Genomic DNA, 72,089 nt, shown 5'->3' on the forward strand with positions numbered 1-72,089 from the left:
TCCTGCTCCTGTAAAGACATGTTTATTCCAACAGCTGATGCTGAGCTGAATGGGTCCCTAACCCAGCCAGGGTGCTCCGTGGAGGCTGAAGAGAAATAAAATGTCACCTTCTCCTCAAGAGTTTTCAGATGTTTCACTATTAACTCACACAGTGCAGTAGTATTGACATCTTGCCATTTATTGGTGAGTGGGAACATTTCAAGATTTCCCCTTTCCACATGTTCCTGCCAGAGGTGCACCTTTGAACGAAAACAATTTATTTTATCTGAACTTGTAAGCAGATTTTTATTTTGACCTTGCATTCGTGTGTTCAGTTCATTGAGATGATGAAAAATATCTGCCAGGAAAATTACCTGTTTCCCCGTTTGTTCACGCAGGCGAACAAAGTATTCCACATTTTTATTTTGGACTGAGGGCTGTTTCGTTTGGAGATGGCGTTTAAGCTTACTTGGGACCATAGCGCTGTTGGAGAGCTTTTCACCACAGACCAAGCACAATGGAGTTGGTGCCGCTGCATCTCCGGTCAAAGTAAATCCAAATGAAACATAGCTGTCGTTGTATTGCCTCGCGCCAGAAACTTTGCTCGACGTCACTGTCTGCTTTTTTTTACCTCCATCCATACGAGGGCCCTAATTTGGGTCCGGGTTTTGTCCAGGGTCCACTTCTGAGTCAGCATTTTTCCTCTTCAAAAACCTCTCCATCACTTTCACCGTCGTCCCGCTAGCCACAATCTGCACTTGCCGCGCTATCCATGCATTACTAATTCGCTTGTCTCAAAGCGAATTAGTGATGCACAACTATCTGCTGTTGCTACCTGCTGGTATGGAAGAGTACTACATGATTACTCTTCCAGGCGCTAGACTGCACAGGCACACAAATCGGATAATTTCCCGTGGCACACCTGACTATATCTCTCGGCACAGTGGTGTGCCGCGGCACACTGGTTGAAAAACACTGCTTTAGTATACCATACTCCTCTCTCCTGCCTGCTTTTTTAGGTCCACGACACTGTGAACACAGCAAATGAACAGATCATTTTACCTAGGGCAGCAGTCCCCAGTTTTTATATGGCTATTTAATTCAACAAAAAATACCTCAAGAAAACCAAGTTCAATAAAACTCATCAACTGGTTGAAACTTTAGTTTTTATTTCTGTCACAAAATTACAGACTGCTTTATAGGAAGCTCATCACTGTTCCTTTCTTTCCAACCTGGTGAGGCTGCAAACCATGGAACTGGAGGGTGATCCTGTGAAAAAAAATAAATCACATGTTAAAAATATAAAAAAGAGTCTAGCACACAAGATAAATAAAAATAATAGATAAAGCCTCAACAAGGATGAAAGTAGCTATTATTTTGGTGATCGATTTATGTATTGATTAATCAGAGCTTGCTTTTTCCAGATCCATACTTACCCCCAAAAACTCAACAGCATTGTTCTTTGCAAGTAGTGCAATGGCAAGCTTGTGATGCAAAAAAGTAACAGCTATACATTTAACATCCAATCTCAAAAATTGGAAGAATTCTCACTGAGGAGTTAATTATCACGACATGTATAAAAGTCCAAAAATTGTGAACAATTCCATAGTGATTTAAAATGCCAGATTTAGTGCTATGTTTAGCATAAGGCTTCAAATTTGGGACTTGATGGTTACTTTTACAGGGAAAATAGGGTTTTAAAAGTGATACATCTGTGCTAAGCTCTCAGTCGTACAGGAATGATCCATCGATGAAAAGGTTTCTTCAGCCGTCGTCTGTACTTCTTTGAAGGTGTCGGACGTTTCGCTTCTTATTCTTAAAGCTTCGTCAGAAAATTAAAGTCTTACTGGTAGTTTCGGCACTATATATATATATCCCTAGTGTCCAGACGTGGCGGTGCCGGACTCTGCTATGATTGGTCCCTCCTCTCAGGTTGGGGGAGCAGAGGACTAATCCCTGCGGCTCTATTGATTGCTTCTATTGTCCTTACTGACAACTGGCCAATTTGCCCTGGTATCACCTCATCAGCATAATTATGTTGCATAAACAGTCTATTGTACGAACGATCCAAATAGAACCTCACCCCACCATTACGGTTAAGGGAAGGATTTTGCTGTTTGATGAAAATAGCTTCTTTTTTGTGGTCAAAAAGGACATGAAGGTAGCTGGTGTGAGAGAAGAGGATCCACAAAACCGGGATAGATGGAGGACATTGATTTGCTGCGGCGACCCCTGAAGGGAAAAGCCGAAAGGAAAAGAAGATATATATATATATATATATATATATATATATATATATATATATATATATATATATATATATATATATATATATATATATATATATATTCTATATATATATATATATATATATATATATATATATATATATATATATATATATATATATATATATATATACCATAAAGTCTCGTTAAATCGATATTCTTGGGAGTCCGAAAAAATATAGATATAACCGGGACTATCGATATCTCCGACCCTGCGCGCATGTAATTTTCTCCTTGCGTTCATAGAAATAGTATCGTAATAAGCGGTACTATCGATACAACGAGACGTTACTGTATATATATATATATATATATATATATATATATATATATATATATATATATATGGTTAGCACACCGGCTTCACAGTGCAGAGGTCGCCGGTTCGCGTCCTGGTCCGGCCTCCCTGTGTGGAGTTTGCATGTTCTCCCCGGACCCGCGTGGGTGTTCTCCGGGTCCTCCGGTTTCCTCCCACACGGCAAAAACATGCATGGCAGACAGATTGACCACTCCAAATTGTCCCTTGGTGTGAGTGTGAGAGTGACTGTTGTATGTCTTTGTGTGCCCTGCGATTGGCTGGCAACCAATTCAGGGTGTCCCCGCCTCGTGCCCGAAGTCAGCTGAGATAGGCTCCAGCAACCCCCGCGACCCTAATGAGGAATAAGCGGTACGGAAAATGAAATGAGATGAGATGATATATATATATATAATAACTTCTTTTACTCCCCTTTCAAACCATCTATTTTCTTTCGCTAAGATTTTAACCTCATGGACGTCAAATGAGTGGTTGCTAGCTTTTAGGTGCATATGTACCCTGCATATGGACTTCTCTCTTTACATCTGTCCCAAATCCAGCAGCAGTCTCAGTGGTTAGGACGAGACTGCTGGCGGACGCTTCTTTGCATGAAAGAACCAAACTTAAACCGGACCACATCTTCCAATTATTGGAAATTTGCCTTAACACTACATATTTTCAATTTAGGGAAAACATTTTACAAACAAATTCATGGTTGTGTTATGGGCTCACCAGTTTCACCCATAGTGGCTAATCTGTACATGGAAGAGATGGATAAACAGGCCCTCACATGCTTCCCGGGGACAAAACCTAGGCACTGGTTTAGATAGGCGGAGGACACTTTCATCATAATTAAAGAACAAGAAATTGAATCCTTCACAATTTGCCCTGGTTTCACCTCTTCAGCATAATTATGTTGCCTAAGCAGTCTATTGTACGAACGATCCAAATTGAACCTCATCCCACCATTACGGTTAAGGGAAGGATTTTGTTGTTTCATGAAAATAGCTTCTTTGACTCCCCTTTCAAACCATCTATTTTCTTTTGCTAAGGTTTTAACCGCATTGTCGTCAAATGAGTGGTTGCTATCTTTTAGGTGCATAAAGAAGTCCAAGATGGCGCCCGAGTAGGCAGCCTCAGCAAGTGCTCTCATGAGCCTTGCTTTTTTTGGTTGTTTTTGTCTTGTTTTGTGTTTTCTTTTGTCACTTTGTGTTGTTGTGCATCATGTGGAATGGATACAGATTGTTTTTCAGCAGTTTTGACCACGACATTCATCAAGGAGGAGACTGTGCTGAGCGGTTGCGCCTTTTCGGCAGCATGAATATGCCAGTACTGTTTTTGAATGGGAGGAATGTCGGAGCCATTCGACTGCCATCGCTGGACACCAAAGGGGCCATTGTGCTTTTTTTGCGCCTGTAATGGGCAGCATCTTCACAGCCCCGCTTTGTTTAGCGGAAAGGTCAGTGCTGTTGGAAAGTCTGCGGCTGGATGGATGCATGGCTTGAGGAACCCGCGATAAGAAGAAAGGAGCGTCAGCGCAGAGCGCCGATGCGTATGTGGTACTGTTGCGGCTTGGAATTGAAGCAGATTTATGTGGAACAGGGGATGTGAGATAATCTCTTTTCGTCAATGGATGCTACAGCTGCATGTTTGCTTTCAACATTTAGCTTGTAGTCGACGTGCACATTCCACCATGATGACCCTGATCCACTGGTGGAAAGACGCTTTGATCCTCTCTTCTTTCATCTAGAACTGCTTCATGTCATCACAAAGAGGGTACAGCAAGTCCTGAAGAATGAATGTCTCTCTGTGTCTTTGTTTTGTCATATTGTCTCTATGTTGTCATATTATTTGTTATTTAGTTTTTTTTTTGTTCTTTTGACTTCGAGACGGCGCCGCGAGAGTGGCTGCCTTTCCAGCAGCTCAGGTATTTTGTTTTTCTACTTTCATTCCTTTCATCACTTTGCTGCTGTGAAATGTAAATTTCTCCACTGTGAGACTAATAAAGGCATATCCAAATCCAATCCATATATACCCTGCATATGGATTTTTCTCTTTACATCTGTCCCAACCCCAGCAGCAGTCTCAGTGGTTAGGACGAGACTGCTGGCGGACGCTTATCTGCATGAAAGAACCAAACCTAAATCGGACCACATCTGCCACTTATTGGAAATTTTCCTTAACACTACGTATTTTCAATTTAGGGAAAAACATCTAAACAAATTCATGGTTGTTCTATGGGCTCACCAGTTTCACCCATAGTGGCTGATCTGTACATGGTGTCACGGTTTGCAAGGGGGTGATGGCGGTTGCGGATCCCAAAAATCAGGCAGGAGGGAAAGGAGGTTGTGTTTGAAAAATTGTATTAAAATAAAGTTAGCAGGAACAAAATGTAAAACATCAAAATCATCTGAACAGAAAAAATACAAAGTATCAAAAGAAGACCAATAGTAAAAGTCCGCCAAGGTGAAAAAAACATGCACCGCACACAATGCATACAATTGCATACAAAGCACATTCTAAAACATTCAATGTTTATTATAAACTCATTCATCTCTCTCTTTCTCTCTCTCTCTCTCTCTCTCTCTCTCTCTCTCTCTCTCTCTCTCTCTCTCTCTCTCTCTCTCTCTCTCTCTCTCTATATATATATATATATATATATGTGTGTGTGTGTGTGTGTGTGTGTGTGTGTGTGTGTGTATGTAGTGTATTTACCTTGTACCTTCATGTATTTGTAGTGTACACAATCATATCATGTTTCAGTCAACCCTAACAAGTTTCCCAAACAAGTATCCCTAACAAGTAACCCTAACAAGCAATCCTAACACTTAATCCAAACAAATAACCACAACAAGAATCCCGAACACGTAACTCTAACAAGTAACCCTAACAAGTGTCCCTAACAAGCAACCCTAACAAGTGAAGGATTATTTAAAATTATCAAAGTCAAAAAAGTCAAAGTCAGCTTTATTGTCAAATATGCTAATATAATAATAATAATGTTAATAATAATAATAATAATTTGTTTAGTTAAGCCTCTGCCATGGTATTTTGCTTTTCTCAATGATATAAGGTCATGATTTGCGTCTTCAACAATGCAATTATATGATGTGCATCTTCAATAATGTCATGATGTGTGTCTTCCGTCATATTTACATAGCTTGTATAACCTTCTGATACGCAGAGTGAACCAAGTTCATTCTGGGAGCCATCTGTTAACCTTGATGCACTGCATACTGGAGACTTTGTGGAGACAGACTGATAAAAGCTAGGAATTGTTTTGGAAGAATGCCGCCTCGGTGTCGCGCCAAAGTCTTGATACCGCCCTTCTGATATAATAAATATGTTGTGTGTCCATGATGTGAACACACTCGTGATCATGCAACCATTGTCTGTAAATCACGTGTATCCGGAATATTCTGCAAATAAACCCTTCGAAGGTACTGTTCATCGACTCCAGTTTTTATTTGGATTAACAAAATACTCATCATCCGATATTAACGAACATGCGGAGGAGAGAAGGCCGCTCTCCTCCAGCACAAGTAACCCTAATCATAACAAATAACCCTACAAGTAACCATAACAAGTAACCATAACAAGTAACTCTAACAAGTATCCCTAACACGTAACCCTAACAAGGGTCCCAAACAAGCAAATCTAACAAGTAACCCTAACAAGTATCCCTAACAAGTAACCCAAACAAATAACCCTAACAAATAACCCCAACAAAAATCCCTAAATAGTATCCCGAAAAAGTAAGTCTAACAAGTAACCCTAATCCTAACAAGTACTGTGGTACCTCGGTTCTCGAACGCCTCACAGTTCGAACAAATCGGTGTTCGAACAAAATATTCGAGATATTCTTGCTTCGGCGTTCGAACATCAATCGGTGTTCGAACGCCAATACGACACGTGAGTGCGTACGCGAGGGTATATATATATATATATATATATATATATATATATATATAGAGAGAGAGAGAGAGAGAGAGAGAGAGAGAGAGAGAGAGAGAGAGAGAGAGAGAGAGAGAGAGAGAGAGTTTACCTTATAACTTCATGTATTTGTCATCTACACACTCATATCATGTTTCAGTCTCATGTTCCACGCCTGAAGTCACAGCCGTTTGGCTGCCTTTGAAACGAGGTCATTCCCGCTAAGGTATAAATAACATCTGTTGGGGTAACAGTCCCCTTCTTCACTGGTCCCTTTGTCTGTCTCTTGCTCGGCGCTCTGGCTGAATAATAAATATTCTTTTTTGTATATCAACTTACTTCCTGCTGATTGAATATTTTGACGACCCAAATGAAGAACTGAACCGGAAGAAGAACAAGATTTAAGCAGAAGAAAAAGCAGATTCAATCTAACAGTTGGTGCTGATAGAAACCTGGTTGGCAGACGCAGTGTCTGGAGAAGAGAAGAAGGGGGGGGGGATTTTTTCCCGCCTAATTTTGAAGACAAAACACTACTGATTCTTGAGAAAGACTACTACCAGATGAGTTGTCAAGTATGTGTGATACAATAGATACAATAAAATAGATAGAGATAAGCATGCAAAAGATTAATTAAAAATATTAATAAAGGTTCCCTGGCCAGAAACGCTTTTGTCGAACTGTTTGACAATCCTGAAGATACTTGTGACCTTTACAAAAAAAACTTCAAAGTTCAAGGAGGGACTAGAGTCGTAATTGACACAGAGGACACATAGTTATTGTGGGGAGCTTCTGATTTTTTATTTTGAAATCAAGAAGCTAAAATTAAACATGAAATTTAATTAGCAGAAAAAAGCAGCTGCAGCTGTGGAATCGTCAAAAGCGACAAAACAAACAGTATTTTTTTTAATTCATCTCTTTGTATTCTTATAAGACGGACAAATGAGTCTGATAACTACCGCAGGCTGAGACTTGCACGCAGGAGGGGTGAGAGAGAGGGGGTATGGAGTGGGGGCGGTGCCTGCCTTTGTTTGTCCTGTGTGTCAGGATCGCGCGCGCGCGCGTGTGTGTGTGTGTGTGTGTGTGTGTGTGTGTGTGTGTGTGTGTGTGTGTGTGTGTGTGTGTGTGTGTGTGTATGTGTAATCTCTTCAGTGATGTAGTGGTCCCTTGAGAAGTGGGTATACTCTAAAATTTCACAATAATTCACAGAAAGTAGTACAGAAAAAAGGACGGTTTTAGTACCAGTGACATGTAAGACTACTCTATTTACCCAAAAATCTGTCATTTCTACTCGCTCACTATTATGAAATTATCATGACTTAATTAGGAGCAGTTTTTAGTTACTACTGGTCACACAAATGAATGTGAAATTTATTTATTATGAGAAAAACATGGTGTTTTGGTTATTTTTTGAACATGTATTTAAATAAAATACTTTAAATCTGAAGTTGACAATGCATTCTTGTTCATATTTAACATAAAATATATCACAAATCATTCTCACTTCTATCACATCTTGCCATGGGGTGCGTTCAAGTGTAGCAACACAGAAACATTGGCAAGTTTTTGCCCCTGCTCATTCAGTTAGACAATGCTTTCCAAAAAGCCTAGAGCCATAAGACGTCGTGCGCTATTCTCGAACCTGAACGCACCCCAAGATGGCAAATAAACAGAGCAGAGTAGATGAGCTAGGGGTGGTAGTTCCTTCAATGTATTCATAGTAACGCACCACATTTGACTGTCGGTATACGAAATGCAGACGGAAAAATAAGTGGGTATACGCCATATACCAGTGTATGCCCTCGACGACACCTCTGCCCCCACCCAAGTTTTTAGGTTAAAACGTAGAAAAGGGGGGAGGAATTGGTGAGCTGAAGCAGATTCTTAGGGAAATGATAAATTGTAGAAAAACAGAGTTTGACGGATTGCTGAGTAAATTAGAGAAGAGACGAAATTAAAAAAAAAACGTCAGGTGGTAAGTATTGAAAAAAAAAATCACGCGAAGAAGCTGCAAGAAACAGGGGGTGGTGTACTTTTGATTTGTTGTGGTATGTGAATTAAATTGACGGATTCACCGGAGCCTTACGGCACGGTGTAGAAAGGAATGAACAATTGTAGTGGTATGTGCTGGAATCGATGCATAGTAAGTTGAGAACGGAAAAATCAATCAGAAATTCAAGCGGAATCAGAAATCAGATTGCAAAGGATTTTCGCGCTAACGAGCGTCTTTCAGAATTAAGAGAGGGGATTTTCCAGGGGGAACTCCTGGATGCACAATAACCACCGGGGTGGCCAAAAATGAAACTGGTTTGTATCAACACAGCTCTACGTCCAGAGCGAGTAACAAACAACGTTGCACTGCACATGGATAACAAAAGGCAAGTATGAAGACCATTCCCACAGATTGACAAAATGCTTCCTGCAAACACTCCTCGATCCGGGAGGGTAGCCACATTAGCGGCAGTGCCCGCTGGCAATTCAACTTGTGCAAAGAATTATTGAAGGTTGTCCTCTGCCCAAAGAATCTGGCGACATGCAAATGTGTAGCCCACACAAAATTTGTAGATATGATTTGCTTGGGCGCCAGCAGTGAAATTGCAGCAGCAGAAGAAGCTGTGCTCAATGTGCTAAATTTTCGGCCCAAATACCACATGAATTGTTGCCCATGCAGGTGTTGAGAGACATGCCAAAATTTGGCCTCCAAATTCAAGAACAGTGATTGACAAATGGTTCTATACAAATTGATAATCTGTGCAATGTCAAAGATGGATCGTGTTTTCCACACAAACATGTTCCCGTTGGCAAATTGAGACTGTCCATGTCTCAACAGGGGGGGTGGGGATAAATAGATCAAATCCTCATCAGCAAAAGTGGAAATTTTGGTAATGAGCACAGTTGGCTGGAAAAAAAGAAAGAAAAAAAGTTCCCAAAGAAAGTTGTTCTTTGCAGAAATGCAGACTCACTAACCACTAACATTTACTAACCAACTAACGACTAACAATGATTTACTGCCATTTTTGTGAGATGCATTACAGAGCATTCATGATGAGTCACACAGATAGGGACAAAAACAGACCCAGAATATGTGTGATGTGTCGAATAAAAACATCTTGTCGACATGTGACCTGCCACAAGTCTCCTCTGTTCCTCACAGGACGAAGCTACGGCCTGAATCAGAACCACCAAGTATGTAGAACTCACAAGGAATTTGTTTCCGGTCGAACACGAATCGAACAGATTCGTGAAGCACGTCACTGGAGCCGCGTCGACAAATCACATACCCTTTTCACAAACACCTACTCATCTGTATCACACCCGACCTTATAAACCACACATTTATGTGTCTAAGGTTATTCTACGTTGTTATGCTATATCATCTCTTCTTTTCATTTCGGCTTTTCCCCTCAGGGGTCGCCACAGCGAATCAATGTCCTCCATCCAGCATCCGTCCTATCCCGGTTTTGTGCATCCTCTTCTCTCACACCAGCTACCTTCATGTCCTCTTTGACCACATCCATAGAGGTTTATGGATGTGGTCAAAGAGGACATGAAGGTCTTCGGTCTTCCTCTTGGTCTCCTGCATGGCAGTTCAAGGCTCAGCATCCGTCTGCCGATATAGTCACTCTCTCTCCTCTGGACATGTCCAAACCATCTCAGTCTGGCCTCTCTGACTTTCTCTCCAAAGTCTCTGAGTTATCCCTCTAATGTACTCATTCCTGATGCTATCCAACCTGGTCACTCCCAAAGAAAACCTCAACATCTTAAGCTCTGCTACCTCCAGCTCTGCTTCCTGTCTTTTCTTCAGTGGCACTGTCTCCAGTCCAAACATCATGGCTGGTCTGACCACTGTTTTATACACTTTTCCTTTCATCCTGAAACCCTTCTATCACACATCACATCTGACATTTTTCTCCAGCCGCTCCAGCCTGCCTGGACACGCATCTTCACCTCTTTTCCTGGACTCTCCATGGCTCTGGACAGATGACCCCAAGTACTTAAAATCCCCCACCTTCTTTATCCCTTCTCCCTGTAGCATCACTCATGCACTTGGATCCCTCTCATTCACACACATATATTCCGTCTTGCTGCGACTGGTCTTCATTCCTCTCCTTTCCAGGGCATATCTCCACATGTCTAGTTTCTCCGCCACCTGTTCCCTGTTCTCGCTACAGATCACAATGTCATCTGCAAACATCATCGTCCAAGGAGATTCTTGTCTAACATCGTCTGTCAGCCTGTCCATCACCATAGCAAACAAGAAGGGGCTCAGAGCTGACCCCTGGTGGAGTCCCACCTCCACCTTGAATTCCACGGTCACACCGACAACACACCTCACAACTGTCTTACAGTCATGATACATGTCTTGCACCGCTCTGACATACTTTTCTGTCACTCCAGACTTCCTCATGCAATACCACAGCTCTTCTCTGGGCACCCTGTCGTACGCTTTCTCCAGATCTACAAAGACACAATGCAATTCATTCTGACCTTCTCTGTACTTCTCTATCAGCATTGTTAAAGCAAACACTGCATCTGTCGTACTCTTTTTTTGGGCATGAAGCCATACTGCTGCTCCCAAATGTTCACTTCTGCTCTTAGTCTAGCTTCAACTACTCTTTCCCAGAGTTTCATTGTATGGCTCATCAACTTTATTCCTCTGTAGTTAGTACAACTCTGCACATCTCCTTTTGGTCTTAAAAACCTTATAACTTCATGTATTTGTCATCTACACACTCATATCGTGTTTAAGTCTGATGTTCCACGCCTTAAGTCAGAGCCGATCGGCTCCTTTTGAAATGAGGTCATTCCTGCTAAGGTATAAATAACATCTGTTGGGGGAACAGCAGCCCCCCTTCTTAACTGGTCCCTTTCTCTCTCTCTTGCTCAGCGCTCAGGCTGAATAATAAATACAGTAAAGTCTCGTTATATCGATATCGGTTATATCGATAGTACTGCTTATTACGATACTATTTCTATGAAGGCAAGGAGAAAATTTACATGTTGCAGGATCGTATATATCGATAGTCCGGTTATATCGATATTTTTTCTGACACCCGAGAATATCGATATAACGAGACTTTACTGTATTATTATTTGTATATCACCTTACTCCCTGCTGATTGACTATTGTGATGACACAAATGAAGAACTGAACCAGAAGAACAAGATTTAATCTGAAGCAGATTCAATCTAACACTAACTGTCTGTGTGTTATGTGTTGTGTTGTATTATTTATTTTGACTTCAAGATGGCACTGCAAAAGTGGCTGCCTTTACAGAAGGTCCTTTTTTTGTTCTTCTATTCTTTCCTTTCATAACTTTGCTACTGTGAATTGGGAATTTAATCCACTGTAAAACTAATAAAGGGTATTCTCATCTAGCTAATCTAGCGAGTCTACCACTGTAGCGTTACGCATCCCACTTAACCACCTCCTGAGCAGGGTTAAATTTGCTCCGTTTTAAGCTGCTTTGTCTGTGTGAACACGACGGGCGTTGGGGAAGCCAATATACCACACCGGAGAAACAGTTGCTGTGTAAACAACCCTATAAATGTTTTCTAAAAATACAATAGAAATTTATATTACAATTATATTATTGCACAATAAATTAGTTGTGCATAATTTAAAAAACAAAGTTTTTCAGGAATTTCAGGTTATTCAGGAATAAAAATGGTCAATTAACTTTAAACTGCATCCTTCTTGTTTTTGCCCGCGTTCATGTTCTCTCTGGGAAGTGGTTTTTGCCTAGCTTTTTGGCAAGAACTCCAAATAAGTTTGCTTGTCAGCTTTAAACAATCATTTGAAAATGGCCAAAGCAAACATCAGCATTGTGAGCATTTCCCTGACTGGTAAACACTTTTTAAGAATGACAAACATGAATGTAAAAACAGAATGGCTCATGGCCCCTGCGGCGAATGACTGGGCAGTGCATAGACACAACTGTCTATCGACACACATACATATACAGAAGAGGTCTCTCTTTGTCAACGGGATGTCAGAAAGATGCTAGGTAAGAGCCATCGGCAGAGCCGCTATCAGTATGTTCCGTGAGAGAAATTTTGAAGTGAAAGTAGCAATGTTTCATCACTTAAAAAAATCGTATGAAGACGTACCACTGAATACTGAAATTGAATTATTGCCCAAAACAAAAGAAAAACTAAATAAATGACAGCTTGCATTCAAATAGCCTAAATCAAGGGTTGGCAAGATGCGGCTTCTCTGAATGAGTTGAGGTGCACACCATCTTTGGATGGTGTGCACCTCAACTCATTCACTGCAATTCCCAAATTTATTCAGGAATTGAAAAGCATGACGTGGAGCGCCATTCACGAATTTGTGTTTTAGTTTTTTGTGCTCAAGGGGAGGCGTGTGGATCAAGCTCCGGTCAGACCTCAGGCAATGTTTTTCCCTTCCATAAGAGGGCATCATTTGCCTTTTGTACAGCCGCCCTCACTTCCATTGCAGATTGGATTAGGTTTTTGGATTGGATGTACCTTCCTTTATTCGTCTCACAGTGAAGAAATTTTATTTGACAGCAGCAACGTTATGAAAGGAAGATGAAAGCGAAGAAAGTATAAAAACAAATAACTCTGGAACAAAATAAGCTCGAAAAACTTTTTTTCTGATGAAAGAAGAGTCAAAGTCAAAAGTCAAAGTCAAAGAAAAAGTCAGCTTAATTGTCAAATATGCTAATTAAAGATTTCTTACACTGCATTGAATGTTTATGCATTCCTATAACTCAATATTTTGTGGGTCCTGAAATTTGATTAAATGAGACAAAACCCCTGGCACTGGAGTGGACATCACTTGTTTGCAAAGACAAGCATTCAACTCTGTCCAATTCTTACTTAGTAATGCTTGTAACCGCCATAAGACTTTCTGAAAGGGGTGGTTACGAGCAGGAATTCTATAAAATACTAAATCCGTGTGCCCACTCTTCTGACAACCCACAGCACGAGACTATTTCATCGGCACCTTGCTCAGGCGCTTGTTCGCATTGTCTGCTCCTCAACCGCAAAGAGGCAGGTGATAGAGTGTTTATGCACATTAGTAAACATATTACGTTATTTCATGTTTAGATTAAGTAAACATATGTTTTTTCATGTTTAGTATAGTTTAGTATATATTATGAATTGTGCACGTTTAATTTCAGTCTAATTTAGTTAAATAAAACTATCAGTCTTATTAGTACAATAGCCGTGGAAGGAAAAGGCAGCGGCTCCAACTTCAATCTGAGACCCGCCCAACACTGAATTGCTCGTAACCGATTGGACGGGAAAGGTCGACTTGTTCGCAACTGATTGGACAACAGATCGCCACTCTGTATGTTTAAAAACTTGTCGGAGCGGGAGCTCGTTCTCTTTTGCTTTTCTCTTTGTTCTTTGTGCTCTTGTGCTCATGTCTTCGTCCCACCGAGACGAGAAGTGCTTTCTCTGTCTCATTAGAATAAAGTAGTTTTTTGTCCACCATCTATTGTACTTGCTGATATTTTTATCAAGTGAACTCCAGACAATGCGCGAACCAGGAAAGACAAACGAAGTTTTAACCGGACATTAATTGGTGCCAAGAAACCCGTGCCAAGTCAACCTGCCTTTGCTCGAGGACCACATTGGGTGACCAGTCAAAGCGAGACGGGAGCTAAAGAAGCTCCTGGTGATTGACCCGTTTTATGATTTTTTGACGGGAGACCCGCATTGAGATGCGCGTCAAATCTGCTCTTTGATTGGGGCGACCTACGGAAGATACGAAGATTTTTTTCGTTCTTCACTGAAGCCTGTTCGCGAAATCCTCCACGCGAGAGACGGAAAGAATCACAACTTTCTGGTGGCGTTGTGGCTCCTCGCGTTCTGGCTGAAGGACTACACGGCAGCATTCAAAAGTTCACTAAGTAAGTAGCGCGCTAGCTAGCAGCCATTGTTTGAATGCATTGTGAGACCTCCTGGCCAGAGAGTCTCTTTTCCACTTGACTCACGTACGGACCGGTGTGAAGCGATTTTCGTTAGGCAAGGTGGCCAAATGAGAATACGTGTGCCGGTGGAGGAGTGCATATTAAGGTGCACGCAATATCCACACGCCGAATTGTGAATCGGAAGTTTTCCAGCGAAAGAATATTGTTCACAAGGTGGTGATAGCTGGGATTCAGTTTGTGTGGTGGACCGCTTTTATTCTGAAGAGCGGAAGTGTTTTAGGGCATCTGCTATTGTACTGAGTCGAGAGGAAATAAATAAGATCAAAAATACATTCTTAACTTGGTTTGTCTATGCTAGCATCGTGGCACAGAGAAAGTTCTTTGTCTCGGAGAGAAAAAAGGGTGGGGGCGAAGTCATTTGAGCCGTTGGTGTGTGTGTGTGTGTGTGCGTGTGTGCGTAAGAGCATTCCTTGTGTGTGTGCGTGAACGCGCATCCTGGCTGAGGATTGGCGCGAATCACGCCCTTTGTTCTTGGGTTTGAATCAACATCGCGAGGTGTGCTTCCTTTCTTGTGATAGCTGAAGAAGGAATTTGTTGTTGCAATCGTGAAAATGGGTGCTATTTTTTCTAAAAAGACCCCAATTCATAGGGACGTAGAGTTTATGTCCAAAAAGTTCCCAGGTAGCGAACTTTATTGCAAGAAATGGATGGACTGTAGTACGTTCTCTGGTTCTTTACAACTCCAGCCTCTGAAGGAAGTTTTGTTTCTATTGAAACTTCAGGAAGCATCCGCGATGAAAAAATCTCTTGGAAAGATACGTGCCGAGATAATTGCCTGCGAAGCTTGGATTGCGCAAGCAAAAATCAGAGAGAGAGAAATGGAAGCCAAACGGATGAAAAAAGAGGAGAAAGCGATAGTTGCAATGTCTTCCAAAGTGGGCTCTGACGATGAAACTGTGGCTTCGTCTGTTGCACGTCACAATGAAAAGTTGGTGGAAAATGGAAAGCAGCCATTGTTTCAATCCCCAGGGCTCCCCCACGGGAGGCGAGGGGGAGAGGCGGGGGGCTGCCCCGTCGAGGCGCCACGACCCCCTTCCTCCTCCGCGGAGCTGAAGAAGGGGGAGGACGCCATTTGTTCAACCCCTGTGGGGCGGGTGGGCCCCCCTGGGTGGGCCCCCCAGGTGATGACTCCAAATGTCTGTTGGGCAGACCAGCAGAATGGAGCGCTTATGACCCCTACTGGAGGAATACGAGGATTACAACCTGAGATGGCAAATCAGATTGCCGCTGATTGTGTCTCTTCGCGTACGAGGAGCAAAGCAAATTGTTCTGGACAATTGTATCCGTTTGAAGAGTTGAATGGAATTGAAATGAATAATGGAAGCGACTGTGACGTTTTGCCACTCATTCAGGTAGCAAATCCTAATTCTTCAAGCATACATGATCAAACTATCTTGGTTTATCGGCCATGGGGCGACAGTGATGTTGCAGAGGCGTGTAAAGGACTAGGTGATGTTGTTGAAAATGCAGAAAGTTGGACTGAGAATTTTGAGGAATTATGTGCTTCTTATCAGTTGAATGGACAAGAAACACTTAAGGTTCTCAGGAGATGCTTGGGACACCATTGGAATCGGGTGAAAGGTGACTTTACTGGGAAAACATCGATGGGAACAAATATGACGTACGAGGAAGCGACAACCCAACGGAGATTGATTTGTGAAAACATCCGAACATTATGGAAGAAAACACCAAACTTTGGCTTAATTCAGAATTGTAGACAGTTACGTGGGGAAGATATTAACATTTTTCGGGGACGCTTGGAAAATGTTTTTCGAAACCACTGCTGTATTCCTGAATCTGCTGATGAGAATTCTATATATGTCAACCAATTCAAGCAAACATTTTTGCAGAATTTGACGCCGGAAATTGGAGATTTCATTCGCAAACATTATGTCCAACACCGGACTGGAAGGTTGGTTGATCTCATGGAATGGGCAATACACGCCCAAGAAGTGGTGAGAAAAAAGTGGGGAAATGGTGCAGATTCGCCGATGGAACATGTGATGGCATCTACCATGGGTAACATAATGGAGAACGTGTTATACCAGGATCGGATGAAGAGACGGATGCCGCACAATGATCGATGCTACAGTTGTGGCAGTGTAGGGCATATGGCTCGCCACTGCAAAAAGAAACCTATACCGAAAAGGAAACATGGAAAATCTTACAGACCTCCACCATATAATACGCGATATGGTGAAGGACATAAAACAAAACATTCAGATTGACGCGAGGAACCCCATTTCAACACTGATGACAACAGTCACAACAGTGAGGAATGGGAATCAATAAAACCAGTTGAAATCTTGGATTTGACTAATGTGTTTGCCTTAACCTTACCGGAAAACGAAAAACCTTATTATTGGCTAAAAATCGGGAAAAAGGATGTCAAATTTCTTTGCGATAGTGGTGCATGCAGATCAGTGTTAAGAGACACCATTCCAGGTGTCACTCCGAGCCAACAACAAATTTCTGTGGTATCTGCAGATGGGAAAGTGACATTGTTACCGATTTCCAAACCAATAAAAATTTTAGATGAGGGACTAAGTCCATACAAGGTCACTATGGTCTTGAGTGGAGAGTGTCCTATAAATTTGTTGGGGAGAGACCTGTTACAAAAATTGCAAATAGCTTTAATACCAACAGAAGAAGGGTATAAACCCAAAAAAGTGAATTTTCTGGAGTCCTTCGTAGTTGACGCTATGGGGGACCCAGTAAAGGTCGATTCACTAGAATTATGACTGATGGCCACTTTAGGGGCGGAGGACTTTCCAGACGTCCCTGCCACCCTTTGGTCATCGGGAAAAACTGATGTGGGCTTACTTAAAACAGCGAAACCAGTTGAAGTATTGCCTAAAACGACTTATCGACCAAGACTTAAACAATATCCATTAAAACAGGACGCTATTATTGGCATCACCCCTGTAATACGGGATATGGTGAAAGCTGGTATTTTGATTGAAGACCCAACTTGTGAATGTAATACACCGATATTTCCTGTTAAAAAAGTGGAATCTGGAGTTTGGAGAATGGTGCATGATTTACGACAGGTAAATAAATCCATACAATCACGTGCTCCGTGTGTGCCAGACCCGCACACATTATTGAACAGTTTAAAACCTGACAAAAAATGGTTTACAGTGATTGATTTGAGCAATGCCTTTTTCTCCATTCCGTTACACAAAAATTCACGTCATTGGTTCGGATTTACATTTAATGGGAAAAAATATACATATACAAGATTACCACAAGGGTTTACAGATAGTCCTACAATTTTTTCACAGGAAATGTCTTCGTGCATTGCTGATTTTAAACATCCTGAATCTTCTCAGATTCTTTTGTATGTTGACGACATCTTAATTGCTTCACCGACTGAAGATGAGAACAAGACTGTATCAATAGCTTTGTTCCAATATTTAGCGAATACAGGTAACAAAGCTTCTTTGGATAAATTGCAGTTCTGTCAACAAGAAGTAGTTTTCTTAGGACATCTTTTGTCAAGAAAGGGAAGAGAGTTGACAACTAAGAGAAAACAGACCATTTTGCAGGTTCCTCGACCTAAGACGAAAAAACAGATGATGACGTTTTTGGGACTGTGCAATTATTGCAGAACTTGGATTCCGCATTATGCACAAGTTACCCAACCATTATTGACACTTATATACCAAGACGAAATGGCACTGAAAGACTCTATTCAGTGGACCGAAGAGGGCAGTAAAGCATTTACAGAATTAAAAAATTTGATAGCAAACACTAGCGTCTTAGCCTTACCTAACTATGACAAACCTTTTGTTCAAACAGTTGACTGCAAAGACAAATACATGACTTCAGTCCTGTTACAAAAGCATGGACAAAAGCTGAGACCAGTTGCATTTTATTCTAAAAGAATGAATCAGATCCAGGCGCTTTGTTGGCAAAATGGTTGTGTGAAATGTTGTACAACAACAAAGAGGTCCACAGCACATGTACTGCCGCAGTCCTGTGTTCCCTTTGCAGGAACAGAGAGGCTGCTGGGCTCCCCGAAGGCGCTGATCAAGGTCTGCGCCAAAATGGGAGGGGCCATTCACCGTGCTGATAACCACGCCAACTGCCATCAAAATCGCCGAGAGGTCCACCTGGGTGCATCAAAGCCACTGCAAAATCGTTCACCAACCAGATCCGGAGCAGGTGGAAGAGAGACGGAGCCAAACCACTCAATAGCCATGGGTTTGGTCCACATCATCTTGCTGTATGAATTAGTGGAGGCAATCCAGATGACGCACGTAAAGCCTCCCATTCCATCAGCCTGCCAAACTCCACCATTGCAACCAACGATGACAGAAAAGTGCCCTAGCATGGCACATCCTGTAGCCTGCTTGCCACTACAAGATGCAGGAATCATCTCATTTCCTCTTAACATCCTCAGGAACGAAGCACGACAAACGGGAAGTGATTACCCTCATGGTTCTTGGTACGCTCGTATCAAGTCAGGGAAGACTTGGACCACTGGTTGGGACTCAGTTGTGGTCCATTCTGAGCCCAAAACAAAATGGGTTCAAAATAGCTGTGCCCAAGAAGCAAAACGAATTGTCAGAAAGATAACACAAGGGAACTGGTTAGGAACTGGAACTGGCACAATGACAGATATCCAACTCGTTATCGTAACCCACAAGGTTGCGGGATGCATGGACTTGAGACTCTGTCCTGATTTTCGTGAACATCACACTGGTTTTCCCGTAACTATATGCATGTTGTCATCTTTGACAACACCAGTCGTGACATCGCCGTTCAAAAATAAACCGCACATCAGACCGACAGCCTGGATGGAAACACCTGACAAAAAAGCCCAAAATTCAGATGTCATGGACGCATTATATCAACCATTTGCAGGAGAAAAGCATGACTGGAATCCGTTGTTATCAAACACGTGGTATCGTTATGCTACATTAATTGCTAAACAAAATAGGAAAAGTAATTGCTTTGTTTGTTCTTTTATGCCACATTCTGTAACGCAACAAAGAGTGCATTCAAAGGTATTTGGAGATAAAATGGCTCGAGCTGCGTATATGTTAATATCTTCGCATAAACCTGATCAACATTTTCCAGTTCTTCGCAATGCTTCGAGAGGAGAGATTTGTCCGGTTAAAACTTCGTTTGTCTCTCCTGGTTCGCGCATTGTCTGGAGTTCACTTGATAAAAATATCAGCAAGTACAATAGATGGTGGACAAACATCTACTTTATTCTAATGAGGCAGAGAAAGCACTTCTCCTCTCGGTGGGACGAAGACATGAGCACAAGAGCACAAAGAAGCAAGAGAAGGCAAGAGCAAGAACGAGCTCCCGCTCCAAGTTTTTAAACATACAGAGTGGCGATCTGTTGTCCAATCAGTTGCGAACAAGTCGACCTTTCCCGTCCAATCGGTTACGAGCAATTCAATGTTGGGCGGGTCTTAGATTGAAGTTGGAGCCGCTGCTTTTTTCCTTCCACGGCTATTGAACTAATAAGACTGATAGTTTTATTTAACTAAATTAGACTGAAATTAACCGTGCACAATTCATAATATATACTAAGCTAAACATGAAAAAACATATGTTTACTTAATATAAACATGAAATAACGTAATATGTTTACTAATGTGCATAAACACTCTATCATTCCCTCCTGTTGTACATTTAAACATCAGTTCATACATTTCCAAAAGATTTCATGCATGCACGTCATACTAATTGCACAGGGAACCATTCTAATCTCATCTATCCAACGTCTAATATTATTTAACTTACCATGGAGAAGGCGAAAAACCTCTATCACAATTTTGCTGCTGTGATATATAACCTCTCCATTTTTGAGGGTTTTTAATGAGGAAAACTCCTTCTCGGCTCTCCGTTTTCTTTTTTTGCTTTTGTTCTTTGGAGCAACCACTCTCTGGCCATGGTGTACTATCCCTAGCTACAACACTGGGTCCCCTTCACGCATTTGTTGATACAAAACCTTTGCGTAATTCACCTGAGAATTAGTTATCATATTCATTAGCATTGTTCTTAAGCATGGAATAATACAACCAATGACTAAGAAAATAAGTACAATCACAATTGCGAATGGGATAAACAGTCTGAGCAAAGTCTTATACCAAGAGCCCCCAAAGAGCCCGTCAAAGATCCACGGTTGATCAGGCCGGTGATCTTTGGCCATGGCATCTCTGAGATCCCTGACAACAGACAGAGCATCAGTCATGTTTATGGAATTCGCTTCTTCGGGTATGTACGTGCAACAAGTATCACCCACCATAGCACAGACGCCCCCTTGTGGCGCGGTCAAAAGGTCCAAAACCATTCTATTTTGCAGCACCATTTGTCTAATTGCTGCAATTTCAGTGTTTTGCATTTCATCTACTTCCAAACTGGCGTTTACAAACACTTGAAACCTGTAGTCAATTGTTTCAATTCGTAGCATGTTTTTAGCTACTCCAATTTGTGGAAAAAGAGCTAACATTACCTTACTTCCCGTGCTATGGTGTTTGAATTGTTCTGGAACATCAGTTCCCCAGATCGAATCGTGGGGCTTAAACGACACTCTTCTTTTCACATGATGGTGTGCTGGACGACTGGTAATGATGAAAGTATTGTCAGTCACAGTAACAGGTGCGCACATACCGTAGGCTTTCGGAGGAATAAAAGAATATACTTTCCAACCACATAACCACCAAAGATGTGAAGATACAGGTAAAATGGTGACATTGGTGTTTAACGGTAGCACGTATAAACATCTATTCTCATCTATAAAACCTAGATTTTGACCTGTACCGTACATTGCAACGCATACTGGTAATCGCAATCCGCTCTCGGTCATAACCTGATTTTCAGTTTCCAAAATGGTATCCAAACTTGGAACAATCTCTCCTCTCGAAGCATTGCGAAGAACTGGAAAATGTTGATCAGGTTTATGCGAAGATATTAACATATACGCAGCTCGAGCCATTTTATCTCCAAATACCTTTGAATGCACTCTTTGTTGCGTTACAGAATGTGGCATAAAAGAACAAACAAAGCAATTACTTTTCCTATTTTGTTTAGCAATTAATGTAGCATAACGATACCACGTGTTTGATAACAACGGATTCCAGTCATGTTTTTCTCCTGCAAATGGTTGATATAATGCGTCCATGACATCTGAATTTTGGGCTTTTTTGTCAGGTGTTTCCATCCAGGCTGTCGGTTTGATGTGCGGTTTGCGCTGGAAAGGCGATGTCACGACTGGTGTTGTCAAAGATGACAACATGCATATAGTTACAGGAAAACCAGTGTGATGTTCACGAAAATCAGGACAGAGTCTCAAGTCCATGCATCCCGCAACCTTGTGGGTTACGATAACGAGTTGGATATCTGTCATTGTGCCAGTTCCAGTTCCTAACCAGTTCCCTTGAGTTATCTTTCTGACAATTCGTTTTGCTTCTTGGGCACAGTTATTTTGAACCCATTTTGTTTTGGGCTCAGAATGGACCACAACGGAGTCCCAACCAGTGGTCCAAGTCTTCCCTGACTTGATACGAGCGTACCAAGGACCATGAGGGTAATCACTTCCCGTTTGTCGTGCTTCGTTCCTGAGGATGTTAAGAGGAAATGAGATGATTCCTGCATCTTGTAGTGGCAAGCAGGCTACAGGATGTGCCATGCTAGGGCACTTTTCGGTCATCGTTGGTTGCAATGGTGGAGTCTGGCAGGCTGATGGAATGGGAGGCTTTACGTGCGTCATCTGGATTGCCTCCACTAATTCATACAGCAAGATGATGTGGACCAAACCCATGGCTATTGAGTGGTTTGGCTCCGTCTCTCTTCCACCTGCTCCGGATCTGGTTGGTGAACGATTTTGCAGTGGCTTTGATGCACCCAGGTGGACCTCTCGGCGATTTTGATGGCAGTTGGCGTTGTTATCAGCACGGTGAATGGCCCCTCCGACTTTGGTGCAGACCTTGATCAGCGCCTTCGGGGAGCCCAGCAGCCTCTCTGTTCCTGCAAAGGGAACACAGGACTGCGGCAGTACATGTGCTGTGGACCTCTTTGTTGTTGTACAACATTTCACACAACCATTTTGCCAACAAAGCGCCTGGATCTGATTCATTCTTTTAGAATAAAATGCAACTGGTTTCAGCTTTTGTCCATGCTTTTGTAACAGGACTGAAGTCATGTATTTGTCTTTGCAGTCAACTGTTTGAACAAAAGGTTTGTCATAGTCAGGTAAAGCTAAGACGCTAATGTTTGCTATCAAATTTTTTAATTCTGTAAATGCTTTACTGCCCTCTTCGGTCCACTGAATAGAGTCTTTCAGTGCCATTTCGTCTTGGTATATAAGTGTCAATAATGGTTGGGTAACTTGTGCATAATGCGGAATCCAAGTTCTGCAATAATTGCACAGTCCCAAAAACGTCATCATCTGTTTTTTCGTCTTAGGTCGAGGAACCTGCAAAATTGTCTGTTTTCTCTTAGTTGTCAACTCTCTTCCCTTTCTTGACAAAAGATGTCCTAAGAAAACTACTTCTTGTTGACAGAACTGCAATTTATCCAAAGAAGCTTTGTTACCTGTATTCGCTAAATACTGGAACAAAGCTATTGATACAGTCTTGTTCTCATCTTCAGTCGGTGAAGCAATTAAGATGTCGTCAACATACAAAAGAATCTGAGAAGATTCAGGATGTTTAAAATCAGCAATACACGAAGACATTTCCTGTGAAAAAATTGTAGGACTATCTGTAAACCCTTGTGGTAATCTTGTATATGTATATTTTTTCCCATTAAATGTAAATCCGAACCAATGACGTGAATTTTTGTGTAACGGAATGGAGAAAAAGGCATTGCTCAAATCAATCACTGTAAACCATTTTTTGTCAGGTTTTAAACTGTTCAATAATGTGTGCGGGTCTGGCACACACGGAGCACGTGATTGTATGGATTTATTTACCTGTCGTAAATCATGCACCATTCTCCAAACTCCAGATTCCACTTTTTTAACAGGAAATATCGGTGTATTACATTCACAAGTTGGGTCTTCAATCAAAATACCAGCTTTCACCATATCCCGTATTACAGGGGTGATGCCAATAATAGCGTCCTGTTTTAATGGATATTGTTTAAGTCTTGGTCGATAAGTCGTTTTAGGCAATACTTCAACTGGTTTCGCTGTTTTAAGTAAGCCCACATCAGTTTTTCCCGATGACCAAAGGGTGGCAGGGACGTCTGGAAAGTCCTCCGCCCCTAAAGTGGCCATCAGTCATAATTCTAGTGAATCGACCTTTACTGGGTCCCCCATAGCGTCAACTACGAAGGACTCCAGAAAATTCACTTTTTTGGGTTTATACCCTTCTTCTGTTGGTATTAAAGCTATTTGCAATTTTTGTAACAGGTCTCTCCCCAACAAATTTATAGGACACTCTCCACTCAAGACCATAGTGACCTTGTATGGACTTAGTCCCTCATCTAAAATTTTTATTGGTTTGGAAATCGGTAACAATGTCACTTTCCCATCTGCAGATACCACAGAAATTTGTTGTCGACTCGGAGTGACACCTGGAATGGTGTCTCTTAACACTGATCTGCATGCACCACTATCGCAAAGAAATTTGACATCCCTTTTCCCGATTTTTAGCCAATAATAAGGTTTTTCGTTTTCCGGTAAGGTTAAGGCAAACACATTAGTCAAATCCAAGATTTCAACTGGTTTTATTGATTCCCATTCCTCACTGTTGTGACTGTTGTCATCAGTGTTGAAATGGGGTTCCTCGCGTCAATCTGAATGTTTTGTTTTATGTCCTTCACCATATCGCGTATTATATGGTGGAGGTCTGTAAGATTTCCCATGTTTCCTTTTCGGTATAGGTTTCTTTTTGCAGTGGCGAGCCATATGCCCTACACTGCCACAACTGTAGCATCGATCATTGTGCGGCATCCGTCTCTTCATCCGATCCTGGTATAACACGTTCTCCATTATGTTACCCATGGTAGATGCCATCACATGTTCCATCGGCGAATCTGCACCATTTCCCCACTTTTTTCTCACCACTTCTTGGGCGTGTATTGCCCATTCCATGAGATCAACCAACCTTCCAGTCCGGTGTTGGACATAATGTTTGCGAATGAAATCTCCAATTTCCGGCGTCAAATTCTGCAAAAATGTTTGCTTGAATTGGTTGACATATATGGAATTCTCATCAGCAGATTCAGGAATACAGCAGTGGTTTCGAAAAACATTTTCCAAGCGTCCCCGAAAAATGTTAATATCTTCCCCACGTAACTGTCTACAATTCTGAATTAAGCCAAAGTTTGGTGTTTTCTTCCATAATGTTCGGATGTTTTCACAAACCAATCTTCGTTGGGTTGACGCTTCCTCGTACGTCATATTTGTTCCCATCGATGTTTTCCCAGTAAAGTCACCTTTCACCCGATTCCAATGGTGTCCCAAGCATCTCCTGAAAACCTTAAGTGTTTCTTGTCCATTCAACTGATAAGAAGCACATAATTCCTCAAAATTCTCAGTCCAACTTTCTGCATTTTCAACAACATTACCTAGTCCTTTACACGCCTCTGCAACATCACTGTCGCCCCATGGCCGATAAACCAAGATAGTTTGATCATGTATGCTTGAAGAATTAGGATTTGCTACCTGAATGAGTGGCAAAGCGTCACAGTCGCTTCCATTATTCATTTCAATTCCATTCAACTCTTCAAACGGATACAATTGTCCAGAACAATTTGCTTTGCTCCTCGTACGCGAAGAGACACAATCAGCGGCAATCTGATTTGCCATCTCAGGTTGTAATCCTCGTATTCCTCCAGTAGGGGTCATAAGCGCTCCATTCTGCTGGTCTGCCCAACAGACATTTGGAGTCATCACCTGGGGGGCCCACGCAGGGGGGCCCACCCGCCCCACAGGGGTTGAACAAATGGCGTCCTCCCCCTTCTTCAGCTCCGCGGAGGAGGAGGGGGGTCGTGGCGCCTCGACGGGGCAGCCCCCCGCCTCTCCCCCTCGCCTCCCGTGGGGGAGCCCTGGGGATTGAAACAATGGCCGCTCTCCATTTTCCACCAACTTTACATTGGGACGTGCAACAGACGAAGCCACAGTTTCATCGTCAGAGCCCACTTTGGAAGACATTGCAACTATCGCTTTCTCCTCTTTTTTCATCCGTTTGGCTTCCATCTCTCTCTCTCTGATTTTTGCTTGCGCAATCCAAGCTTCGCAGGCAATTATCTCGGCACGTATCTTTTCAAGAGATTTTTTCATCGCGGATGCTTCCTGAAGTTTCAACAGAAACAAAACTTCCTTCAGAGGCTGGAGTTGTAAAGAACCAGAGAACGTACTACAGTCCATCCATTTCTTGCAATAAAGTTCGCTACCTGGGAACTTTTTGGACATAAACTCTACGTCCCTATGAATTGGGGTCTTTTTAGAAAAAATAGCACCCATTTTCACGATTGCAACAACAAATGCCTTCTTCAACTATCACAAGAAAGGAAGCACACCTCGCGATGTTGATTCAAACCCAAGAACAAAGGGCGTGATTCGCGCCAATCCTCAGCCAGGATGCGCGTTCACGCACACACACAAGGAATGCTCTTACGCACACACGCACACACACACACCAACGGCTCAAATGACTTCGCCCCCACCCTTTCTTCTCTCCGAAACAAAGAACTTTCTCTGAGCCACGATGCTAGCATAGACAAACCAAGTTAAAAATGTATTTTTGATCTTATTTCTTTCCTCTCGACTCAGTACAATGGCAGCTGCCCTAAAACACTTCCGCTCTACAGACTAAAAGCGGTCCACCACACAAACTGAATCCCAGCTATCACCACCTTGTGAACAATATTCTTTCGCTGGAAAACTTCCGATTCACATTTCGGCGTGTGGATATTGCGTGCACCTTAATATGCACTCCTCCACCGGCACACGTATTCTCATTTGGCCACCTTGCCTAACGAAAATCGCTTCACACCGGTCCGTACGTGAGTCAAGTGGAAAAGAGACTCTCTGGCCAGGAGGTCTCACAATGCATTCAAACAATGGCTGCTAGCTAGCGCGCTACTTACTTAGTGAACTTTTGAATGCTGCCGTGTAGTCCTTCAGCCAGAACGCGAGGAGCACAACTGCCACCAGAAAGTTGTGATTCTTTCCGTCTCTCGCGTGGAGGATTTTCCGCGAACAGGCTTTAGTGAAGAACGAAAAAAAACTTCGTTTCTTCCGTAGGTCGTCCCAATCAAAGCGCAGATTTGACGCGCATCTCAATGCGGGCCTCCCGTCGAAAAAATCATAAAACGGGTCAATCGCCAAGAGCTTCTTTAGCTCCCGTCTCGCTTTGACAGGTCACCCAGGTTGTGGTCCTCGAGCAAAGGCTGGTCGACGTAGCACGGGTTTTTCGGCACCAATTAATGTCCGGTTAAAACTTCGTTTGTCTCTCCTGGTTCGCGCATTGTCTGGAGTTCACTTGATAAAAATATCAGCAAGTACAATAGATGGTGGACAAACATCTACTTTATTCTAATGAGGCAGAGAAAGCACTTCTCCTCTCGGTGGGACGAAGACATGAGCACAAGAGCACAAAGAAGCAAGAGAAGGCAAGAGCAAGAACGAGCTCCCGCTCCAAGTTTTTAAACATACAGAGTGGCGATCTGTTGTCCAATCAGTTGCGAACAAGTCGACCTTTCCCGTCCAATCGGTTACGAGCAATTCAATGTTGGGCGGGTCTTAGATTGAAGTTGGAGCCGCTGCTTTTTTCCTTCCACGGCTATTGAACTAATAAGACTGATAGTTTTATTTAACTAAATTAGACTGAAATTAACCGTGCACAATTCATAATATATACTAAGCTAAACATGAAAAAACATATGTTTACTTAATATAAACATGAAATAACGTAATATGTTTACTAATGTGCATAAACACTCTATCAAGATTGTTCCAAGTTTGGATACCATTTTGGAAACTGAAAATCAGGTTATGACCGAGAGCGGATTGCGATTACCAGTATGCGTTGCAATGTACGGTACAGGTCAAAATCTAGGTTTTATAGATGAGAATAGATGTTTATACGTGCTACCGTTAAACACCAATGTCACCATTTTACCTGTATCTTCACATCTTTGGTGGTTATGTGGTTGGAAAGTATATTCTTTTATTCCCCCGAAAGCCTACGGTATGTGCGCACCTGTTACTGTGACTGACAATACTTTCATCATTACCAGTCGTCCAGCACACCATCATGTGAAAAGAAGAGTGTCGTTTAAGCCCCACGATTCGATCTGGGGAACTGATGTTCCAGAACAATTCAAACACCATAGCACGGGAAGTAAGGTAATGTTAGCTCTTTTTCCACAAATTGGAGTAGCTAAAAACATGCTACGAATTGAAACAATTGACTACAGGTTTCAAGTGTTTGTAAACGCCAGTTTGGAAGTAGATGAAATGCAAAACACTGAAATTGCAGCAATTAGACAAATGGTGCTGCAAAATAGAATGGTTTTGGACCTTTTGACCGCGCCACAAGGGGGCGTCTGTGCTATGGTGGGTGATACTTGTTGTACGTACATACCCGAAGAAGCGAATTCCATAAACATGACTGATGCTCTGTCTGTTGTCAGGGATCTCAGAGATGCCATGGCCAAGGATCACCGGCCTGATCAACCGTGGATCTTTGACGGGCTCTTTGGGGGCTCTTGGTATAAGACTTTGCTCAGACTGTTTATCCCATTCGCAATTGTGATTGTACTTATTTTCTTAGTCATTGGTTGTATTATTCCATGCTTAAGAACAATGCTAATGAATATGATAACTAATTCTCAGGTGAATTACGCAAAGGTTTTGTATCAACAAATGCGTGAAGGGGACCCAGTGTTGTAGCTAGGGATAGTACACCATGGCCAGAGAGTGGTTGCTCCAAAGAACAAAATCAAAAAAAGAAAACGGAGAGCCGAGAAGGAGTTTTCCTCATTAAAAACCCTCAAAAATGGAGAGGTTATATATCACAGCAGCAAAATTGTGATAGAGGTTTTTCGCCTTCTCCATGGTAAGTTAAATAATATTAGACGTTGGATAGATGAGATTAGAATGGTTCCCTGTGCAATTAGTATGACGTGCATGCATGAAATCTTTTGGAAATGTATGAACTGATGTTTAAATGTACAACAGGAGGGAATGATAGAGTGTTTATGCACATTAGTAAACATATTACGTTATTTCATGTTTAGATTAAGTAAACATATGTTTTTTCATGTTTAGCTTAGTATATATTATGAATTGTGCACGTTTAATTTCAGTCTAATTTAGTTAAATAAAACTATCAGTCTTATTAGTACAATAGCCGTGGAAGGAAAAGGCAGCGGCTCCAACTTCAATCTGAGACCCGCCCAACACTGAATTGCTCGTAACCGATTGGACGGGAAAGGTCGACTTGTTCGCAACTGATTGGACAACAGATCGCCACTCTGTATGTTTAAAAACTTGTCGGAGCGGGAGCTCGTTCTCTTTTGCTTTTCTCTTTGTTCTTTGTGCTCTTGTGCTCATGTCTTCGTCCCACCGAGACGAGAAGTGCTTTCTCTGTCTCATTAGAATAAAGTAGTTTTTTGTCCACCATCTATTGTACTTGCTGATATTTTTATCAAGTGAACTCCAGACAATGCGCGAACCAGGAAAGACAAACGAAGTTTTAACCGGACAGCAGGTCTGTGAAAAATGCTGCCCATTTCATAGAGAATAATAATAGATTTCATTTATAAGCGCCTTTCAAACCTCTCAAGGTCACTTTACAGTCACAGGATCAGTTTACCTGTGGGTGAGCAGCGGCAGCCACATACGCCAGCGTTCACTCGACCTGGAATAACTCAGATAGAAAATTAGCTAGCTGGCTAATAGCCAGTTAGATAGCTAATCGATAGCCAGTTAGAAAGCCAGATAGCTAATAGCTAGTCAGCTTGGTAATAGATAGCACAATAGATAGCCATAGCATACTCCGATAGCTAATAGCTAGCAAATAGTATAATAATGTACCGTGTGCACCTTATTAACCGAAAGTAGATAAACGTTGACGTAGACTTTAGACCAGGGTTCTCAAACTTAATTTACCCGGGGGCCGCTGGAGGCAGAGTCTGGGTGAGGCTGGGCCGCATCAGGATTTTCACAAGAAAAGCATATATACAACATTCCAATGTTCTCAAAATCTTTATTTTTAACACAAAAAAAAGAATAAAATTAATAAATGGAAAAATGAATAAAAAATAAATTAACCAGTAAGAAATAAATAAAATAATCGTAATGATCATAAGGCAGATACAGACGACTGAAAGAAAAAGAAAAACACAGGAAACTAATTATTTTAATAAAGTTTCAAATGTCTGTATTCACAGTTCTTTCACCATTAACTTTCTGAACAGAAATAAAATATTGAACATGAACTGTCCTAAACATGGCTTCTCTTGCCTACTTCTTGATGCTAGAGACCTGGCAGCGTTTCTTTTCACGGGGAGGGAGGAGGCAGTGGAGACTCTGAGTAGGGAAAGATGCTCATCAGTATGTCTGGACCTGTACTTGGGCTTATTGAAGTTCAAGGTGGAGAAGCTTCTCGCATAAGTATGTGCTCCCAAAAAGACACATGGTCCGCTTGAACATTCGGGAAAGATCAGGGAAGTTGGGGGTTAACTCTCTCAAACATTGCCCAAGCTTGTCTGCTTCTTCATTCACATCCCTGAACTTTGTGCGTCTTGAAGTCTGCAAATCTGTAATTAAATTCCCTCTGTCGCTCCAAAATAGTGGTTTGTTCCAGGGTTTGTTCAGCGGTTTGTTCAGCTCCACACACAAGTTTCATTCATATCAATCATGCAGGCCGCACTAACATTAATCTTTCATGTCAAGGCGGGCCACAAAATATTCTTTCGAGGGCCGCAGTTGGTCCGCGGGCCGCAAGTTTGAGACCGCTGCTTTAGACTGTCGTTCTCTATCTAGCAGTTACTCTGCTTCTGTCTCGCTCTAACATTCGTCTCATTCTGTCTGTCTCACCTCGCTCTCGTTTATCGAAACACATGACACGGAAGCGGAAGTGATAATGACAAAACAAAGTATTGAAGACGATTTTAATGAAAACACACATATAAAGGTTCGCATAGAAACATTAAACACTTACAGAACAACAAGTCCAAATAATTTATATTTTTGTTGTCATGGCAAACAATGACAAGATACCCACCACTTACATTATGTGCACATTTTTTTGGTCGTACGAGTATTTTTTCCCCCTACAATTTGAGCTAACATTTTAAGATGGCTGCCAAGGTCTGTGCACTTGTATGCTTTTCTCCACAATAACTTTTTATCACATTTTCTCACAACTACTTCCACTTTTTTGCCGACATGTACAATCACTTACATGATATCAATATTAAATATTTCCATCCATTTAGAGGCTCGTTTAAGACATTCCTTTGGGCTTTTTTTCAGTATCTGATTTGTTTTAAGGCAACAATGCTCGTTGGATTCCCTTCAGTACAGCCTGCTGCTACACAAACTGAGTCCCGCTGTGTTATTGTGCTTTGTCATTGGCTCTGTAATCCAGCAGACATTTAAACAGCTTCTTCCCCCAAGCCATTAACTCTTTGAACTCTTTCAACAGTAGCCAAAATGGAACTGCCAGTTAGCAGTTTTTTTGGCGACGAACGACACTAGTGCAGCGTGTTCTACCGGAAACAAATTCCTTGTGTGTTCTACATACTTGGCAATAAAGATGATTCTGATTCTGATTCTGATTGCAGTGTGTGTGTATGTGTGTATGTTGGAGAAGGCATCACAGCACACACAGTGCAAAGGTCATGGAGTCTCCAAGTGAAAAGACTTTTGGACTTTCTGTTTAAGCAAGTGATCGCAGTGTCAAAACAAGGTTATAGGCACCACTGTGCTCGATTTATTTGACATTTTGCAAGACACTTGTTCAAATTTATGTTTTACAGGCTTAAATTACAATCAATATGTTCGATAAAGTCGTGATGTTCGTTTATTTGCACTGTTGCATACCATTGTTGTGCAAATTGTATTTAAAAACACAGAGAATGTAAGATTAAACCATTATGTTTGAGGGAAACGTGTTTGTGTTTTTTTGTTTGTTTGTTTTGCAAGCGCTATACTAACACACATCATTTACATAATTGCCATCCAGTCTGGAGGTTGCACAATATTTCGCTATTTATTTGCTCCAAAATGTTGAGTCATTGGCTATATGAATGAGAAAAATGCTACAAAGCATCTACTTTAAATAATGTCATGTCTGTTTGCTACAGAGCCAAAATACTTGAATTGACCAATGTCGTTTCAATTCACTTCAATTGGCATTTTTATTTGCTGAGTTCAAAGACGAGAAAACACGGACCAAATCAAAGTCAATGACAATACGAGATTTTCAATGCCGGACTTCACAAATAGTGCCTAACGTTGTTTGCACGTCTTGTTTTGATAGCATGGGCACGCCTTTAAGAAAGAACTTTGTGTTGACAACATTTGCACTAAGTATTCTTGCCTTGACTTTAGCATGATCAGCTGAATTGTTTGTTTTGTTACAAACACACATGCTCAAAAGCCAACGGTTCGAAATGGCATTCACGGATCAGTTTCTATCGCCTATCAACTATTTATCATTTAATTGACAGTTTTATCATTTCTGATGACAGAAAAGAAATGGTATCTGTCACGTTCTGGTTGGCGACCAACAGGTGGTGCTGTCGGCCAAGCCTGCAGCTGCACAGGTTTTTGGTCATTCCAATCAGTGGCCCTTAAAAGGACTGCTGACTTTATTTTAATACAATTTGTCAATTACACCCGGCTGCTCCCTCCTGCCTGCTTTTTTTGGGATCCACCACCACACAAATCCTGACAGTTTCATGTTTAGAAGGCCCACAAGGGAAGCACAGAAAATTTGGGGTCAATCTGAGGTGAACAAAGCTTGTTAAACTGTCATCTTCATGTGGGACATCTGGCCTTCGACTAATCTACAACTGCTGCACAGGAAGCGGTCATTAGCCAGGTTAGTTGGAGCGAATGGCTGCCGCTGCTCACCAGCACAAAAAAAAATTGTCACCGCTGGCGGAAAACACAGACTGAGCGGGGGCTCGGCAGGATTGAGGTATATGTATATATTTAGAGACATATACAGTGGGGCCTTGGCTTCGGAACTTAATTGGTTCCCAGAAAGAGTGTGTAAGGCGAAAAGTGTGTATCCCAAAAAATAATTTCCCATAGGAAACCATTAAAATGAGAATAATCCGTTCCCAGGTCTCCATAAAATATATTTTTTAACTAAATAAGCCTTAAAACTACACACACCATACTATGTACTATTTGGCAGCCTATCTTTTGGATGCACTAATTTCTGCCTTAAAGTGTTTATCGGTTTGAAATAAGTAGGAATTTTGTGTAGCCAAAGGACTCTAGTTTTTCAGAAACTCCTGCAATGTAAGGTACTGCTACTCCTCTGCTTTTTGTGTCTTCAGAATTTTTGGTTTCATTCCCTAATCTTTCTTTCTGACATTTGTTAAATGACCACTGAAGGTACGCAAAGTTAGTGAGTGCTCTCCTGATATGTTTTGACTCCAGTCAGGAGTCAAAACATATATGATGTTGATATGTCTGTTTTGACTCCAGTCAAAACAAATTAGTGCATTTTAGTGCATCCAAAAGATGCCAAATGAAAAACAAAGTAATGTGGTTTATTCAATACATTGTAATGAAAATTGTAAAGAGCAATACATTGGGGAGACTAAACAAATTCTCAAAAAAAGGCTTTATCAACATCGCAGGGATAATACTAGTGGGCCTCAATCGGCAGTACATATGCACCTAAAAGCTAGCAACCACTCATTTGACGATAATGAGGTTAAAATCTTAGCAAAAGAACATAGTTGATTTGAAAAGGGAGTAAAAGAAGCAATTTTCATAAAACAACTAAATCCTTCATTAAACCGGTTTGGTGGGGTGAGGTTCAATTAGGATCGTTCGTACAACAGCCTACTTAGGCAAAATAGAATTAGGAATACTGATGAGTTGATACCGGTGGAAGTGGGGCATTCAGGACAGTCGTTAGTCAGAACAATAGGAACAATCAGTGGAGTGGCAGGGAGTAGTCCTCTTCTCCCCCCAACCTGAGAGCAGGGACCTATCATAGCAGAGTCGGGCACCACCATGTCTGGACAGTAGGGAGATATATATAGGGCCTAAACTACCAGTAAGACTTTAGTTTGCTGACAAAATTTCTTGGATAAGAAGCGAAACGTCCGACACCTTCAAAGAAGTAGAGATGACGGCTGAAGAAACCTTTTCGACCAAGTTATACATGAAAGATTAAGATTTCGGTAAATTGATTTTTTTATGGTTTGGTGAAGTATTACCAGAGTAATACTTTAAGGAGATATTTATTTGTCATTCCTTTCATCCAATTCCAATCCAATCAATCAAATCCAATGGACACTTGTAAATATGGGTTGATGCAATCTAACTACATATATCATGCCTTTCTTGATACCTGCACTATGTACAGGTTTTATGAAACGGTTTTGCACATTTACATTTGCACAGTATACAGTTGATATTTTTATTTTGTAATGCTTAGAATATCTTGTTTTCTATCCTTTCCTTTCACCCCCTACCCCATCCCCTTTCAAATTGCTGATGTAGACTGCAAATTTCCCAATTGTGGGACGAATAAAGAATTTCTGATTCTGATTTTACAAGGCATACTGCTGTGTCAGAGCACTCTTTTCAAAATAGAAAATAGACACATTTGATGTAATTTAATTTGAAGACATTATTTAATTCCAAACCATACTTAACATGCTGCTGCGAAACAAATTCTCAAAAAAAAGACTATCAACATCGCAGGGATAATACTAGTTGTCCTCAATCGGCAGTAAATATGCACCTAAAAGCTAGCAACCACTCATTTGAAGACAATGAGGTTAAAATCTTAGTGAAAGAAAATAGATGGTTTGAAAGGGGAGTAAAAGAAGCTATTTTCATAAAACAGAAAAATCCTTCACTGAACCGCCATGGTGTTGTGATGTTCAATTTGGATTGTTCGTGTTACAAGATTGCGCCTGAGTAGGCAGCGATCAGCAAGTGCTTTCACGAGCCTTGCTTTTTTGTTGTTTTTGGTTTGTTATTGTGTTTTCTTTTGTCACCTTATGTTGTTGTGCGTCACGTGGAACGGATACAGATTGTTTTTCAGCATTTTTGGCCACGACAATCATCAAGGAGGAGACTGTGCTGAGCGGTTTTGGCAATATAGATGATTTTTAGTTTTAAGGCGTATTTAGTTGAAAATTATATTTTATGGAGACCTGGGAACGGATTATTTTCATTTTAATGGTCTCCTTTCGGAAATTAATTTTTGGGATTGGATTGGATTTGCCTTTATTAGTCTCACAGTGGAGAAATTTACATTTCACAGCAGCAAAGTGATACAGTGAGACCTCAACTAACGAACGCCTTATAATACGAACTTTTCATCATACAAACGTCAAATTTATCAGAATCAGAATCATCTATATTGCCAAGTATGTAGAACACACAAGGAATTTGTTTCCGGTAGAACACGCTGCACTAGTATCGTCGTCAAAAAAACTGCTAAGTGGCCCTATACAGTTCCATTTTGGCTACTGTTGAAAGAGCTCAAAGAGTTCAAAGAGTTAATGACTTGGCGGAAGAAGCTGTTTAAAGGTCTGCTGGATTTGGTGTGCATGGATCGGTAGCGCCTGCCTGAATATGCCAGTACTGTTTTTGAATGGGAGGAATGTCGGAGCCATTTGACTGTCATCGCTGGACAGCTCTGGGGCCATTGTGCTTTTTTGCGCGTGTAATGGGCAGCATCTTCACAGCCTCGCTTTGTTCAGCGGAAAGGTCGGTGTTGTTGGACAGTCTGCGGTTGGATGGATGCATGGCTTGAGGAGCCCGCGATAAGAAGAAAGCAGCGTCAGCGAAGAGCGCCGATGCATATGTGGAACTGTCGCGGCTTGGAATTGAAGCAGATTTATGTGGGACAGGAGATGTGAGACAATATATTTTCGTCAATGGATGCTACAGCTTCGTGTTTGCTTTCAACATTTAGCTTGTAGTAGGCATACAAATTCCACCATGACGTCCCTGATCCACTGCTGACATGGATGCTTTGATCCTCTCCTCTTTCATCTAGAACTGCTTCATGTCATCACAAAGAGGGCACAGCAAGTCCTGAAGAATGAATGACTCTCTGTCTGTGTTGTCATATTTGTTATTTATTTATTTATTTATTTATTTATTCCCCAATGTGGGCGCGTGAACACGGAGCGGCTGCCATCTCCTGGCAAATTGGCGTTTTCATGTTTATTATGTTTGTTAAAGTCATTATAAGTGCCTTGCATGCTGGGTCCGAGAGGACAGTAATTTCATCTGTGCTGTATGTCATGCATATTAGCATATTTGACAATAAAGCTTGACTTTGACTTTGACTTTGAACAGACTGCTTAGACAACATAGGCTTAGGTATGCTGATGAGATGATTGTTGGGTTAAATGTTGTTCTTCCTGGTTCAGCTCTCCATTTGTATAGTCTAAATATTAAATCATCAGGAAGCAAGGTGATATACAAAAAAAATGAACATTTATTATCAGGCAGCTAGAGGATTTTCTCCAGGGGAGAAGCTAGGCCAAGGGACAGAGAGGCAAGAGCGAGAGAGAGCTAGAGAGAGAGCTCGCCTCAGACATTTATAAACAACAGGAGTTATGGCACTTTGAAAAGGACCTTTCATCTGCTAGATACAATCATGAATATTCATTATTAGACTGAAACATAACAGCTAGATTTCTACAGTAACTAAGTACAAGCTGAGTACATGTATACTAATTAACATATACAAATAACTAAACTACATACATATATGGACTTACTATATGATAAGAATAAGTGGAAACGAAATAACATAGGATGTTTTTAGCATGTGTATATAACCAATTCTAACAATGATACCAGGTCTAATGGTGCAATCAGACCAGTCATAGACCTCATACTCAGTCAGGACAATAGAAGTAATCAGTCAGGACAAAATAAGTAATCAGGGGAGCCGCAGGGAGTAGTCCTCTGCTCACCCAACCTGAGAGCAGGGACCAATCATAGCAGAGTCCGACACCACCACGTCTGGACAGTAAGGATATATATAAGGCCGAAACTACCAGCCAGACTTTAGTTCGCTGACAAAGCATCTTGGATAAGAAGCGTCCGACACCTTCAAAGAAGTACAGATGACGCTGAAGAAACCTTTTTATCGATATCCATCTCTCATAAATTTTACATTTTTATGATCCTCATTGTTGAGAAAGTGCTGAAAACTAGCATTCTTCACAATTAAATTATATTGCGCCTGAGCAGCCAGTTCAAAACGTTGCTCTTGTTGTCGCAAATTCAGCAAGATATTTTTCAATGCAATGGAAGGCTGAATCACATAAAAAACGTGGTGAAAATAATGTTAAAATGAACTGCTCAGTGAAATAAATCCCACCATAAAAAAAGCAAATCCTCACACACCTGTCTTCACAAAGAGCAAGCTCTGTGGTCAGAAACTCAAAGAGCTTTGCTTTGTGCTCCTTATTCTTGTCAGCAGTGTCAGTCACTCCGATAGCAGATACGGAAAGCATCACACAGGGAGCGCAAGATCCCGCCATCAACATCGGTAACCCAGGCTTCACGATCAAGTGCATTCTCTGTAAGGGAGGAGTATGTTGATCAGTCACATCAAAAACTTGACAAAGTAAAAGCAATCACAACAGATAATTGTTTACAGTAAAATGACAGGACGTATTGCATGTACAGTGGGGCCTCGGTTTACAAACACCTTGCCTTACGAACTTTTCGTTTTACGAACGTGACATTTATGAAAATTAAACCTTGGAATAACCACTATTTTCGCGATACACCCCCCCCCCACCACGGCTGGCGGCGTAATCTTCGGCGGGAGAACACCAAGGCACACGACTGAACGGCGCCCCAGCCGGCCTACCTTTCCGCACCCCCTTTCTATGAGTGCACACGTTGATCGTCTTCAATGATAGTTTTCCCGTTGTGGGAACGAAAAAGACCCCACAAAATTACAGTCGAGGAGAGTCATTGAGAAACAAGGTGTGCGTTTGTGGCGTCACAGGTGCGCACCGTGGCTTTCATGTGAATCTCAGCCTGACACATTTCCCACGCTGTGTGTCACATCCCTAAAAGCAACTTTCTACTACCATACTACAAATAAAGAGCCCGATATGCTAAGTCCACCATTGCTACCATCCTTCGCATAAAAGCTTTACATAAAGGTGTTATTTAGTTGATGCTTTCACGTGACTAATGACACCGACATCTTTGGGGTAATTCGCCATACAAACATCTCTAAACATTGCTCTGTAATCTTTGTTTATATTTTGGACTTCCTGATACGTCATATCCTGCCTTCCTTTACATGATGTCACATTTACATTATGTCACATCCTATCGCGTCACACACTGCGCCTCATAAATACTCCTGCAGTCTCGCTCTCTCGCTATGCTTCCTCCTTAAGCTGACACCGCGATGCCTCGCTCTCTTCAAGATTAACCCAACTTTCTGTTCTACAACTGGGTTCCTGATTATTTAACCATCCTCTTCCATCAACACCCGTCGAAGCAAGGGCGAACGATCAAAATAATCCAACATTTGGTGCTAAAAATCTCCGGGTCCTAGCTGATGGCTTCGGGAGGAAGGGTGATGTGGGCCCTGTGTCTTTCGAGTGTTCGAGTGGGCAGCCCCTCCCTTCTGGTGTGAGTCTCTCAGGAATGCTTCACGGGTGAGTGCCGCTAGCATGCAGCGATGTTGGGTGAATGTATTGTGGGATTCTTTCGGCCAAAAGTAATTCTATTAGCGGTTAATCTGCGTATCTCAGGCTTGTAATCGAATTCTGATCGGGTCAAGGCGGATCATCCTAATTCGAGCCTATGTACGAAGTTTTCATACATCGATTGACGCTAATTCGTTTCATCGAGTTTGCTGCCGCACGCTCGGCTAACGTAAGGTAAGACCGAGGCAATTTCGGGTGGGATTCTTCAGAGGGGTTGAACTCCTGGAATTCTCGTGCGAGGACTGAAGAAAGATTAATTTATTAATCTGATTCGGGCGATTATTATTTTTTGTTTAATTGCAGCTGCAATAGATCGAGGATTACCGTAACATTAATGCATTCACCAACATGAGCGCGTGGTCAGCACTGCTCGCAATTGCTACGGGTCTCCCAGGGAGTTTCATTGTCCAGGGGACAGAGGGGGTCAGCTGAGGTGGGGGCATCGTCTTTGTGTGTGTCTTTTTGTCTCCCCATTCGTGTTCTTTCTTTGTCTTTCGTCTTTTATGTTGCATTGTGTGCTTTTATGTATTGTTGTGTATGTATGCGCGTTGTGTGAGCTTCGCTAAAACAAAGGGGGGGGTGGTCTGCCAGCAGAGAAAGCGGACAGCCCACTCCTTCCTCCTTCTTTCTCTGCCTGTAAGAGGGGGGTGGGGTGAATTCACAGCCGCATTCTGAGATCGGCAAATTGATTCATTCGCGAATAGGTTAATAAACGAAAATAAAATTAATAAATGGTTGTGTTAACATTCACAAACGTATTGTGCAAAGGCATTGCTCCTGCGGCATGTGATTGTGCCGCCTCGGCCTCTCTTCTCCACAGGACGAGAGGCTGCCTTGTCATTACAAGAGTACTCGACTGGGCGACATCGAGTCGACTATCCTGTCTCATCGGGAAACCTGTCCAACCATGCAGCGAGGAAACTTTCGTCTCCGCTCGACGTCCTCATGAATGACATAACACTGTTTTTTCCCATAGCTTTTTGACGAATAACATCCACTTGAAACAAAAACTGAATTAAATAGTCAGGCAAATTAGACTGTGTGAAAGAATAAATAAGACAACAAACAAATGAATATTTGAGTGAATTTGAAGGCAAAAGTAAAATACTTTTGTTAGATTTGATAAAGTGTTTTCACTAAGAGAATTGAACACCGTGAAGTCAGAATTCCAATGTTTTTGTCTGCGATCGGGACAAGTAATTTTAAAATCCTGATTTGGGTGAATGCAGACTGAAATGGAAATTGTACAAAATGACAGTCAAAGAGTGAATTTATACAATTATAGGATTAGTTTTGTTAGATTGAGCTAAACTTTGTTCTGTATACGGCTTTATTATTCCATTTGCGAGAAGCCACAGTTATTTACGATGCCCCTTATCAAGGGTTTTTGTCAGCACAGGGCTTCAAAGAGGGGTTTAATAATAATAATAATAATAATAATAATAATAATAATAATAATAATAATAATAATAATACATTTAATTTACAAGCGCCTTTCTGAACACTCAAGGACACTTTACAAAAAAGACAACACACAAAACAGTAAAATCATGCATAAAACAATAAATAATAAAAAGCATAATAAATTAGACCATGAAAGCAAGTTTAAACAGGTGGGTTTTCAGGTGACATTTGAAAGTAGGAAGGGATGTTGATGTTGGGTGGAAGTGAGTTCCAGAGTTTAGGAGCGGAGCAGCTGAAAGCTCTGCACCCCATCGTTGTGAGACGGGCAGAGGGCGTGTAGAGGTGGAGGGAGGAAGACGATCTGAGGGCCCGAGAAGGAACGGAGATTTGAATTAGGTCAGACAGATAGGGGGGGCAAGGTTATGGATGGCTTTAAATGTAAACAGAAGTATCTTGAATTCAATACGGAGTTTAACAGGGAGCCAGTGGAGCTGTTGGAGGACAGGAGTGATGTGGTGAAATGAGGGGGTTTTTGTGATGATCCGGACTGAGGAATTTTGGACAAGTTGGAGTTTATGGCGACATTTTTGATTGACCCCGAAAAGAAGTGAATTACAATAATTGATACGGGAGGTGACGAGACTGTGGACGAGGATAGCAGTGGTGTGAGGGGTGAGAGGGGTGACTTTCTAGGGGCAGATGCTGCTGAATCACAGTGTCATCCGAACTGCATTTTGATTCTTGGTGTCTTTGGAAACAAAATGTCATCTCTGCTTCAATTGTCATAGGAGATCCAACAAAGGAGAGGCCGCAACAGCTGGTGGCATGCACCTGCACAACTAGAGTTGGCACACCCAACTGATAATTTGGGATCGATGACAAAGCCCCTATTGAGAATAGTTTTCATTTCCAAAAGTATAGTGTTTGGCATTTATTCAAATGCATGACAATTTTTATTTTTTGCACATATTTCTCATCCATTAACTCCATTAACTAGTGAGCGACGAATTGTTACAATTAGGCTTGATCGAATGAAAAATATTCAACGTTGGAGATGCGATGGAGGAAATCCAACGTTTATTAAGACAGCCGCAGATGCTGATTTATCTTCTGGCGACCTTTGCGTACAGTGATGACATTTTTCAGTTCAAAAGTAATTTATAGTTACAACTAAAAGTGCAGGATAACCAAGATTAATTTGATTACGAATTAACATTATTATTATGAATTGGATGCAGTGCACATTAAAGTAATTGACTGCAGTGCACATTAAAGGAATTTCTCGCCGATAAGAATGAAATTGGCAAATGAGTTGAGTGGGTACCGATGTCAGTCAGAGATTCAGGTGGAATCAGATATATTGTAAAACCCGCGTCGTAATCATGGCGCAGTTTTAAGGCGTATTTAGTTGAAAATTATATTTTATGGAGACCTGGGAACGGATTATTTTCATTTTAATGGTCTCCTTTCGGAAATTAATTTTTGGGATTGGATTGGATTGGATTTGCCTTTATTAGTCTCACAGTGGAGAAATTTACATTTCACAGCAGCAAAGTGATACAGTGAGACCTCAACTAACGAACGCCTTATAATACGAATTTTTCATCATACGAACGTCAAATTTATCAGAATCAGAATCATCTATATTGCCAAGTATGTAGAACACACAAGGAATTTGTTTCCGGTAGAACACGCTGCACTAGTATCGTCGTCAAAAAAACTGCTAAGTGGCCCTATACAGTTCCATTTTGGCTACTGCTGAAAGAGCTCAAAGAGTTCAAAGAGTTAATGACTTGGCGGAAGAAGCTGTTTAAAGGTCTGCTGGATTTGGTGTGCATGGATCGGTAGCGCCTGCCTGAGGGGAGTAGCTGGAAAGGGTGGTGGGTAGGGTGCGGAGGGTTCAGTAGGATTTTCCGCGCCCTAGTTTGGATTCTTGCAGTGTGCAAGTCCTCGAGAGTGGGTAGGGCGGTGCCAATGATTTTTTTCCGCCGTCCTAACTGTCCGTTGAAGTCGGATTTTGTCCATTTTTGTGGCGGCCCCGAACCAAACGGTGATGGAAGAACACAGGATGGATTCGATGACAGCCGTGTAGAAATGATGCAGCACCTCCTGTGGCAGGCCATGCTTCTTTAGCAGCCTCAGGAAGTACATTCTCTGTTGAGCCTTTTTCAGGATAGAGTTGGTGTTGACCTCCCACTTCATGTCCTGGGAGACTGTGATTCCCAGGAACTTGAAGGTCTCAACGGTTGACACAAGGCAGTTGGATAGTGTGAGGGGTAGCTGTGATGGATGTTTCCTGAAGTCCACGATCATCTCAACTGTCTTGAGCATGTTCAGCTCCAGGTTGTGACGGCTGCACCAGAGCTCCAGGTGCTCCACTTGTTGTCGGTATGCAGACTTGTCGCCGTCTTTGATGAGACCGATGACAGTGGTGTCGTCTGCGAACTTTAGGAATTTCACAGCTGGGTGCGTTGAGGTGCAGTCGTTCGTGTAGAGAGATTATTAAAATTAAGCCTTATAATAAGCACTATTTTCATAATACACACCCACCAGGGCTGGTCCATCAAGCACACGAACTTCGGATCTGGCGAAAGTGATCTTCGGCTGTAGCACACGATTGAAATGCGCTCCAGCCGGCGCTACTTTCCATACCCCTTCTCATTGAATGCACACGTCGATCGCCTACTTGGAGCTTTTTGCTGATAATTCTACTATTATGGGACCGGAAAATAAACACCACAGGCTCGTGTTGAGCCTCAGTTCAAATGTGGTGCGTTACGATGAATCAATTGAAGAAACTACCAGACATACACATCTACTCTGCTCTGTTTGTTTGTCATCCAAGACTTGGGGTGCGTTCAGGTTTGAGAATAGCGCACGATTTCTTATGACTCTAGGCCAGGGGTGTCAAAATCATTTTTTTGCCGCGGGCCACATTGTAGTTATGGTTTCCTCCCGAGGGCCGTTATGAATTTGGGGAACCCATTAGAATGTTTAAATCCCTTCAAATATTACATATAGAGAACACAGCAAATTAATGAATAACTCGTTTTCAAATCTGAAGTCAAGAATAATGACTTTTATTGTGGTTGACATCCAAAAATATGAAATTTTGGCTCAGATTTTAGCAATCATCATGGAATTTAACAAGTTTGACTTGCTTTCGCGGGCCGAAAAAAATGATGTGGCGGGCCGGATTTGGCCCGCGGGCCTTGACTTTGACACCCGTGCTCTAGGCTGTTTGGAAAGCATTGTCTAACTGAATGAGCGGTGACAAACACTTGCCAACGTTTTTGTGTTGCTACACATGAACGCACCCCCTTGTCAAGATGCAGCTCGGGCTTGGCTGCCGCTCGCGACACTTCAATTTCATTTCATTGCAACGAGTCACTGCATCGCTATGTCCTGTGCTCCAGAAGTTTGCTTGTGCTCCAAAAGTTTGCTTTGCACGAGGTGATTGTTAGACGCGAGAGTGCCATTTTATTCGCCCCGCCCGCCTTCTTTTGTCGCGTTTTATTCCGCGTCCGTGGAATCATCGGACTCGCGCCTTTTGTTATAAAATCTCTGCCGGCACCTACGGGAATCGAAGTGAATGCAGATGACATCGAGGAGCTTGTTGCTGACCATAATGAGGTCATCAACGCAGAGAATTCGATTTGCCTTCAAGAGGACAAGCAGAAGCAGGCCATTCAACAGTTGATGTGCAGGCTTTTATTGAACAGTTCCATTCAGAAAAGGCTATAAGAATCATCAACATGATGAATGATAATGTGATGCCTCAGTTTCGTAAGACCTTACAAGTCAGAAAGCAACAGGTGTCAATTAAGAGCCATCAATGACCATCACAAATGTAAATAAAGTGACTTTATTATACAGTGCAGTATATTTCTTTCATTACAATACAATATCACATTTATTATACATAGGATAAGGTAGGTTGTGTGTAGTTTTAAGGCTTATTTAGTTGAAAAGTATATTTTATGGAAACCCGGGAACGGATTATTCCCATTTTAATGGTTTCCTATGGGGATTTTTTTTTTTTTTTGAGATACACACTTTTCGCCTTACACACTCTGTCTGGGAACCAATTAAGTTCGTAAGTTGATGTCTCACTGTACACACTTTTCGCCTTATACAGTCTGTCTGGGAACCAATTAGGTTCGTAAGCCACGGCCCCTCTGTACGAAAAAAAATGACAGAAGACTGAATTGTACATCTGGACAAAAATGTTTCATAAAAAGAACTGTACATAAAGCAAAGTAAAAAAATACAGCATAAAGCATATGATATATGTAACTATGTACTCTACATAAGGTCTTCTTTTCCTGTACGACTGAGAGCTTACACAGACCTATCCCGGTTTTGTGCATCCTCTTCTCTCACACCAGCTACCTTCATGTCCGCTTTGACCACATCCATAAACCTTCTCTTCCTCTCGGTCTCCTGCCTGGCAGTTCAAGGCTCAGCATCCTTCTCCCGATATCGTCACTCTTTCTCCTCTGGACATGTCCAAACCATCTCAGTCTGGCCTCTCTGACTTTCTCTCCAAAGCCTCTAATATGAGTTGTCCCTCTAATGTACTCATTCCTGATCCTATCCAACCTGGTCACCCCAAAGAAAACCTCACCATCTTGAGCTCTTCTACCTCCAGCTCTGCTTCCTGACTTTTCTTCAGTGGCACTGTGTCCAGTCCAATTAAGTTCGTAATCATGTCTGGTCTCACCACTGTTTTATACACTTTTCCTTTCATCCTGGCTGAAACCCTTCTATCACACCTGACATTTTTCTCCAGCCGCTCCAGCCTGCCTGGACACGCTTCTTCACCTCTTTTCCACACTCTCCATTCTCTGGACAGTTGACCCCAAGTACTTAAAATTTTCCACCTTCCCCTCCCCCCTATAGCATCAGTCCTGCACTTGGATCCCTCTCATTCACACACATGTATTCCGTCTTTCTGCGACTGATCTTCATTCCTCTCCTTTCCAGGACATATCTCCACATCGCTAGTTTCTCCGCCACCTGTTTCCCGTTCTCGCTACAGATCACAATGTCATCTGAAAACATCATGGTCCAAGGAGATCCTTGTCTAACATCGTCTGTCAGCCTATCCATTACCATAGCAAATAAGAAGGGGCTTAGAGCTGACCCCTGGTGGGGTCACCTCCACCTTGAATTCCTCTGTCACACCGACAGCACACCTCACAACTGTCTTACAGTCATGATACAAGTCTTGCACCGCTCTGACATACTTTTCTGTCACTCCAGACTTCCTCATGCAATACCACAGCTCTTCTCTGGGCACCCTGCCGTACGCTTTCTCCAGATCTACAAAGACACAATGCAATTATGTACTCTACATAAGGTGGCTATTCTATTTGTTCTTTCAAATGCTAAGGATGCAAAGGATGCGTCCAGACCCTACCCTCTTGGAAGAGCAGATTACAATATGGTGTATCGCCAGCCTGTGTACCAACCCCTGGTGCACAGGCAACCAGCTGTGACAGACAGTCAGAAGATTGTCCACAGAGGCTGAAGAGGCCCTGCGGGACTGCTTTGATTCAACCAGGTGGGAGCATTTCACTGAAATTCATGGGGAGGACATTGATTCACTCACCGACATATCACGGATGACATAAACGTTTGTGAAAGAAATACCGTACCCACCAGGACGGTGCGGTGTTTATCCAACAAACCGTGGATTAATCCCAACATAAAGGGCCTCCTTAAGGAAACGAAAATGTATTTTGTGTCGGGGAACAGAGAGGAACTGAAGGCCGTGCAAATCCAAATGAGGAGAATGGTCAGAGAGGGGAAAAAGGCGTACAGCAGTGTCGGAAATAATGTCTGCCTGGACGCCTGGGCGTGCAACTTTTACATCGGGCGTACAATTTCCAGAACGTCTCCGCCCGGGTGACCAACAACTTCAAGAAAAAGAAATAAAGATTTTTTTTTCAAATCAAACGTTTGCTTTATTCAATAAAGTAACCGTTTGAACGAAGATTTCAAAATCTGAATAAATGATTCATATTTCAAAATCTTCGTTCGGTGTGGAAATGTTGAAATTTTGGTTCGTTTGGCATCCTCAGCACAGCAGCCAATCAGAAGCCTGCTGCGCGTATCCAGACTTTCCCGAGCGCCAAAAGGTTGTGCATTTGCATATGATTTTCCAAAGTAGATGCACATAACCTCAGCCCCAGAAGAAAGATTCAAAAGAAGCTAACAAAATTTATGACACGATAAAACGTAAACGTACATTATCCCGTGACTGCAAAGTGTCCTTGAGAGTTTTGAAAGGCGCTTAGAAATCAATGTATCATTATTAAAAGCATCATGTAAAGAGGGGTTCACGTGGCTTGTAACAGACGACGCAAGTGAGCATTTGTGGGAGGTGAATCCTTAATAAAAAAAATCCTTAAATCTTTGCAACAATGTTTTTTTTTTGCTATTAGTCATCTTATTGTGTTTCAAGTTGTGAAAAATGAGAAAGGCAACTTTATGGCCGGGCAGGCAACTTTTCAGAGTTGTACGTCCTGGTGTCGGGTAACATTTTGTCACTAGTTTCAGACACTGCATAAAGGATGAAAATGGAGGAGCAGCTGCAAACCCGAAATGTCGCTGATGTCTGCAAGGGCCTGAAAAATATGTCAGGCCACAAAAGCCCAGTGACATTGAATGAGAAAGTCAAGGACTGGGCAGGTATACTAAACCACCTTTTCAATCGGTTTGACCAGAAGTTAGTCACTCCCGCCCCATCGTCAACTCCACCCATAGCTGCACCTGCACCCAATCTGAATGTGAACTTCCCCTCCCTTCCCCCTCTCACAACCAGCTTCCTGCAACCAACAACCACCCTCTAAACCGACGCCACACCCTCAGCTGCCGCTCTGCTTCCTGGTTCCTGCCTGTCTGTCACAACCGTGCAGGTGAGAAACCAACTGAGTAGGATGAAAGTGAAAAAGGCAGTAGGTCGAGACAACATCAGTTCCCGACTCCTCAGGACCTGCTCCGACCAGCTGTGTCATTGTCCGGCACATTTTAACCTGAGCCAGAAGTTCTTTGATGACCCAGCTATTGTCGGCCTCATTGCAGAAGGAGATGATCGGGAGTACAGGGGACTGACCAAGGACTTTGTGGACTGGTGCCAGCAGAATCACCTCCAGGTCAACACAGGGAAAACCAAGGAGTTGGCTGTGGATTTCTGCAGGAAACAATCTTCACCTGTACCGTTGAACATGCAGGGTACTGACATAGAGCGGGTGACCTGGGTCTTATTCTCAAATATAAACTGGAGTGGACTACAAACACGGATGCCCTCATCAAAAAGGGAGCCGCTTCTTCCTACTGTCAAGGTAACGCGCCTCGTCAGGCGGGAGATATAAGCTCAAAATCAAGGAAATGAAATTGGATGGTTTAAGTCCTGGGACAAATCCCTAATTCGACCACTGGAGGGGGGCAGAGGGATCCTAATGCAGCCTGAAGCCAGCTCTACAAATCCTGAATCCAACTAAAATATGAAAAAGCATCGACCAAAAAGACATACCAAAGTCAATGCCTCATAAAAATCCATACAAGATGATTACGGAATTCGACAACTAACAAGAAAATTGACCGAGTCTAAAGAAGTGTTGTAGAAAATAAAGTGTTCCTTTTCTTTGGACTTCCTCTTTATTTTGCCAGTCTTTATAAGATGACAAATAGAGGAACAAAGTCAAATGCTTGAGCAATGCTTTGTAACCGCTTTGAGTGAAAATAGCGCCTTATGATGATTACTTTCTCTCCAAGTAATGTGAAATGATGTGTAACAAAAGCTAAGGTTTAAAAGCCTAGTACCTATGAGAGAAATGTGGAAACATGTATATGTATATACATTATAACTAAGCTGCAAAATGCTGAAAAGAAAAGATTGTCTATCATTGGGAGGTTGAGTCACTTTACAGGTCCTGATTCAGCCTCGCCTGGGACATGAGGTCCCTTCATCCGGTTCAAACCTGAAGAGGAGTAAGGAACTTGTCCTGATATGACCTCGCCTGTTGAGCCAGAGGAGGATCGCCCCTGTGTCCTGGCTTGAACTGTACACCCTCCTCCCTGCTTGGATGACATGATGGGGAGGGAATAGAACATTCGAGAAAAACGTGACTTTCGGTTGGAAATGCCCTTCCACGTGATGGGGAGGGGATAGAAAATTCTAGAACAACACGTGACAAAGCAGATAAAAAGAAAGTGATTGCGAAACTGAAGGGGAGAAACGGTGAGATCCGCGAGCCTTCGGGCTCGATGACCAGGAGGACGGTTACCCTTCTCTCTTAGACTTAGAGGAGCTCGACGGGAATGGGAGAACAGATTAATTGAGGTTCTGAGACCTGGCGGGCAAGGACCAGCCCAAAGGCATCGACACAGACCTGAATTCTCTGGAAAATGGCCAGGGGCAACGGTGGGATTTTGACGATCTGAGCAAGAGGGCGAGATGTGTCCAAAAGCACAGACCTCAAGCTCGGAGGGGGAAACATTCCTCTGTTCGACGAGTTTGCCCTCTGCCTGGTTTCTATTTCTCATCCCTTCTTGATCCCTGAGAGTTCCTAAGAAGTATCCCCTTAGTTTGGCCGAGATGGTGGATTGATCATTTTAAATATTAAATTGGACATACCGTGAAGGCCCGAGGATTGGTGGAATTACAAGGAATTGCCTCACAGGAGCGGGTTTGGCCGAGGTCGTTCCGGAGAGGTAAGAAATCAAGTTCCACCAATTACAAAAATAAATAACCATTGAAGAATTGGGCACGTTTTGCCTCGGGAGCGTTTCTGGACCTGATCAATCTGTGAAAGGTTCACCGATGATAGACAAAAGCAAAACCGCATTGACAAGATGATTATATTTTAATTTTTATTCATGAGGATTTTTATGATTGTGTCTGTGCCGATGACCATTTTGTGTTTGGGAGCCTTTTACTGAACGAGTTGCTTGTTCTGTAGCCACAAGGGGACAAAAGTCTTCTTGTGCCGGTCCCAAGCCCGGATAAATACACAGGGTTGTGTCAGGAAGGGCGTCCGACATAAAAGCTTGGCCAAAACAAACATGCAGATCAAACCTCTAAAGATGGAGGACACTGATTCGCTGTGGCGACCCCTTGAAGCGAAAAGCCGAAAGGAAAAGAAGGATTTTTAGATTATTTTATTTGATTAATATTAAATTTTGGTGTATTCGTTATTTCTTATATCTTGGGAGAATTGACATTTAAATTGTAATCGACATTAAAGATTGTGACGTCCGGGATCACAGTTGTGAAATACCAGCGCCTGGCTTGTTCCGCATCGTGTGAGAAAGGAAATGAACCACAATAAACTTGTTGATTGCATAAGCGTGAGTCATCCTCACCGTTCCACCCTCCGAATGAAAAAAGTGTGACGGAACGGAGGAAGACCGGGTGCACTTCGCAAAATCAGTTATTGATCAACTGGAGGCTGTTCGTACCTAAGCAAATCTTTCTCAGCAGTCGGCTCGCGGAAAGAGAGGAAGTCGCGGAAGTCGCGGAAGTCGCGGAAAGAGAGCGGAGTGGCAAAGCAGCAGAAAGTGGCCTCGCCCGCCCTTCCCCATTTCTCTCCATCGCCCGCGGGGACATCCCTTCTCTTGGAAGCCCGTTACCGGGAGGGTCAATCTACGGGGACAAATCAAACAAGGACGGGAGGAAGGAGTTAGCCTTCCTCCTCCCTCCGATTTCCCGATTCGATTTCCCGTTGCTGACACTACTCAGGAAACTGAGGTCTTTTGGGGTTCAGGTCTCACTCCTAAAGACTCTCTATAACTCTGTGGTCACTTCACCATCCCCTATGGAATTGTGTCCTGGTCAGGCACCAGAAAAAGACTGGAGCACCTAGTCAAGAGGGCTAGTTCTGTCCTGGGCTGCTCGCTGGACTCTCTGGAGGAGATGGGCGACAGACGGACGCAAGCTAAACTAAAAGCTATGATGGACAGCCCCTCCCGCCACCTCCTGCCCAACCTGACAGCACTGGATAGCTCATTTAGCCAGAGACTGTTACACCTGTACTGCAAGAAGGAACGGTACCGCCGCTGGTTCCTACCGACTGCTGTCAGGCTTCTTAACCCTTTACAGACGATTGGGTCATATTTGGTACACTAAAGATAAGTGCTTATAGATCGAAAAAATTAAAGGTAGCAGTACAAGTTTCGCTTGGAACTGATGCAGCACAAGTTACATGTCCCTTTAACACAGGTTATGGGCAGCTTTGCCTTTAAGAGTGTCAGTGACATCATCTCCTTCTTGCGCAACACAACGTGCGCTCCTGCATCTTCAAAGCTCCTTCTACTTCTCGTCATGGATCAAATATCACGTAAGTATATGTTGTGACGATTTTATGAGCTATTCAGAAGAGGTTTACCGTGATACTGAAATGCATAAACTAACGCTAACTTGTTTATTTACCAAGAAATATTAAAAATAAGACTGAAAGTTGCAGAAAAGTCCGGGCAAACATTATTTCAAACACTGCTTTTTCTGTATCGGGGGGTGATGCTGCCTGACCAGTTTTTAGACCAGTCAAGTTTCTTGTTGAGAAGAACACCCAGGAACTTGTAGGAGGTCAGAATCAGAATACCTTTATTATCACCCTCGCTATGGCCATGCCTAGGATTGCACCATTTGTCGTTCACAAACACAGCAATTCCCACTCATGTCCTCTTGCTGCTCCCTGCATTTCTGTCCTCATGTACGAGTTGGAAGCCTTCCAACAATTGGATAATTAACGTTAGCCATGATTTGGAGAGTAGTATCGGGTTGGCTTCACAGCACTCCGTCTGGTAGACCTTTTCAAAATTGACCTTTTTCTTCAAACATATCGAAACTGATATTATTCCCATTCTCTAAGGTCTAAATTAGCTAAATATACCAGTTATTGTGATCTTGGACCTTGGCTACGCCCGCCTCAAGAGCCATGACATTTTATTGTAGACGTTTTTTAAAAACGCTGCAAAATTTGGGATATTATGTCCTTATTTTCATTGTAGCTTTTCAGAGGTTGATGCTATAACATTGAAAGTGGTCCCAAATGAAAGCTAATAAAATGTTCTTGCATTTGGTAGGAAACACATGAACACCTGTGTTAATTTTAATGCACAAACATATATATTTTTTATGCTTGGAAAGGATGCCATTATATAATACATAACTTTATCTCAAATTACAAATTACTCTTAATGCATGTATATAATTTATTATCACTAATTATAATGTATCTCTTCATTTCAGATTGTAAGTGAAAGCTGATTCGTTAAGATTTGTGAACTGCTGACAACATGGCATCTGGAAGACAACTACGCTGTGGGAAAGTTGTCAGCGATACAAGTGAACGGGATGAACCAACTGAAAAGAGAAGAAAGGTGGTAACTCCTGCCACAAGGTCATTGTGATGTGTATCTCATTGGGCAACCCAGCTCCAGCATCAGAGGCTCTCAACGACCTACTAATCGGCAGGTGTTCCAGTATTTTGTGCATTTGAGGAATGATAATCCCAACAGTGACAATAGGTCTTTAGCCCATGATACAGTGGATGTCGTTTTGCCAATCTGGAATATGGAAAGGATTAAAACACTAACTAGACCAAATGCAGTCAACCGTTTCATGATCCTCCATGAAAAGTACAGGAAAATTGTTAAAAACAAGGGAAGAAATAACAAACCAGAGGAAGAGAAACGAGCTAACTTTCTGAAGGACTTAGACAAGTTATTTGATATTGGAACAAAGGATGTTGTGGAGAAGATAAGAAGCAACAGGCTGCTCACAAAGGAGTCCTAAGAAGAGGACGTCAATTTCTACTTGGACCAACAGACCACTCGCCTGGCACACATGTCAGGTCATGATAAGGTGTTTCAGAAGAGGTCTTGAGAGAAAAGCTTCCGAGAAGAAAGAGAAGAGAGAATGTTATCATCAGTGACTGTTGCAGCAGCAGAAAAAAAAATCATTCAAGTGATGAAGACCCAGAGAACAGTCAAGGCTCTGGTACTAGTGAGGGTTCAGAATACACTGAGACAAGACCAAGCTGTTCATCAAAACCAAGTATGATAACCTTACACTTTCCACACTCAGTTATTGTCAAGTTATGTTGGTTTTTTGATTTCTCCCCCTCACCGTCAGCCACCCTGGTCTTTACACAGTTGAACTCTACTGTCTTGGTAAACTCCTAGAGCAGTACTTGAACCGAACCGAACCTGAGCAGTGTTGCAACTGACTATTTTAAGGAGTGGTTGCTTCTGGTGAGAGCCTTTCTGATTTCTGAATGGCTTTCAGCTGCTGGCACACCTGCCTTCATTTCAGCTCTCTCCTCTGGGGGAAAAATGGTGCCACTCATCTTTGGACTACAGCTTTGGCCATATTTGTACTTTTTTACCAAGACACTCATCTTTGGTTACAGCTTCGGCCATATTTGTAGTTTGCCGAGACAGTTATGACCAGTGAAGAGATTTGTAGCACTGCAGATCGGTTGTCACTCTCTGACAACCAGACTACAGCCATGGTGTCTGCAGTGTTGAAGGCAGGAGGTGCAGATCTTGATGAATTTGTTATATCAGCCTCTACTACAAGACGAAATAGGATAAACACTCATCATTACTTGTGCCAAAGTTACATGAATAACTTCAAGGAAAGTCCGCCAGATTACTGCACACTACACTGGGATGGAAAACTTCTACGGGATGTTCTTGGTGAAACATACCCCGTGGAAATTCTTGCAGTGCTCGTCTCTGGTATTCCACAGTATGAAGAAGGGAAGCTGCTTGATGTGCTCTTCGTAGAAAGTTCCACAGGAATCCAACAGTGTAATGCTACATTGGAACTGATAGAAACATAGGGGCCATTGTGCTTTTTTGTGCCTGTAATGGGCAGTATCTTCACAGCCCCGCTTTGTTCAGTGGAAGGTCGGTGCTGTTGGACAGTCTGCGGCTGGATGGATACATGGCTTGAGGAGCCCGCGATAAGAAGGAAGGAGCGTCAGCGCAGAGCGCCGATGCGTATATGGAACTGTCGCGGAATGGAATTCAAGCTGTTTTATTTGGGACAGGAGATGTGAGACAATCTCTTTTCGTCAATGGATGCTACAGCTGCGTGTTTGCTTTCAACATTTAGCTTGTAGTCGACGTGCACATTATGATAGGCTGACAAATGTTTTTTTATTGTCACGCTGCGATCGACAAGTACTACCTCCGCGATCGACCGGTAGATCGCGATCGACGTAATGAGCACCCCTGCTGTAGATGGAAGAAAAGTGGAATCATGTACATGGACAAAACTCATGCAGGCCCGCGGTGAAATCGCAAACTCCACACTGGGAGGTTGGAGCTGGAATTGAACCCGGTACCTCTGCACTGAGGCCAACGCGCTAACATGGCGGCTGAATACGTTTCATAAGTTCAAATGATTTCGCCATCCCTACTCCACACAAATGATCATCGCCTGTTAAACTGTCATCCTCATATAGAAGATCTGGCCTTGCACTAAATGTGATTTCAACAAAATCTCAGCATGTATTATTCAAAATAACTTTGTGATAATCACCATGAATATGAATAGTTTTCCGTTCCTCGTGATTGGTAAAAATCCAGCCAAACGATCAGAATAAAAATCAACTTGCCGGGTGCATATGCAAGGTAACTGCGAGCTAGCTTTCACACTGCTCATTAGCTTACACGCTTGCTTTCTGCTGGCTCTCGCAGAAGTATATTGATGCAAACGTTAGCATGGGGTCATAGTAGCACTGATATTCGACTGTTTCGTCCATGGTATTGTTTCATTCCAAATTAGAATCTATCAAATTAGAAGCTGTTCTCTCCACAAAGGCCAATCAACCTGATTGTTTTTTTACTCGGCCACTTATTCAAATGGAGGTTTTTACCTGTTTCGATATCAGCGGCACCTAAATCAAGATCATCTAATCAAAATGGCGCTTTCCGCCAACCGCCGTCAGTTTCATCCAATCAAAATTGCCCTTTCTGCTGACACAAGCCCAAACAAGAAATCTTCTTTTCCTCTTCTTTTCCTTTCAGCTTTTCCCTTCAGGGGTCGCCACAGCGAATCAATGTCCTCCATCTACCCCGGTTTTGTGCATCCTCTTCTCTCACACCAGCTACCTTCATGTCCTCTTTGACAACATCCATAAACTTCCTCTTCGGTCTTCCTCTCGTTCTCCTGCCTGGCAGTTCAAGGCTCAGCATCCTTCTCCCGATAAAGTCACTCTCTCTCCTCTGGACATGTCCAAACCATCTCGGGCTGGCCTCTCTGACTTTCTCTCCAAAGCCTCTCATATGAGTTGTCCCTCTAATGTACTCATTCCTGATCCTATCCAACCTGGTCACTCCCAAAGAAAACCTCAACATTTTCTGCTCTGCTACCTCCAGATGTGCTTCCTGTCTTTTCGTCAGTGGCACAAGCCCAAACAGGAAATGAACAGCAAAAAAGGCAGAATACATATTTACTTTTATCTGGTCATTTTGGTCTGTAAAGTAGGAAATCCGCCGATCGGCGGTACATTCTCATCCCTGGGAAGACCTCATTAGCCAGGTTACAAATCTCTCTGTTCATGCAATGGCAACCCATTAAAATGTTGATGTTCTTTTGGTGTATGGATGTTGGTGCTTGGGATGTCCAGGGGGAGTGGTATTCAAATTAAGAAGACTCTGTTTGACCAATGTATCACTTCAATTTGCATTGAGTCTCGAGAAATAGCTTGGCAGAGGGATGCAGAGGTTGGGCGTCGGTCATGAATGGCAGTCAAAGACAATCTTCCTGTGTTCAGAGTGTCCCAACAAAGACCTCCGACACTGGAATCCAATGTTTAGGGTCATAATGAGAGAGTTGTCGAGAGAAAAGCAGCAAAGTGAATAGTGGCTGACGAGCGGGCTAATTGAGTCAGGAAAATATGAGCTATCTAGCTAGCTATTGGCTATTAGCTCTCAATTAGCTAGCTAGCTAGGTTTCTAACTTTTTGAGTTATTCCGGGTTGAACGAACACTGGCACATGTGGCTGCCGCTGCTCACCCACAGAAAAAAAACTTATCCCATGACTGTAAAATGACCGTGAGTTTTTAAAGGCGCTTAGAAATGAAATGGATTATGATTATTACTAGTTAGCTGGGTAGCTAGCTGTTGGCTATCTAGCTGGATATCTGTTAGCTATAGGGCTGGCTAGCTACCTAATTGAGTCAGGAAACATATGACCTATCTAGCTTGCTATTGGCTATTAGCTATCTATTAGCTAGCTCGCGAGGTTTCTATCTTTTCCAGTTATTCCGTGTTGAGCGAAAGCTGACGCAGGTGGCTGTCTCTGCTCACCCACAGAAAAACCGAATCCTGTGACTGTAAAGTGACCTTGAGAGTTTTGAAAGGCGCTTAGAAATGAAGTGGATTATTATTATTATTATTACTGGCTAGCTAGCTATCTATGAGCTATCGAGCTGGCGATCTCATACCGTTCAACCTGTACGTTTTTGAAAATCTGTACGGAAAAACGCACATTTGTCAATTATGGGTACCATCCGGTAGACACCGACTATCACGAAACAGCAAATCCATCAAGTCAAACGAGTTCGCCACGAGTGGTTTGATGCTACTGTGCGTATGCGTCTGCCGCCTGGGGATTTCCCATTGCATCATTCATTATGTAATTTCATCATTTATTAAGAAGTAAGAATTAAATAATAATAATAATAACAATAATAATAATAATAATAATAAATAATAATACATTAAGAATATGTACAAAATGATATAACGAAACACATGTACAATATAACATGTTAAACTACATAAATAAACATGTTTGGAAAAAAAATATTGTGTATGATTATTTTGTATTTTGTCACGGAAAATATGACATTTTGTAAGGGCATGGAGCTGTGGAGGTTGACAGGTATGCTATCTATTAGCTATATGGCTGGCTAGCTAGCTAATTGAGTCAGGAAACATATTAGCTGTTTCTGTTGGCTACGAGCTATCTACTGATCACTGATTAAAAAGACCAGCACCTGCACCTCCCGCATCGATTATTGTAACTCACTTCTCCTCGGTATAAATAAGAAATTTCTCCATAAACTCCAACTCGTTCAAAATTCTTCAGCCCGGATCATCACTAAAACCCCCTCCTTTCACCACATCACCCCTGTCCTCCAGCAACTCCACTGGCTACCTGTTAAACATCGAATGAAATTCAAAATACTTCTGTATACATTCAAAGCCATCCATAACCTTGCCCCTCCCTATCTTTCTGACCTGCTTCAAATCTTGGTTCCCTCTCGGTCCCTTTGATCGTCATCCTCCCTTCACCTCTATGTGCCCTCTGCCCGTCTCACCACGATGGGATGCAGAGCTTTCAGCCGCTCTGCTCCCAAACTCTGGAATTCACTTCCACCCAACATCTGTAATATTGACTCCCTCCCTATTTTCAAGTCCCACCTCAAAACCCATTTGTTTAAAATTGCTTTCAATGTCTAATTCATTCTGCTATTTTATTATGTATCATTTTACTTATGGTTTTGTTGTTATGTGCTTTGTTTTATTGTTTTTATTGTAAAGTGTCCTTGGGTGTTTTGAAAGGTGCTTGAAATTAAATGTATTATTATTAATATTTTTCAAGATTAAACCAATTTTCTGTTCTACACCTGGCTTCCTAATGATTTAACCATCCTCTTTCATCAACACCCGTCGAAACAATGAACCAAGGACGAACGATCAGAGTGTGGTTGCTTCCAGCAAAACGGAGGGCTGAGAAGGAATTTCCCTCGTCAATATTTTGATTGAATTGGATTTACCTTTAAGACTCTCACAAAAGTGCTCTCATCAGCCTTGCTTTTTTTTGGTTGTTTTTGTCTTGTTTTGTGTTTTCTTTTGTCACTTTGTGTTGTTGTGCGTCGTGTGGAACGGATACGGATTGTTTTTCAGCATTTTTGACCACGACATTCATCAAGGAGGAGACTGTGCTGAGCGGTTGCGCCTTTTCGGCAGCATGAATATGCCAGTACTGTTTTTGAATGGGAGGAATGTCGGTGCCATTCGACTGTCATCGCTGTACACCGAAGGGGCCATTGTGCTTTTTTGCGCCTGTAATGGGCAGCATCTTCACAGCCCCGCTTTGTTTAGCAGAAAGGTCAGTGCTGTTGGACAGTCTGCGGCTGGATGGATGCATGGCTTGAGGAACCCGCGATAAGAAGAAAGGAGCGTCAGCGCAGAGCGCCGATGCGTATGTGGAACTGTTGCGGCTTGGAATTGAAGCAGATTTATGTGCAACAGGAGATGTGAGACAATCTCTTTTCGTCAATGGATGCTACAGCTGCGTGTTTGCTTTCAACATTTAGCTTGTAGTCGACGTGCACGTTCCACCATGATGTCCCTGATCCACTGGTGGAAAGACGCTTTGATCCTCTCCTCTTTCATCTAGAACTGCTTCATGTCATCACAAAGAGGGTACAGCAAGTCCTGAAGAATGAATGTCTCTCTGTGTCTTTGTTTGGTCATATTGTCTCTATGCTGTCATATTATTTGTTATTTAGTTTTTTTTGTTCTTTTGACTTCAAGACGGCGCCCCGAGAGTGGCTGCCTTTCCAGCAGCTTATGTATTTTGTTTTTCTACTTTCATTCCTTTCATCACTTTGCTGCTGTGAAATGTAAATTTCTCCACCGTGAGACTAATAAAGGCAAATCCAATCCAATCCAATCCAATCCAATCCAATCCAATCCAAATGTAGTGGTTGCATATCACAGCAGTAAAGTTATGACAGAGGTTTTTCGCCTTCTCCATGGTATAGAATGGTTCCCTGTGCCGGTGGTTATGACGTGCATGCATGAAGACCGTTTTGGAAATGTATGTACTGATGTTTAAATGTGCAACAGGGGGGAATGATAGAGTGTTTTATACACATCCGTAAACATCCTATGTTATTTCATGTTTAGTTTAGTCTATATGGATGTATGTAGCTTATTAGATAACTTGTTGCATCGTTAGGGTGCAACAAGTATTAATTTTCAGTGTCTAATGTTCTCCCAACCCCTCTCGTTGCTGATAGGCCTGGTCGAGACGATGTCATCGCTGCTGTGTGATAAAAACTCTCTTGGCTCCCTGCTCCGACTAGACATGTTCTCCTATTGTTTACAAGAATAAAGTAGTTTTTTTCTGTTCACCATTTATGGTCCCCGCTGGTATTTCATCATAAAGCTCCGTCGAACCACAACCAGGAAGAGATACAAGAATTAGAATCGAACAGGGGCGACAGCCGGACCCAAACGCCCCCCAGGGTCGTGCGTCATGGTGGGTGAAAGCTCGAGGGTGACGCTGCTTTCCTGGAAGTATTACAGTGACCGTTTACGGAGGTCACGTAGCCGCCTATTGAGCACCGAAGGCGGACAACCACGGTGGGAATTTGGCCTCTGTTTTGTGAATATTTTCAAAGTGTTTGAGCTCCGGCAGGGTGGCGACAGCCGGGCACAAATGCCCCCCAGGGTCGTGCGTCACGGTGAGGGAAAGCTCGGGGGTGACGCTGATTTCCTGGAAGTATTACAGCGACCGTTTACGGAGGTCTCCAAGCCGCCTTGCAAGTACCGAAGGCGAACAGCCACGGTGGGAATTCAGCCTCGGTGTAATGAATATTTTCAAAATGTTTGAGCTCCAGCAGAGGGGCGATAGCCGGACCCAAACACTGCCCGGGGTCGTGCGTAACGGTGGGGGAAAGCTCGGGGGTAACGCTGATTTCCTGGAAGTATTACAGCAACCCTTTACGGAGGTCTCCAAGCCGCCTATCGAGCACCGAATGCGGGCATCCACAATGGGAATTCGGCCCCTACTTTTTGAATATTTTTCAAAGTGTTTTAGCTGCGGCAAGGGGGCGACACCTCCCACGGGGTGCTGCGTCACGGAGGGGGAAAGCTCGGGGGTGATGGTGCTTCCCTGGAACTATTACAGCCTAGCAGCCTATCAAACACCGAATGCAGGCAGCCACGGTGGGAATTCGGCCTCGGTTTAATGAATATTTTCAAAGGGTCTGAGCTCCGGCATGGAGGCGACAGCCGGACCCAAAAGCCCCCCGGGGTCGTGCGTAACGGTGGGGTAAAGCTCAGGCGTGACGGTGCTTCCCTGATAGTATTACAGCGACCGTTTACGGAGGTCTCGTAGCCGCCTATCAAGCACCGAAGGCGGACAGCCACGGTAGGAATTCGCCCTCGGTTTCATGAATATTTTCAAAGTGTTTGAGCTCCGGGAAGCGGTCGACAGCCGGACCCAAACGTCCGCCAGGGTGGTCCGTCACGGTGGGATACACTTGTGGCTTAGCTACGCTCCCGTAAGTGAGACATCAACCGTTTACGGAGGTCTCCAAACCGCCCATCAAGCACCGAAGGCGGGCAGCCTCGCACCGAAGGCGGGCAGCCTCACACCGTAGACCCTAACGAGTTGAAAAAGTATTTTCTGATCACGCCGTACTTTTTGAAAATACATTTTAGGACTTTGATTGAACTTGAAAAAAATAGACCTTTGGTTCACTTGAATGCTTTCTTTATGTCATCTTCGTTTTCGAGTAGTGTAAATCAGGGGTGTCAACTTGATTTCACACCGTGGGCCGCGTATGTGCTCGGTTGATGTCAAGAACCATTAAAATTATCCCAAATGTGCTATAAAAAAACAAAAATATCACGTCTTTCATTAGTTTTGGTGTAAAGAAGCACAACAACGTTACGAAACGTTGACATTGAATGAGCATTCCTTTTACGCAACAGTTTGTTTTGTGATCAACTGTGCAATTAACTTTTATCACTTACACCTGTCATCATTTCACATCGTGGGCCGCGTATGTTCTCGGTAGCTGTCAAGGACTGTTCAAATGATCCCAAACGTGCTATAAATAACCAAAATATCACATCTTTCGTAAGTTTTGGTTCTCGCGGGAACGGATGGGGAAAAGCTTTCCCCCAAAGTCCTCGGACTGAAGAACAAAAACGGCGTTGGGACTGTACAAATTCTTCAGCCGCAGCTGGTTTGTTTGGTGTTTGTGAATTGTGCAATGAATGGTTCACGCGATCTCAAAAGCGGCAACGCTAAGAGCTCTGCGCAGATAAGGAATGCGTTTGTAGAGGGGAGAAGTATCCACGCAGCCAGTGATGAGGACACGACGACAAACAAACAAAGTTACTGGTAGTTATATGTGTTAGGGCAGTAATGAAGGATCGCCTTTTGTCTGTTTCAGACCAACATCCAAGAGAGTGACAGGAGTTGCTTTTCAATCAATCTTGTGATTCTCAACAAAGCCATTTGTTTTATGATCGGTTCAATTGCCTCAGTGAAACATTGCCATTTGATAATATTGTCATTTCGGAGTCAGGGCGACCTGTTTTTTTTTTTTTTTTCCAAATGCGGCCTGCTGTGTACGGGTTTTGGGTTTTGAATGTTGCTGAAAGACACTCAAACAGAACTAGCACAAGACAGTATCTGATGAGCAGGTTTCTGCTGTCTTGTGTTTGATCTCTTTAGTAGAGGCTTTTAAAATGTAAGGGTGAAAAGCTAAAACAAATATTTTGCACTTTATGCACTTTGCATTTCACAGGTTCTTGTCTTATAAGTATTGTACGTGTTAAGAGCAAGCGTCGGCTTCTGTCTTGTCGCATATCAGGAGAAAATATTTCATTAGAATCAGCTTCATAAAAATAGATGAGTATTTAAACGATTGATTTGAAAGTGTACAAAAAAAGCATACATCATTTATTTAAGTACATTTAAAATGGGTTTAATTGGATTGACTGAAAGTTGAGTAAAATCTACTCAAAATAGTTGAGGAGGAGTTACATCATGTCATTTATTTGAATTTATTTAAAAATATGAGTTCAGTCAACATCATAAGAATATCTAGCTTCAGATAAAATTATTTCGTGCAACCACTTACCATCATAACATGATGTTCATTCAACAAAACATTTTTTTTCAGTGATAGATGTCAAGGACCATTAATATGATCCCAAATGTGATATCAATAACCAAAACATCACATCCCTCATTAGTTTTGGTGTAAAGAAGCACGAGAACGTGAGGAAACGATGACATTGAATGAGCATTCCTTTGACACAACAGTTTGTTTCCTGATCAACTGTGCAATTAACTTTTATCATTCACACCTACCGTCAAACTCATTTCACATCGTGGGCCGCGTATGTGCTCGGTAGAACCACTGAAATGATCCCAAACATGCTGTAAATAACCAAAATGTTGCGTCTTTCATTAGTTTTGGTGTAAAGAAGCACAAGAACGTGAGCAAACGATGACATTGAATGAGCATTCCCTTTACACAACAGTTTGGTTCTTGGTCAACTGTTTAATTCACTTTTAACATTCGCACCTGTCGTCAAAGATTTCACATCGTGGGCCGCGTATGGCCTCGGGAGATGTCAAGGACCATTCAAATGATCTCAAACAGGCTCTCAATCACCAAAATATCACGTATTTCGTGAGTTTTGGTTCTTGTGGGAACGGAGGGGGAAAAGCTTTCCCCCAAAGTACAAGGAGAAAAACAAAATCGTATTGTTGAACATTAGAAATTATTCAGCCGCAGTTGTTTTGTTTGGTGTTTGTGACTTGCGCAATGAATGGTTCGTGTGATCTCAAAAGCGGCATCGCTAAGAGTTCCGCGCAGATATGGAATGGATTTGTAGAGGATAGAAGTATTCACGCAGCCAGTGATGAGGACACGACGACAAACAAAGTTACTGGTAGATATATGTGTTAAGGCAGTGATGAAGGATCGCCTTTGTCTGTTTCAGGCCAACATCCAAAATAATGAGTTTTTTAGAGTTTTGTCAAATGTAAGGGTTAAAAGCTAAAACAAGTATTTTGAACTTACTTGCCAATCAAACCTCTGACGATGGAGGACACTGATTCGTTGTGGCGACTCCTTGAAGGGGAAAGCCGAAAGGAAAAGTAGATGCACTTTGCATTTCGCAGGTTCTGATCTTATAAGTATTGTACGTGTTGAGAGCAAGCATCGCCTTCTGTCTTGTCGCATATCAGGAGACTTTACTTAACATTTGTCAGTTTATTCTTGATGAATGGTTGTTGACACAATCAGAGCAACGTGTTTTTTTTTCTTTTGCAAAGAGATTAACGTATCTGTTAAAGTTGACAGTGCAGCTATACGTGCACAGAGTATTGTTTGGTCAGCAAACTTATCACGTTCCGCCGGCGACAGTGGCAGCTGACGAGTTGGAACGTAGTAATTGGGGAGGATCGCTATGCAGATGGCAGAGGCGTTGGTGCTGGCAGGTGATTTATTAACAAAAAGCGTGGGTCCGATACAACTTGGACCCGGAAAAAACTTGCTGAACAAAAGTGACAAAACATCAGAGCTAGTGGGTGAGCGGGGGCAATCCGCCCAAACTTACTAGCGAGTAGAAAAATAAAAAGGCACACGAGGGTGCAAAAGAGCATACGATACAGGGCGAACAACCGACGCGATCGTAACTAATATATACCTCGGGCGAAGCAACTCTCGTACCGAATCATCGTTCAAGGAGCGAGGCGGAGTATCTTCCGACGCTGCGTGAGTGCCAGCGTATGGTTTAAATGTCCAAAAGTCAGTGATGAGGGAATTGACAGCAGCAGGCGGACGGCGGGAGCGGAGGCCCCGCCCAGCTGTCAACTCGCTCATGACAAAACTGCTCTTATGTGGGATAAATCTTCTTTTCCTTTCGGCTTTTCCCTTCAAGGGGTCGCCACAGCAAATCAGTGTCCTCCATCTGTAGAGGTTTGATCTGCATGTTTGTTTTGGCCAAGCTTTTACGTCGGATGCCCTTCCTGGCACAACCCTCTGTATTGATCCGGGCTTGGGACCGGCACAAGAAGACTTATGTCCCTTTGTGGCTACAGAACAAGCAACTCGCTCAGTTAAAAGGCTCCCAAACACAAAATGGTCATGGGCACAGCAAAATTCAAAAAAGCAAAAACTAGAAAATAATGCTGCGTTTTGCTCTAGCGTTTAATATAGGTGTACAAAGAGTTTTAGCCCCTAATCATGCCTCCAAAGAAAGTAAGTGCTGCTTAAAGTGACAAAAGAAAAGTAGTGCGTACAACTATTGCATTTAAGAAAGAAATAATTGCAAAATATGAAGGAGGTGTGCGAGTGTCTGATCTGGCGAGGGAATACAGCATGGCGAAATCTACGATCAGTACGATATTAAAGAATAAGGAGGCTGTGAAATCTAGTGATGTGACTGTGGCCGTGAGAGCAAGTGTCATTGGATAGATCAGGGGTGGCCAACCAGTCAGAGACAAAGAGCCACAAAAAAAAGAAAAAATAACAAATATGACAACACAAAGACACAGAGTCATTCATTCTTCAGGACTTGCTGTACCCTCTTTGTGATGACATGAAGCAGTTCTAGTTGAAAGAGGAGAGGATCAAAGCATCCATGTCAGCAGTGGATCAGGGACGTCATGGTGGAATTTGTACGTCTACTACAAGCTAAATGTTGAAAGCAAACACGAAGCTGTAGCATCCATTGACGAAAAGACATTGTCTCACATCTCCTGTCCCACATAAATCCGCTTCAATTCCAAGCCGCGACAGTTCCACATACGCATCGGCGCTCTGCGCTGACGCTGCTTTCTTCTTATCGCGGGCTCCTCAAGCCATGCATCCATCCAACCGCAGACTGTCCAACAGCACTGACCTTTCCACTGAACAAAACGGCGCTGGGAAGATGCTGCCCATTACAGGCGCAAAAAAGCACAAGGGCCCCAGAGCTGTCCAGCGATGGTAGTCAAATGGCCCCGACATTCCTCCCATTCAAAAACAGTACTGGCATATTCATGCTGCTGAAAGGCGCAACCGCTCAGCACAGTCTCCTCCTTAATGATTGTCGTGGCCAAAAATGCTGAAAAACAATCTGTATCCATTCCACGTGACGCACAACAACATAAAGTGACAAAAGAAAACACAATAACAAGACAAAAACAACATTCGACAATAACGCTGACTTTGATAAACATGGGCACACATGAACACTACATCGCCCCAACCCTCACACACACAGACCTCTACTCAGACAGATTTATTATAAGTATCACCTTTTAAATACAAAATCAGCAAATATATTGGAAATTGACTTGAACAATCCTCATTAAATCTGGCTTGCATTCTGTTGTTGCCACTCGAAGCAATTCTTTTACATGAGTGTCAGTCAGAACCGATCGAAGCTTTGATTTCACATGTTTCAGGGTAGAAAGTTCAGACTCACAGACGTATGTTGACAGTATACATTGACAGTATCTTAAGCGCAGTCGGTTTGACATTGGGGTATTTTTCCATTGGCACGCGTTTCCAGAACTCAATGGTCCCTTCCCTTAAAGCAGGTTTCAATTGATCTTCCTCACAAAGATCGATCATCTCTAACTCAGCCGCAGCTTCATCTGTGACTAGCGGGGCTTTCAAACAGTCCGTCTCCGCATTAAACATGGTCGACAAGGAACGTAATCTGCGGCCTTTTTAGTTGTAGATCACGGAATCGGGTCACAAAGTTTTCGTGCAAGTTTTCAACCAGTGTTGCATATCTGGCTCTTTTCTTATCCAGGGTATCGGTCGTGACTTGCCCGCTGGCTTTTAGCAGAGTGGAAAAATGTGTTAAATCTCACTTTTGAATATGCGCCCTGAACAGCTTCAGTTTGTTGACAAACGCAAACACACTTTGCACCAAGTCAGGCAGAATTTTTGACTTACCCTGAAGGGTAAGGTTCAGTTTGTCCAAGTGACACAGCATGTCGACCAAAAAAGCCAGATCCATAATCCACTTGTGGTCCCAGAGCATGGGATAGTCCTTGTCTTTCTCTTCCATGAACAGTTTCACGGCATCCAACAGCTCAAAAAAGCAAGAAAGTACTTTGCCTTTTGACAGCCACCTCACAGTGCAGTGCAGCGGCAGGTCACCAGCGATGAGATTCTTGAATTGTCTGTGGTGAAGCGCATGAGTGCGGATGTAGTTGACGATTTGCATCACAGGCTTCATGACATTCTCTAAATTCAATGATTTAGACACGAGTTGCTCCCTGTGGATGATGCAGCGGAAATTCCAAAACTCAGGAAATGTTTGGTCAGCTTTGCACAGCCCCACAAGCCCGTTCACAGATCCGATCATGGCAGGTGCTCCATCCATGGCTATTGCAGTCAGTTTTGGTATGGGGAGATTTGCTTTTGCAAATGCAGCCATCATTGTTTCCTTCACATCTATGCCACGGGTTCTGTCTTTTAATGGCACAATATCAAGGAGTTATTCTTTGAGCACACAATCCTTTGTCACAGACCGTGCAAATATTGCCAACTGAGGCTTGTCTTGTATGTCACAACTTTCATCCAATGCGACACTAAAATACTCACATGCTTGAAGGTCAGAGTGCAGCTGTGATTTAATAATGTCTGAAATTCTGCATTCAACAGTGTGGCGGGACAATTGGACATCTGCTACCATTTGTTTTAGTTTGCCGTTTTCAGGAGACAAGATTTCAACAGCGTCACTGAGGCATTTCTTAATAAACTCCCCTTCGTTGTATGGCTTTTTAGACTGTGCAATGTTCCAAGCCAGTTGGTATGATGCAAGCGTTATGGTCTATGGTTGCTTTGTAAATGTTCTGCTTTTCAGTCTGAGTTTTTAAAGTGACCAACTTGTGCTTGCGAAGTTCAGTCCCTTTGGGGAATTATTGGTCGATGTTCGCGTGGAGTGAGCTCAAGTGGTGCTGAAGATTGGCTTGCCCTTAAGTTCAACAAAAAATATAAACTCTCCCACTCTGTTAAAAACGTCCTGTGTTCGTCTTCATATTTTCGTTTTGCTGTGCATTTTTTCCCTGCCATTTTGAGAGCGAACTTGACGCAAATGAATCGTTTACGTCGTAAACAATTTATGCCGAGTCTCTGATTGGTTGCCCCCCTGTGGTTTACGACATAAATGATTGCTTTTCATCACACGCACATGCGTGTTAACGTCACATGGTCAGCTTGATACCATAATTTCACGACTATCAGGTGCACTTAAAAGTCTTCACGATTCTCACATGAGCTTAAAAGTCTTAAATTTTCTCTAAAATGTGCAGCGCTATGGTCACGAAATTACGGTACATAAAGGATGAATGGCAGCGCCAGCGCCAAAGTTTTTTTACGCTTGTCATGTGGACGCCCCTCACGAGTCGGCCCCTTAAGAGCTGCATGAAATCAGCCAAAGAGCCGCATGCGGCTCGGGAGCCGCGGGTTGGCCGGGCCTGGCATAGATATTTTAAGAGAAAAGAACATCCTGTAGCCGAGTCATCCGTAGCTGTCACGTTCCGAGCGAGAGTGGCGGCAGCTGACTCGTCGGAACGTAGTGGAATGTTTGGGATCCCAAGGCAGACACGTACTACCCAAGCAGGATGTTTATTCTCAAATCAAAGAAAACACCGCGAGTAAGAAGGCAGGGGGTGATCCGACCCGCTTACTACGTCAAAAAGCAAATGGCACACAAGGGTGCAAAATTACGCAATCCCGGAAGATGACATAAATTTACGGGACGCGGGGAAAATACCTCGGACCGGATACACTCGCGCATCGAAGGAAGAGTCCAGGCACGGTGGCGAGTTGAGTCAATCATCCAGCATTGGTGAGGTGATCGCGAACCGTATAAATGCCCCGTGTCCGTGATTAGAGAATGACAGCGGGTGGAGAACGGCCGGGAGAGGCAGCCCTGCCCCCCGCTGTCAACTCGCAAGTGACAGGAGCAAAGAGGTGGTTTCGGTGTTCGAAAAAATCACTTTTCGAACAGGGTCCTGGAACGAATTATATATATATATATATATATATATATATATATATATATATATATATATATATATATATATATATATATATATAAGTGGCTGGATAGCTCAGTTGATAAGGCAATGGGTTGGCATATGGGATACGATCGTTCGAATCCCACTTGGGGCAGAGAAAATGAGCACAATAACATCATCCAGTGTGGGTCCTTGGGCAAGACCCTTCACGCTAATGCCTACCTCATACAATGATGAGAGACAATAAATGGAATGACATGCCGGCTCAGACGTCGCCCGGCCAAACAAGGTCTGCGTCGGGTGCTGGGGAACCAGAGCACCTTGATGAAAAATGGACTACTGGAACAAAGCGGAGATGGACGAGATGAGATAACATGGCTATGTTGGAATGCTACTACTCAAGCAACCCAAGTCAGAGGGGTTACATGCGGAGAATGGGGGCTGAATGGTTACTTCGACACCCACAGTCATGGTTGACCACGAAACAACTAGTAGCTCAGTGTTCCAATATGCACAAACGGCAATTGCTATCACAACTTGAGATTGATGAGGTACAACACAAATTCTGAGGTGAAGGGCCCCGGGCTGCCACATCAGAGGAAGAGGTTCAACCAGAGATTGGGAGGCAAGCCCCAATGAATGATGAGATTGGGAAGCCAGCCCTAATGAATGAAATGCTGAGCGAGGCAGCAACTGACCTGAGAGATAAGATCATGGCAAGAATGAAAACTGGGCAACTAAGAAACCGATTTGTGCACTTAGATTATTAAATTATGAAGGAAATGACGCAACGGCGCACAGTGTGGAACCATGTCCCGCCCATAGTTCCAGAACAATCTGGAGGAGATTTATGGTGAGTCGCAATTTTCTATTGGTCTTGATTAACGTGCATTTTCATGACAATATCTTATTTTGTTTCCCATTTTATGCTGTCTAGTGTTATCTAATTAGTTCCCTGATTCATTTCGAGTCCAGATTACTTTTTGTGTCATTATTTACTTCATGTTTTGTCGAGTGGGAATTTGAAGCACATGTGCTTCATCGTGCTTTTCTATTGCGCAGTTAATCACAAGACGAAACCCATGCGACTTCACCCATCCCTTCTGCCATACTGTGTTGCAGAAATAAAAGAAATAAAGACACATCCATGCGTCTGGCCTTATTAAGACGGCAGCATCGTGGAGATGAAGACAGTCACTGTTGTGACACCCGTCACACATATATATATATATATATATATATAGGGGTGAAGGGGAAGTTCCCCCCTCACCCCACTTCCTGGAATACGCCGACAACGACCGTACGGTAGGTGTGGCTTTTATAGCCAGAAGGCACAATTAAGGGAATAGGGAACAGGTGCGTGAGCCGGGAGAGCCAGGAAGGGAGTGGCCCGCTCCAAGGAGCAGCGGAGGAGGAGACAGGAGGGTAGGGGCGCGCTCCTGACGAGGACGGGGATGTGACAAAAACAAGTATTTTGTCATTTATGCACTTTGCATTTCACAGGTTCTGGTCTTATAAGTATTGTACATGTTGAGAGCAAGCGTCGCCTTCTGTCTAGTCGCTTGTCAGGAGACTTTACTTCATATTTGTCAGTTTATTCTTTATGAATGGTTGTTGACACAATCACAGCAACGTGTTTTTTTCTTTTGCAAATAGATTAACGTATCTGTTAAAGTTAACAGTGTTGCTATACACGCACAGAGTATTCTTTGGTCATTAGACTGCTCTGACGTGAGATATAAATAGTTGTCCCATGTTAAAGTCGGTTGTCTAAACGCATGTTGTGGTTCCATGTATGATGGTTCCGTGTAATAGTATGATATTTCTTGAGAATCAGCTTCATAATCAGCCCCTAAGGGAACATCGGATAAAAAAAATAAACAACTTTGCGAGATCTCGCAATACTTTGCATTCTCTTTGCATCATCTTACAAATAATGCGAGATCTCGCAATCTTAAAAAAAAATGTCCGTTCATATACTTCCGGTTCATCGTCTGGGTAACCGGTCACAACAAACATGGAGCCTTTTCACCCGTCGGTGAGTTGAATCGAAATTTACTTTAAAATTGGCTCGAATTACAAATACATTACATTCGTTATCGAGATTAAATACGGTGAACTGATTTGTAAAATACGTTTGAGGCGAATGGTGAACAGAGAGGACTATTTCGTCGAAAAACGTTTGATGACTTCGCAACCAATTGCAGCATTCCCGACAACTACACTGTTACGGGTGGATGTCCAGTAAGTGCAGAGAACGTGGGCTTCTTGTAAGGAAAGAGGATGCTCGTCTGGTCCTGAAAGAGGTCGTTGCGAGAGGAGTATCCTGAAGGCAAGCGAGGCGTCTGAGACGACGAAACTACTTCTTTAAAGAAGCCAAAACGTGTCAGGTATTTGAACACCTACAATACACTGTCTGAGAGAAAGGAATATGTTTTAAATTAGATATCAAGTAGACGGGATTAACTTAGTACAACTCCTTCTCTAATGAACCGAATTTTATATGGCACATACATTCCTACGCAAGTAGTGACCCGTAGTTAATTTATTGAAGTTTACCGAAGTTGTGCATCTTTTGGATGCACTCGAATCGTACGAGCTGATCTCGGGACTGAAAATTGTCACGTTAAAGCAAGATGTCAAAGTCGAGGCCCAAGGGCCAAATCTTGGCCCTCGGGCACATCATTTTATTAGGCGCGCAAAAGCAAATCAAGCATTTCGAGTGCCAAGATGCTTGCTAAAGTCTGAACCGAAATTGAAAACTGTGCCGCGTAAACAGCGATAACGGTCATTATTCTCGACTTCGCATTTGAAAACTAGTTATTCGTTAATTTGTTGTTCCGTAAAATGTAGAGGAGATATAACGTTTGGTTTCCCCAAATTCATAACAGCCTGTGAGAGGAAGGCGTAATTGCAATGTGGATCGCGGCAAAAAATGACTTTGACACCCCTATGTTTAAGGCTTCCGGCATTTCCCGGTGCCCGTGCATACCGCCGGGCGGCCCCAGTTACTTGAACGGAGCCAGCGCTGCCGATCAAAGAATTTAATATCGGTGTGTGTTCTCACTCTTCACAGACCTCAGTGACAATGGACTCTTTGACGGTGGGTTTCCGTACAAAAGCATCCTACAATTTTCTTGCGTGTGACTTATTCAGATCAGTTCCTACATTCCGATAGCCCCATTTATGAAATGATTGTCTGCATTTTTGTATGTGAGTGTGCCGATCGGACACGAAAGAAGGAAAGAAATCGGAGTGTGGAAATAAAATAGTGGTGTGCGTGGGGGGGAGCCCGGGGCGAAGGTGAAACGATCGAGGTCAACAAATATGAAAAAAAAGGGCAGTGGGCGGATGTGGTGAACATGAGCGGGGATGATGCCTGTAAGGCAGAGAGGAAGGAGAAAGGAGAGAAAAGCAGCCTCGCGCTATAACGTTTTGCTCATAAGTGCTGCCGTGACTGTGCAGCCCTTCCGAAATCTGTCCGTATATTATTTTCAACAGGACGAGTTGGATGACACTGCCTTAGTTTGGAACAACCCTCTCATCGGGCCCTCGAGGAACAGAAACGTCCCCGGCGGTCGGCCCAACGCGATGGGTACTTGACCCGAACTTCATGGTCTGAGGGACTTACTTCTGTGAACTTGTACTCGCACTGCAGAGAGGCAGTGAGAAGCAGAATGTTTTCAGGGGTCATCGACATTGACTTTCGGTGAAATCATTTTTCTTTCTGAATAACACTCATACTGGTATTGTATTTGTATTTTATATTCAAATGTGGAGGACACCGATACGCTGCGGCAACCCCCAAAGGGAAAAGCCGACAGGAAAATAAGATATTCATGTCGACGTGAATTACAGTACTCAAAGCATATATATATATATATATATATATATATATATATATATATATATATATATATACCGTATATGTTTTGCTCGGTGTTTGGGTCGAACCATATTATGGCTCCTCAACTGGTGTTAGAAGTAACATTTATGCTGAATCTGACCCCTTGTACATAATTTATTTTATCGTTTCACTTTAACCCTTTACGGACGATTGGGTCAAATTCGGTACACTAAAGATAAGTGCTCATAGATCTAAAAAATTAAAGGTAGCAGTTCAAGTGCCGATTGGAACTCATGCAGCTCAAGTTACATGTCGCTTTAAAACAGGTTAGGTGCAGCTTTGCCTTTAAGAGTGTCAGTGACATCATCTCCTTCTTGCGCAACACAACGTGCGCTCCTCGATCTTCAAAGCTCCTTCTATTTTTCGTCATGGATCAAATATCACGTAAGTATATGTTGTGACTATTTTATGAGCTATTCAGAAGAGGTTTACCTTGATACTGACATGCATAAACTAATGCTAACTTGTTTATTTACCAAGAAATATTAAAAATAAGTAGTGTCCTGAATTTGGAACATTCGGCGTGCTAATGCTATTTTCATGATGATATTGTTGATCCTGACTTGGTACCCGATGTCAATAATTGTAAGTGAATGGTGCGTTTTACACTAAAAGCTGTACTTCATAGCTTTGCATTCTCAATATAATTATTGAAACGGAGGTCCATATGTTTTTTTTGTTATCTCTTAAACAGAAAGTAGAAAACTTAAACATTTTCATCATAATGTCTGGTACAAATTTAACACTTCCTGTTTCCAAAAGAACGTGAAAAATGGTAGAAGCAGGTACAACACTTTACAACACAAGTTTCTGTGAAAAAAATGACAGGAAAAGCTAAAAGTCTATATTTTATTTGGGGCAAATCAAAGACAGCAGAATTACTTCTGAAGGCCTTGAGGACATAAAAATGTGAACTAAAATCAGCTGACAGAAAAAAAATTGTAATCAGAAAATGTAGAAATGATTGTTTTGAAGAACGCAATAGGATGCATTTCCACTTGTGTTATGTAAGGTTTTGTTGCCACCTAGTGGACAAAATAGTCCCCACTACCGTATGTGCACTTCACATTCTCAAATACAGTACAGTGACTAGAAGATAAAGCATCTGAAAAGACTGAAGTTCTGTTTGTGATGTAATGTATGGAAAGAGATGCCCATTTCACGATAAGATCAGAGCATTGACATCAAATCGTCGGTATAGTTTTTGCTTTTTTGAATGTTGCTGTGCCCATATGTTTTTTTTTAAATACCCATGTACTGAATATCTTTCCAGATCCTGATGAGAAAGAAATAGATGACGATATTGACGAAGACATTTTGGCATCGAACACAGTCGTGACTGTTGCATTGATGAACTTCTATCACTATTCAAATATTTTCAAAGGATTTTCGATGAAAAAATGATGGATATTATTGTTGAACAGTCAAAATTCTATGCAATGCAAAATAACATCAATAAGCCTCTGTGTCTGGGATTGATATATTGTTTCTCAATCTCAAAATGACCAAACACTCGGATGCTTTAGGCTTGAAAGCTATCTCCACTAACTGATTATGCTGCAGAATGTACTGTATGTCAAGGGATCGCTTCGAAATTATAAAAAGGAACTTGCA

The 72,089-nt window shown here is 42.5% G+C and overlaps 1 protein-coding gene and 1 long non-coding RNA gene across 2 annotated transcripts; one reads left to right on the forward strand and one right to left on the reverse strand.

Moving 5' to 3' along the window:
• Window positions 1-1,128: 1,128 nt before the first annotated feature.
• ddt (D-dopachrome tautomerase) lies at window positions 1,129-37,211 on the reverse strand. Its single transcript, XM_089022069.1, has 2 exons — window positions 37,015-37,211; window positions 1,129-1,248 (listed from the first exon to the last, which is right to left on the reverse strand). The coding sequence occupies exons 1-2, from the start codon at window positions 37,185-37,187 to the stop codon at window positions 1,176-1,178; spliced, it is 246 nt and encodes an 81-aa protein (XP_088878195.1). The 5' UTR covers window positions 37,188-37,211; the 3' UTR covers window positions 1,129-1,175.
• Window positions 37,212-47,409: 10,198 nt separating this feature from the next.
• Window positions 47,410-57,923, forward strand: LOC148884096 (uncharacterized). The gene is made up of 2 exons (XR_016118468.1): window positions 47,410-48,470; window positions 57,810-57,923. It is a non-coding gene; the product is annotated as an uncharacterized LOC148884096 (long non-coding RNA).
• Window positions 57,924-72,089: the final 14,166 nt, after the last annotated feature.

Source organism: Hippocampus bargibanti, linkage group LG19 (genome assembly GCF_051943395.1).
Source record: "Hippocampus bargibanti isolate YZ-2025 linkage group LG19, ASM5194339v1, whole genome shotgun sequence".
Classification (NCBI taxonomy): domain Eukaryota; kingdom Metazoa; phylum Chordata; class Actinopteri; order Syngnathiformes; family Syngnathidae; genus Hippocampus; species Hippocampus bargibanti.

What these genes read in the sequence shown, in the direction of transcription:
- ddt (XM_089022069.1), bottom strand. Translation starts at nt 37,187, where the DNA reads ATGCACTTGATCGTGAAGCCTGGGTTACCGATGTTGATGGCGGGATCT. An exon ending in CTTGCTCTTTGTGAAGACAG is followed by an intron (nt 1,249 to 37,014) that starts GTGTGTGAGGAT and finishes TTTTTTTCACAG; the next exon opens with GATCACCCTCCAGTTCCATG.